Below are 72,089 nucleotides of genomic sequence, written 5' to 3'. Positions count from 1 at the left end.
CGACAACTGGCTGCAGGGTAATTGCAAACAGCAAGGGTATGTGGTGTCTGTTCGATTCCTGGGCACCCTACGGATATGTGACCATCATTACAAGATGGTTAGATGCAGCAAGTTAGTGCCGTAAGAGGATTTCTGGGCCAACCTCAATGCAAGTATGATCCCTATTCCAATTACTACAATCCTGGGTGGAGGAATCATCCCAATCTGAGCTATGGAAATCAAGGAGGACCACAGAGATATCAACCCCAAACTTTCAACAGACAGCTCCCAATTTCAGCACCTATCTCAGCGCAAAGTCAACCCTCAAGTTCAGGTATGTCATTAGATGAAATCATTAAGGCTCTTGCTACTAACACTCAACAATTTCAACAGGAAACAAGGGTCAGCATCCAGAACTTAGGGAACCAAATCAGTCAGCTTGCTACTTCCATTAGCAAGTTGGAGGCGCAGAACTCTAGAAAGCTACCATCGCAGATGGTAGTTAATCCCAAGGAAAATGCTAGTGCAGTGGTGCTGAGAAGCGGGAAGGAATTGCAGCTACAACCTACCTCACCAAGGAAGGCAGATAAGGGAGATAAGGAAGAGGAGAAACAAGATTCAAATGAGAGCCCCATTAAGGAAATACCCGACCCCCCTCTCCCTAAGATTACTAATGCCATTGTACCACCTTTTCCTAGTAGGATGGAAAAATCCAAGAAGGAAGAATATGAGCAAGAAGTCTTGGAGACCTTTAGGAAGGTGGAGATAAATATACCCTTATTAGATGCCATCAAACAGATCCCAAAATATGCAAAATTTCTGAAGGAGTTGTGCACTAACAAGAGGAGGCTGCGAATCGATGAGAAGGTAAGGGTTGGAGAAAACGTTTCAGCTATCATTAAGAGGACCTTGCCGGAAAAACGTGCTGATCCAGGTATATTCATTTTACCTTGTGTGATTGGCAATAAAAGAATCGAGCGTACCATGTGTGATTGGCAATAATACCTGATGGGCTAATCTTGCATTTGCCGACAGTCCCTGGGTGTTACAAGATGGCTTGGCCCAGGGACCTCTTAGGGTAAGTGTTGGGCCCGTAGAGCCCATTTGATGGGTATCAGAGGGTGCATTGTTTTTAACAGTGTATTCGGCCAGGCCTTGTAACAAAGGCTGGGCCGAACCCATGTGGCTGATGTGTAGATCAATGCTTGGGTCCCACGCCATACAAGGAAGCCCAACTGGGCAGCAGTTTGGAAGGCTTTTTGTGTACATAACCTTAAATAGGCCGTAAGCCCATTTCGAACTAGGCTGATTTGATCAGTCATTTAAAGGGGGCGAATTCTGAAGTGGGTCAGCTAAAAGGATTGGGCTTAGACCCTATCCACTCAGAGAATCCAAGATCTAAATGAGATTTAGATCTGGAAACCTCCTAATTATATTAGGAGATAGCTGATCTGATCTGCAGATAAGATAAGGATTATCCCTTATCACTAAGGGACTTCTAACCCAAATATGATTTGGATTAGTAACTCCTAATCTGATTAGGAGTTGATCCCTTTGAGATTATAAAAGGGGAAGGGGGCGGCAGCCTTTTTCATGATCAACAGCATTCTTCTCTTTGAAGAAAGAGAGATTGAGAGATTTCCTGCATACTGCGAGTTCTCTCCTGCCGCCACCTTCCTGCCATTGCCATTCCTTTAGTTCGATCTCCAGTTCTTGGGAGCAATCAAGATTTGATCTTGATCTCAATCTTTTAGGAAAAGATTTGTTGGAGCCGTACTCACAAGCCATCCAGTTGATTCTTGCGAAGGGTCAAGTTCTTTTGAAGAACATTGTTGATTCTGCTCCATCCTACATTGCGCCATCTTCAGTGGGAGCAGATTTTGGATCCTTCCTTGGGCGTGAACACCTCCATTGGGAGATAGTATTTCTCCGTATCAGGTATAATCCTCTCCCACTCCTTTTGGTTCAGATCTGGTTCAGTTTATGGTTCAAGATTGATCCTTGAAAATATGATTTTCTAAATAGGGAATACGATTCCCAGTTGAAGGGAGAGAAATTTTTTTTGAAATTCTCGCCTTATTCCGCAGACTTTGGGCGTCCATAGGATGGATCTCTCATCCCTTCCGTGGTATCAGAGCCATGGTTCAAATCTTGAACCATCTAGTTTCAGATCTGAACCTACGCAAATGGGCAGAAGGTGTTCTACCCGATTTGCGCATATATGGGTTTTGGGAAATTTTGTTCCCAAAATTAATGGGCGAATAATTTGAAATTAATTTTATATAAATCTGATTATTATTTAGAAGTGTTCTTTATGATTTTCTTGATTTATGGGCTGTTCGTACAAGAGGAGATCGAAATCTTGGTTTGCGCAGGGAACCTGCAAGATTTGCAGTTTCTTGATTTATTTATTACATTTGGTCTGTAAATAATTTTTTTTTATTTTCTAGACTCAATGTATAGGTATCTGATGTAATTATTAATAGAAATAGGATTTCTATTTATTTTAAGTATGGATCGAAGATGGCGGCGCAGAAAGGGAGATTTCGCAGAGAAGAAGATTTCGCAGATGGGAGAATCGCTATCTGCGATTTGCAGTTTGTGAAACTGCATTCTGTGATCTAACCTCTGTTTTGCAGGATGGATTGTGCGAACAGCCCTGATTTACTGATTGTTGTTTTTCTTTTATCAGTAATTAATTTCAGATTATTTTCTTGAATTAAAGATTTAATTAAAGATCAAACCCTACACCCCTTCGAACCAAGATTGGTTCAAACTGTTTGGACCGAATCTAGGGTTTAATCAAGGCTGAAAGTCAGCCCTAATTTTCCCACTAATGGGCCTAAGGATTGATATTTAATTAAATGGTTAATTCGGCCCAACCTGTAAAGGCCCAGTTTTAAACAGTTAAAACTGCTAAAAGCCCACTTAACACTTAAAGCTATATGGGTTGAACCATTCGGCCCATATACCTAGATAATATTAAGGGTTAATATTATTGATTTAAAATGGGCTTCAAATGGGCTTTATAGATAATTAATTGATTGAATCAATTTATCCCTGCATGTTATGTATAGATGTGTGATGTGCTACGTACATGGGCCATAAGTACTTGGCCCTTGCTCAATCGACAGTGGCTCTTTCGCATACCATGGCTGAATGCACATCATTGCCATGGTGTCCCTTTTGGTCATTGGATGACCTCCCTCAGTGGTGGGCCCCACACCTCATCATGAGGACTCATGCGGAACCCTAGCCGATTTAGGCCCACCAAAATCTGGCTTTATGAAAGTCAGTGGGAGCCACTTTGGTTTGACCTAAAGTTAGAACTAGGGCGTATTTAAATGTTCCCTCCAGACAATATGAGTGCATGTGATAGGGAGATTCATATGATGAACTCTCTAAAGGCCTTCCATCATTAGCAGGAGGATGGGTCCTTCAGTAATGAGGAAACGCACCAGAAAATGGGCTATCCATTTGCTGTTGGGCTTGTCTAAGTGTTTCATAAGATGATGGGGGCGTCATAGACCGATGTGGGAGGGGCTTCACCAGAAAATGGGAACTCTCTCATGGTACCTTGGCGTTCATGAATATGATGGGTAAGCACTCACTGGACAGAAAGGTTTACCTGAAAACGGCTTTGAACCTTATCTGACAGAGGCCAAAGGGAAAACTCATATGATGAGTGGATATGATCCTTCACAGAAAGGTGGTGGGGTTATGCAGCTGAAACAGTTGGCCTCATGCACCCTATGTGATTTCCCACATCTCCAGAGACAACCCGTAGTCTCCGTCACTGAGAAAGGAGGGAAATCTCAGAGATGAATAAATGGAAATGGATCGTAGATTAAAATCCATATCTATGAAATGAACATGAATCAAATTAGGTCGTGGACTGATGTTTCCTCTTTTATCAGAAAATGGCAAACGGATCATTTGCAAAGCTACTTGATGACAACAAGTTGAAGGGCCCAAACTATGCTGACTGGTATAGGAATCTTATGCTGGTCCTTGCTTCTGAAAAACTTGACAAAGTGGCAAAGAATCCTGCCCCGGAGCGTCCGGGAGATAGGGCTTCTGAGGCCCGAAGGAGAGACTATCAAGAATGGGAGGAGAAAAACTCCCTTGCCCAGTGTTACATCATTGCCTCCTTGGACAATCCGATACAGAGGCAGTTCGATCAGATCGAACTTGCCAAAGACATATTGGACAGTCTCAGGACAATGTATGAAGAGCAGAATCGTTCTACTCAACAAAAGGTCTTGAAACAGTTCATGACCACACAAATGTCCAAGGGTCAACAAGTTCACGACCATTGTCTTCGGATGATGGGATACATCAATGAACTGGAGGCTCTTGGATCCGGGCTGGACCTTGCAACCCAGATAGATGCTATCCTTAACTCTTTGCCTCCTTCCTTTAATCCGTTCATCATGAACTATAATATGAACAAGCTGAATGTCAGCTTACAAAAGCTCAGCAATATGTTGCAAAGAGCTGAAGAATTGATTAAAAAGGATGAGCCTGTAGCCATGCTTGTTGAAGCTGGCAAGACAGGCAAGAGAAAGAGGAAGGCAAAGAAGCCTCAGAAGAAAGCCACTAAAAGCAAGAAGCAGAAGAAAGACAAAGCATCGGATGCCTGTCACTTCTGCAAGAAGACCGGCCACTGGAAAATGAATTGTCCTGCCTACCTGTAATCCAAGAAAGGTAACTTCGAAACTTGTGTTATAGAAACCAATTTATTGGTAGCTTCTGCATCCTGGTGTATTGACTTCGGGGCTTCAACTCATGCGTGTAACTCACTGTAGGGGTTCAAGGTAAGCAGAAGGCTGAGTGAAGGAGAAGTCACACTCTACTTGGGGACTAATGCAACTGTTGCAGCCGCGGCCATAGGAACCGTGGAATTATATTTTAGAGAAGGAATAATTGTACTGAAAGATTGTCTTTATGTACAAAATTTAAGAAGAAATTTGATTTCTGTCTCAAAACTGTGTGCAGATGGTTATTCTGTCTTCTTTAGTAATATGGTTACTATTAAAAGAAATAACAGATTCATCGCATACGGGGAACTGGAAAACGGTCTCTATGTTCTACATCCTTCTCTATAAACTAACATAACCGAAACTACGTCGGCTGAAATCCCCAAGAAGAGAGCCTGTGATACAGTTAATCCCACGTGTCTGTGGCATTACCGACTTGGCCACATCGGTGTTGACCGAATCACAAGGTTGGTAAAGGATGGTCCTTTGGATTTTCTAGCTGTAGAAGATCTTCCCACCTGTGAGCCTTGCCTACAAGGCAAGATGATGAAACGGCCATTTAACGGTAAGCCTGAAAGATGTACAGGCACACTTGACCTAATACATACTGATGTATGTGGTCCCCTGAGTGTTAGGACACGAAATCAACACGTGTATTTCATCACCTTCACAGATGATTTTTCACGATATGGTTACGTGTACCTAATGAGACACAAGTCCGAATCCTTTGAAAAGTTCAAAGAGTTTAGACAAGAGGTCGAGAAACAGCCCGGGATCCATATGAGTGAAGAGTGCAACACTGTTCCTTGCAGCCGAGGGAGAGGTCCTCTCTTTTCGGGTAGTGTATAATCATTATGGGCTGAGAGGTTAAGTGTAAGACCATTGAGGATAACACCTGATGGGCTTATCTTGCATTTGCCCATAGTCCCTGGGTGTTACAAGGTGGCTTGGCCCAGGGACCACTTAGTGTAAGTGTTGGGCCCATAGAGCCCATTTGTGTTAGACAGTTTTGTATGCCCTTAGCTTCAATCATTTTGATGTACTTTTGTTATTTAGTGGAAATAAATAAAGTGCATGTTTGATTCATGTTGTTTGGTTTAATTCTGTGTAAAACCCTAAAACTGGACATTTGTAGAGACTCATGTTAGTTTTAAATGTTCACAGCCGTTGGATAAGTCTAGGGAGATTTATCCTGCCAAGGCTGATACTGGTGTGCCACCAAGTGTTGGGATGGCCTGTCTCAGCCATCAGGGTAAGACCCGAGGCACATATAGCATGGGATTACTTGAATCCTTGAACCGGACCAGATTTCCAGTCTTGCCCTGGACCTTGGAGATAGATGGGCAAAACTGGAAAGTTACACCTGACCCCTAGACTCGATTATGACACTTCACTAGGTGCTGGATCAGCCTGCCTTTGATATGCCAATCAGTGAGATCCTTAGTGGGGATCAAAACCTGGGTATGTTGGGGCAGTTTGAGAATTCATCTGAGTGGGTGGTCATAGTGACAGAATCGGCCACTTTGTCGGACAATGGGTAATGATCGGGAATGCACTCTCTCTGATGGAAACCAAACTGCCGGCAGTTGATTTCAATCGTTGGAATTTTGTTTTTGCAAAATTAATATATTTACATATATATGTACGGTTTCAAAATGTTTGCAAATGGTTTTAATTCCCGGGATCCATGTGAGAGGAGAGTGCGGCACTGTTCCTTGCAGCCGAGGGAGAGGTCCTCTCTTGTCGGGCAGTGCTTGATCATTAAGGGCTGAGAGGTTAAGTGTAAGACCATTTAGGATAATACCTGATGGGCTAATCTTGCACCTGCCCACAGTCCCTGGGTTTTTATAAGATGGCTTGGCCCAGGGACCACTTAATGTAAGTGTTGGGCCCATAGGGTTCATACGATGGACTCAAGGGGTTCATTGAGATTTTCAGTGAATTCGGCTGGGCCTTGTATTAAAGGCTGGGCCGAACCCATGTGGCTGGTGTGTAGATCAATGCTTGGGTCCCACGCCATACAAAGAAGCCCAACTGGGCAGCAGATTGGAAACTAATTAAACACTGAATACTTAATGGGCCAAAAGCCCATTTCGAAGTGGGCTGATATGATCACCCATCAATGGGGCGAATTTGAGATTGAAGTTAGCAAAAAGGATTGGGCTCTTAGCCTTATCCACTCTTAGAGACCAAATTCATATCAGATTTGAATCTGGTAACCTCCTGATAAGATCAGGAGTAAGCTAACTCTATCTGGGAAAGGGATTAAGATTATCCCCTATCCAAATACTGATTTGGATTGGGATAACTCCTAATTAGGAGATTTCTTAATCAAGAAGAAAAGAGAGGAGAATTTCGAATGAACCAAGAGAGAGAAATAAGATTTCGATCCAAGAGGTTCTGGTAAGCAAGAAAGGTTCCTGCGAATTGAGATTAGATCTCATTCTCTCCAGAAAAGAAAACAGTTCAGCCTTTTCGTTTCTGGAAATCTCCTCCTGCCGCCGCCATCTGCATTGTTGCAAGATTTGATCTTTGCAGAAAAGAAAGTCAAGAAACCAGTTCTTGACATCAGTCTTGCAAGAAAGACTGAAAGAATTCAGTGTTTAGTACATCCAGGGGATTCTTGTGAAGGATCCAGTGTGTAGGACGCACCCTGCTGGTTCTGTTCCATCCACAGCTGTGTCATCTTCAGCAGGGACAGATCTTGGAGCATTCTTTGGGCGTGAACACCAACTTTGGGAGATACTGCTTCTCCGGATCAGGTATAATCCTCCCATTTATCTTTTGGTACAGATCTGGTTTGATTAGGGTTCAAGTAGATCCTTGAATATTGTATTCTAAATTCAGGGAATATGATTCCCAGTTGGGAGAAGGTAGGAAATTTTTGAAATTCGCCCCACACATTCCGCAACCTTTATGGCGTCCATTAGATGGATCCTACCATTCTTTCAGTGGTATCAGAGCCACAGGTTCGAATCTTGAACCAAAAGAAAATCAGATCTGACCCTGCGCAGATGGATAGAAGGTGTTCTTTCAAGATTTGCGCAGATTGTTTTCTTTTTTTCAAGAAACTGTTTCTTGTTAAGGGCGATTGATCTGAAATTAATTTCTATTAAATCCAAAATTTATTTGGAATTGTTCTTTATTTATTTTGATTTAATGGACTGTTCAAACCTGGAGATCGCAGTGCAGTTTTAGCGCAGATGGTCTGCGCACCCTTTTTCTTTTCTATTTATTTATTTCATTCAATTCGGTCTGTAAATAATTTTTTTTATTTTTAGACTGAATGTATAGGATTTGATCAAGAATGTAATTAATAGAAATAGGATTTCTGTTATTTTTCTTGATTAAAGAAGATGGAAGAAGATGGCGGCGCTGGAGATTTGCAGATGGAGAAATCGTTTTCTGCGATTTGCAGTTTATGAAACTGCAACCCTTGTGATTAACCTCTGTTTTGCAGGTGGTGCGAACAGTCCATAATTGTTTTGTGTTTGCTAGAAATCAAAACTATTAATTTCAGATCATTCAATAATTAATTCTTGAATTGAAAATCAGTTTTGGACCATTTCGGACTAGATTGGACCAAAACTGTTTGGACCAAATCTGGGTTTCGAAAGGGGCTGTTCTCAGTCCAATTGTCTCACACTTTTGTTCCAAATCTGATGTTCAATTACAGGGATTAATTCGGCCCACCTGTAAAGCCCAGTTTTAAAGGGTTAAAACTGCAAAAGCCCATTATTGTGAGATAAGCTGTATGGGCCGAACTGCTATCTGCGATTCAGCCCATACACCTAGTGGACATTAATCGTTAATGACTTGGTTTTTAAATGGGCCATTGAATGGGCTTTACAGCAATTAATTGATTGGATCAATTCCTCCTTTACATGTGATGTTTGGATGTTTGATGTGCTGCGACCATGGGCCATAAGTACTTGGCCCGTGATGACTCGTTAGTGGCTCTTGCGCACACCATGGCTGAATGCACATCATTGCCATGGTGTCCCTGAAGGTCATTGGATGACCCCCTCTTTGCCTGGTGGGCCCCACAACCCTGAAAAGGGATGCGTATGGAACCCCTAGCCGATTAAGGCCCGCCAGAAATCTGGCTTTATGAAAGTCAGTGGGAGCCACTTTGGTTTGACCTAAATTAGAACTAGGCCGTAATTTTGTTCCCTCCAGCAAATATGAATGCAAGTGATAGGAAGATCCATATGATGGACTCTCTAAAGGCCTTCCGTCATTAGCACAATGACGGGTCCATCAGTAATGAGGAAACGCACCATAAAATTGGGCTATCCATTTGCTGTTGGATCTGTTAGAGTGTTTCATAAGATGATAGGGGCGTCATAGACCGATGTGGGAGGGGCTTCACCAGAAAATGGGAACTCTCTCACGGTATCTGTTAGAGTGTTTCATAAGATGATAGGGGCGTCATAGACCGATGTGGGAGGGGCTTCACCAGAAAATGGGAACTCTCTCACGGTACCTTGGCGTAACCTGAATATGATGGGTGTGCACTCACTGACAGAAGGGTTTACCTGAAAACGGCTCTGAACCTTGTCTGACAGAGGCCAAAGGGAAACTCATTTGATGAGTGGATATGATCCGTCACAGAAAGGTGGTGGGGTTATGCAGCTGAAACAGTTGGCTTCACGCACCCCATGTGATTTCCCACATTTCCAGAGACATTTCGTCGTCTCCGTCACTGAGATAGGAGGGAAATCTCAGAGATGAACAAATGGGAATGGAACATAGATTAAAAGCCATATCTATGTAGGTAAACATGAATCAAACTAAGGTTGTGGACTAATGATTTTGCTGTTTTATCAGAAAATGGCAAACGGTCAATTTGCAAAGCTTCTAGACGATAACAAGCTTAAGGGCCCAAACTATGCCGACTGGTACAGAAATCTTATGCTGGTCCTAACTTCTGAAAAGTTAGACAAGGTAGTGAAAAATCCTGCCCCGGAACGTCCGGGTGATAGGGCTTCTGAGGCCCGTAGGAGGGACTACCAAGATTGGGAGGATAAGAACTCCCTAGCCCGCTGCTTTGTCATTGCCTCATTAGACAACTCAATACAGAGGCAGTTCGATCAGATCGAACTTGCCAAGGACATATTGGACAGTCTAAGGACAATGTATGAGGAGCAGAACCGTTCTACTCGACAGAAGGTCCTGAAATTGTTCATGACTGCGCAGATGACCAAAGGGCAGAAAGTTCATGACCATTGTCTTCGGATGATGGGATACATCAACGAACTTGAAGCTCTTGGATCCGGGCTAGATCTTGGCACGCAAGTGGATGCCATCCTAAATTCTTTGCCCTCTTCCTTCAATGCGTTCACTATGAACTACAATATGAATAAGCTGAATGTCAGCGTCCAGGAACTCAGCAATATGTTGCAGAGGGCCGAGGATTTACTCAAGAAGGATGAGCCTGTGGTTATGCTTGCTGAAGCTAACAAATCGGGCAAGAGAAAGAGAAAGGCAAAGAAGCCCCAGAAGAAGACTACCAAACCCAAGAAGCAGAAGAAGAACAAGGCATCTGATGTCTGTCACTTCTGCAAGCAGACCGGCCACTGGAAGAGGAACTGTCCTACCTACCTGGAATCTAAGAAAGGTAATATCGAAACTTGTGTCATAGAAACTAATATGTTAGTTACTTCTGTGTCCTGGTGTGTTGACTCCGGGGCTTCAACTCATGCGTGTAACTCACTGCAGGGGTTCAAAGTTAGCAGAAGGCTGAGTGAAGGTGAAGTGACACTGTTCTTGGGAACAACTGCAAGTGTTGCAGCTGCGGCAATAGGAACCGTAGAATTAGTTTTTAAAGAAGGAGTCCTTGTACTTAAAGATTGTCTTTATGTACAGAACTTGAGAAGGAATTTAATTTCTGTTTCAAAATTGTGTGCTGATGGATATACTGTTTACTTTAGTAATATGATTACTGTTAAACGGAATAATAAATTCATCGCATGCGGGGAGCTAGAGAACGGTCTCTATGTTCTGCATCCTTCTTTGGAAACTAACTTAACCGAAACTACGTCGGTCGAAAATCCCAAGAAAAGGACTCGTGATACAGTAAATCTCACGTGCCTCTGGCATTACCGACTTGGCCACATCGGTGTCGACCGAATCACAAGACTGGTAAAGGATGGTCCTTTGGATTTTCTAACCGTAGAAAATCTTCCCACTTGTGAACCTTGCCTCCAAGGTAAGATGACTAAGCGGCCATTTGACGGTAAGCCTGAAAGATGTGCAGGCACACTTGACCTAATACATACTGATGTATGTGGTGCCCTGAGTGTTAGGACACGGAATCAACACGTGTACTTCATCACCTTTACAGATGATTTTTCACGATATGGTTACGTGTACCTAATGAGACATAAGTCTGAATCATTTGAAAAGTTTAAAGAGTTCAGACAGGAAGTCGAGAAACAGTTAGGGAGAGAAATTAAGGCCCTTCGATCAGATCGAGGTGGCGAGTATCTCTCTGACGAATTCAGGGACTACTTAAAGGCCAATGGGATAGTGTCACAACTAGCTCCTCCTGCTACACCTCAACTCAACGGTGTTTCAGAGAGGAGAAATAGGACCTTATTAGACATGGTCCGGTCACTTCTCGTACGCTCAGAATTACCCACATCCTTTTGGGGATACGCATTAGAGACTGCTACCTACGTGCTGAATAGGGTTCCAACCAAATCAGTTCCGAAAACTCCATATGAACTTTGGACCGGAAGGAAGCCAAGTGTGAGACACTTGAAGATTTGGGGTTGTCCTGCACACGTTAAAAGAACAAGTGCGGACAAGTTGGAATCTAAAACCAGCCGTTGCCTGTTTATAGGCTACCCAAAGGATTCGGTGGGTTATCTATTCTATGACCCAAGTGAGCAGAAAGTGTTCTGCAGTCGAAACGCCCGATTCCTAGAATCCGATTACATCCTGGACACCCATCGTCAGGAAATAGTTCTTGATGAGGAGAGCTCAGGAGCAGTGGGAGATGACCCACAAGTTCCAGGTAATGACCAACCTAGAAGGTCCACCCGGGTATCCAGACCACCAGTCCGATATGGTTATGACCAGGATAGTTACCTGGTGGAAGCCTTGACTAGTGAAGAGGATCCCGTGTCTTACGCGGAAGCTATGTTAGACATAGACTCCCAGAAGTGGGTGGAGGCCATGAGAGCCAAGATGGACTCAATGGAGACCAATGGAGTCTGGACTCTAGTGGATCCGCCCTCCGGGGTAAAAGCAATTGGTTGCAAATGGATCTACAAGAGGAAGAAGGGCCCCGATGGCAGGATTGAGACCTTTAAAGCTCGTTTGGTGGCGAAAGGGTATACTCAGAAAGAAGGCATCGACTATGAGGAAACCTTTTCACCGGTGACCATGCTTAAATCCATTAGGATCCTGCTAGCTGTAGCAGCGTACCATGATTACGAGATTTGGCAAATGGATGTCAAAACAGCGTTCCTGAATGGAGATCTTAGTGAAGATATCTACATGCAGCAGCCGCAAGGCTTCATTGCCGCTGGTCAGGAACACATGGTATGTAAACTTAATAGATCCATATATGGACTTAAGCAGGCTTCTAGGAGTTGGAACATCCGTTTTGATTCTGCAGTCAAAACGTTTGACTTTGAGCAGAATCCGGATGAGCCCTGTATTTACAGGAAATCCAGTGGGGATAAGATCACCTTTTTAGTCTTGTACGTGGACGATATCCTACTCATTGGGAATGATGTAGGAATGTTGACTTCGGTCAAGGTATGGCTATCACAGCAGTTCTCCATGAAAGATCTTGGAGAAGCTTCATACATACTGGGTCTTCGACTCTATAGAGATAGATCGAAGCGGATAATTGGATTGTCCCAGGCTGCTTACATTGACAAAATTGTCAAAAGATACAGCATGGAAAACTCCAAGAAAGGAAACGTTCCTTTCAGGCACGGAGTCACTCTCTCCAAGAAGATGTCTCCCAAGACTTCTGAGGAGATTGAGAGCATGAGAGACGTTCCCTATGCCTCAGCTGTGGGGAGCATCATGTATGCCATGTTGTGCACTCGCCCGGACATAGCTCAGGCGGTGAGTGTGGTAAGCAGATTCCAGGCAAACCCAGGACAGGAGCATTGGACTGCTGTGAAGAACATACTCAAATACCTTCGAAGGACGAAAGAGTTTTGTCTGGTATTCGATGGTAGTTCACTGCAAGTTCTAGGGTATACCGATGCCGATTTCCAGTCGGATCCAGATGATAGAAAGTCTACATCTGGGTATGTTTTCACGATAGGATCGTGTGCTGTTTGCTGGAAAAGCAGCAAACAGGGGTCCACTGCAGACTCCACAACCGAGGCCGAGTACATTGCCGCAAGTGAAGCTGCCAAGGAAGCCGTGTGGATGAAGAAATTCATACACGAATTGGGAGCGATTCCATCCAGCACATCACCCATCCCGTTGTTGTGTGACAACAATGGAGCGATCGCCCAGGCTAAAGAGCCTCGGGCCCACTCGAAGTCAAAGCACATCGAGAGGAAGTACCATGTACTGCGGGAGATCGTTGGTAGAGGGGACGTCCTAATTCAAAAGGTAGCATCAGCGGATAATGTGGCAGACCCATTGACCAAGCCATTGACACAGAAGGTGTTTGAGAAACACGTGGAAACTATGGGACTCCGACTTGTACCAGATTGGACCTAAGTGCAAGTGGGAGCTGTTAGACAGTTTTGTATGCCCTTAGCTTCAATCATTTTGATGTACTTTTGTTATTTAGTGGAAATAAATAAAGTGCATGTTTGATTCATGTTGTTTGGTTTAATTCTGTGTAAAACCCTAAAACTGGACATTTGTAGAGACTCATGTTAGTTTTAAATGTTCACAGCCGTTGGATAAGTCTGGGGAGATTTATCCTGCCAAGGCTGATACTGGTGTGCCACCAAGTGTTGGGATGGCCTGTCTCAGCCATCAGGGTAAGACCCGAGGCACATACAGCATGGGATTACTTGAATCCTTGAACCGGACCAGATTTCCAGTCTTGCCCTGGACCTTGGAGATAGATGGGCAAAACTGGAAAGTTACACCTGACCCCTAGACTCGATTATGACACTTCACTAGGTGCTGGATCAGCCTGCCTTTGATATGCCAATCAGTGAGATCCTTAGTGGGGATCAAAACCTGGGTATGTTGGGGCAGTTTGAGAATTCATCTGAGTGGGTGGTCATAGTGACAGAATCGGCCACTTTGTCGGACAATGGGTAATGATCGGGAATGCACTCTCTCTGATGGAAACCAAACTGCCGGCAGTTGATTTCAATTGTTGGAATTTTGTTTTTGCAAAATTAATATATTTACATATATATGTACGGTTTCAAAATGTTTGCAAATGGTTTTAATTCCCGGGATCCATGTGAGAGGAGAGTGCGGCACTGTTCCTTGCAGCCGAGGGAGAGGTCCTCTCTTGTCGGGCAGTGCTTGATCATTAAGGGCTGAGAGGTTAAGTGTAAGACCATTTAGGATAATACCTGATGGGCTAATCTTGCACCTGCCCACAGTCCCTGGGTTTTTATAAGATGGCTTGGCCCAGGGACCACTTAATGTAAGTGTTGGGCCCATAGGGTTCATACGATGGACTCAAGGGGTTCATTGAGATTTTCAGTGAATTCGGCTGGGCCTTGTATTAAAGGCTGGGCCGAACCCATGTGGCTGGTGTGTAGATCAATGCTTGGGTCCCACGCCATACAAAGAAGCCCAACTGGGCAGCAGATTGGAAACTAATTAAACACTGAATACTTAATGGGCCAAAAGCCCATTTCGAAGTGGGCTGATATGATCACCCATCAATGGGGCGAATTTGAGATTGAAGTTAGCAAAAAGGATTGGGCTCTTAGCCTTATCCACTCTTAGAGACCAAATTCATATCAGATTTGAATCTGGTAACCTCCTGATAAGATCAGGAGTAAGCTAACTCTATCTGGGAAAGGGATTAAGATTATCCCCTATCCAAATACTGATTTGGATTGGGATAACTCCTAATTAGGAGATTTCTTAATCAAGAAGAAAAGAGAGGAGAATTTCGAATGAACCAAGAGAGAGAAATAAGATTTCGATCCAAGAGGTTCTGGTAAGCAAGAAAGGTTCCTGCGAATTGAGATTAGATCTCATTCTCTCCAGAAAAGAAAACAGTTCAGCCTTTTCGTTTCTGGAAATCTCCTCCTGCCGCCGCCATCTGCATTGTTGCAAGATTTGATCTTTGCAGAAAAGAAAGTCAAGAAACCAGTTCTTGACATCAGTCTTGCAAGAAAGACTGAAAGAATTCAGTGTTTAGTACATCCAGGGGATTCTTGTGAAGGATCCAGTGTGTAGGACGCACCCTGCTGGTTCTGTTCCATCCACAGCTGTGTCATCTTCAGCAGGGACAGATCTTGGAGCATTCTTTGGGCGTGAACACCAACTTTGGGAGATACTGCTTCTCCGGATCAGGTATAATCCTCCCATTTATCTTTTGGTACAGATCTGGTTTGATTAGGGTTCAAGTAGATCCTTGAATATTGTATTCTAAATTCAGGGAATATGATTCCCAGTTGGGAGAAGGTAGGAAATTTTTGAAATTCGCCCCACACATTCCGCAACCTTTATGGCCTCCATTAGATGGATCCTACCATTCTTTCAATTTGATGGGTTTCAAGGGGTACACTGTCTTCAGCAGTGCATTCGGCCAGGCCTTGTAACAAAGGCTGGGCTGAACCCATGTGGCTGATATGTGGATCAATGCTTGGGTCCCACGCCATACAAGGAAGCCCAACTGGGCAGCAGTTTGGAAGGCTTTTTGAGTACATAACCTTAAATAGGCCTTAAGCCCATTTCGAACTAGGCTGATTTGATCAGTCATTTAAGGGGGGCGAATTCTGAAGTGGGTCAGCTAAAAGGATTGGGCTTAGACCCTATCCACTCAGAGAGTCCAAGATCTAAATGAGATTTAGGTCTGGAAACCTCCTAATTATATTAGGAGATAGCTGATCTGATCTGCAAATAAGATAAGGATTATCCCTTATCACTAAGGGACTTCTAACCCAAATATGATTTGGATTAGCAACTCCTAATCTGATTAGGAGTTGATCCCTTTGAGATTATAAAAGGGGAAGGGGGCGGCAGCCTTTTTCATGATCAACAACATTCTTCTCTTTGAAGAAAGAGAGATTGAGAGATTTCCTGCATACTGCGAATTCTCTCCAGCCGCCACCTTCCTGTCATTGCCATTCCTTCAGTTCGATCTCCAGTTCTTGGGAGCAATAAAGATTTGATCTTGATCTCAATCTTTTAGGAAAAGATTGGTTGGAGCCGTACTCACAAGCCGTCCAGTTGATTCTTGCGAAGGGTCTAGTTCTTTTGAAGAACATTGTTGATTCTGCTCCATCCTTCATTGCGCCATCTTCAGTGGGAGTAGATTTTGGATCCTTCCTTGGGCGTGAACACCTCCATTGGGAGATAGTATTTCTCCGTATCAGGTATAATCCTCTCCCACTCCTTTTGGTTCAGATCTGGTTCAGTTTATGGTTCAAGATTGATACTTGAAAATATGATTTTCTAAATAGGGAATACGATTCCCAGTTGAAGGGAGAGAGATAAATTTTTTTTGAAATTCGCCCCTTATTCCGCAGACTTTGGGCGTCCATAGGATGGATCTCTCATCCCTTCATTTAAATCTTTCCCAATATTCGTATAGTGTCTCACCACCAAACTGTCGAACTCCATAGATTTTCTTCCTAATATTTGCAGCTCAGGATGCAGGAAAATATTTATCTAAAAACATTCTATTCATCTCATCCCATGTACGTAACGAACTGGGAGGAAGAATGTATAACCAATCCTTTGCTTTATCTCGTAAAGTAAAAGGAAAAGCTATAAGTTTTACCTGATCCTCAGTCATACCCTGTGGTTTCATCCTTGAACAGACAACATGGAATTCCTTGAGATGCTTATGAGGGTCCTCACCTGGAAAGCCATGAAAAATAGGAAGCAGTTGAATCAATCCAGATTTTAGTTCAATGGGTACCTCGAGAGTGGGATATATTATGCACAGGTGCTGTTGGTTCATGATTGGTGCAGCCAACTCACTTAGCGTTCTCTCCCTATCAGCCATCCTTTCTTCTTCTTCGAAAATAGGTGGATCACGTGTTGGCAAGTCGAATTCGGAATTCACTCTTGGAGGTGAATTGTCCTTCCTTTGCTTCGCCTCCTTCCTTGAGCGACGGGTAGTTTTCTCAATTTCGGGGTTGTACTCTAGTTCACCTTTTTGAGAAGCACGAGTCATAAAACAAAGAAGGTTAAGACAAATAGAAGGTAACAAGCTAAGAAATTAAAGTAGCTCCCCAGCAATGGTGCCAAAACTTTGAAGGGTTGTCGAAGCCCTCAAAATTAATGCTAGTCCCACAATAAATTTGTGGTAATAGTGGGTACTAGGTCAAATCCCACAGGGAGCTAGGGAAATAATTTCTCAGCCGAGTGTGCAATATAAAGAGAGAAAATTAAATAATTAAAATTCAAAAAGAATCATGAGAGCAATATCAACTTAAGAGAAATCAGTCTTACCGAATTCTAATTCAAGGGTTCGGATTTAATCAATTGGTCATCGATCCTTGCTAGACTTCGGCAGTCTTGATTCAAGCATTTAACCTTGGATTTATTAGGATAGCCATAATAAACCTTGTGTTTTCCTAAATCAGCTGACCAAACCCCTCATTCGATCAACACTTATGACTAATCGACTGGGTATGATAGCGCTCCATATTAACTAGTGATAGCATTAAACTTTGTGAAAATAGTTAAACCAAAATAACAATAATTGAAATAGTTGCAATTATCAAATCTTGTTCCATTGATTCCCTTTAGGTTAAAACATGTCAATACCTTGGTCAAAGACTGTCACGAACAATTAACCTAGAAAGATATTAACCTAATTGCTACTTGTACCACTATTCGTGACAATTACGGATCACCGAACCATGGATAGCAGTAGAAAAATCAATATTAACTAATTTGTCAGACTAATTAACATTAACATCCATAGAGAATAAGCACAAGAACCAACGAATACCTGAAAAAAGCAAGAAGTTGAATTGAATACTGAACCTCCCAATGACACAATCGAACATCCCCCCTTGAACCAGAAAAGAAAAGCTTAACTGCTCATGATTTTCGAGTCCTCCATGCTCTGCTTCTCAAAAGGCCGAACTGATCTTTCTTGATTGATCGAGTTGCTTGATGCTTGATTGATGGAATTTTTTATTGATGCTTAAAGATAGTCCCCCCCCCCTTTATATAGCTGAGGGAGAGGGCTGTTTTCCAACTCCTTTTAGGAGATGTTCTCAATTAAGAAAGTCCTGATCTGTTTTGAACTAATCCTATCCTATCTCTTATCTAGTGATCTAATCTTAATCATCTTATCTTTCTAGGATTACATTCAAAACTTAAATCTGATAAGACTCTCTTTCTGGAGATTACATTCGAAATTGGGACTCTTGACTCTTGAATTCGAGTTGAGTGGCTTTAATAACTTGGACTGCTACAAGGCTCTTCTGCGAATTGGGCTTCAGTTGTGAAATGGGATTTGTTGCGAACTTGATCCGACTTAGGACACGATTTCGTCTTCAATGTGCACAGAATCTGTCAAAGTGCCAAACATAAAAGTTGTGGGCCTATCCCCCGTCTTTCCAGTGCATCTTGAATTATCCAAATCGGAGTCCGGATTAGAGAGTTATGCCCAGATTACTGAATTGTGCCGAAACTGTGCAAAATCATCCGATTAGCCTTGTTTTCTTCCAATCGCCTTCTTGCTTGCCCTGAATCGAAATAGAAGAGTAATGAGTCCAATTAAATGCTAAAATAATGAAAAAGAGTGTATTTGGGGATAAAAATAGGATACTTTTAGTCTCATCAGCCATGGACCCCTGTTTGTTGCTTTTCCAACAAACAGCACACGATCCTATCGTGAAAACATACTCAGATGTAGACTTTCTATCATCTAGATCCGATTGGAAATTGAAATCAGTATACCCCTAGAACAGTAGTGAGCTACTATCGAATACCAGACAAAACTCTTTTGTCCTTCGAAGGTACTTAAGTATATTTTTCACAGCAGTCCAGTGCTCCTGCCCAGGGTTGGCTTGGAATCTGGTTACCACACTCACTGCCTGAGCAATGTCAGGACGACTACACAGCATGGCATACATGATGCTCCTGAAGGGATGAGAGATCCATCATATGGATGGCCGAACCCTGCAGGTAGGTTGGGCAAAATTTCAAAAATTTTCTCTCTCCTCATCTGGGAATCACATTCCCTGTTTTAGAAAATCTGCATTTTCAAGGATCAATTTGAACCATAAACCGAACCAGATGTGAAACCAGAAGAAGGAGAGAGATATACCTGATATGGAAAAACAGTATCTCCCAATGGAGGTGTTCACGCCCAAGGAAGGAACCAAAAACTGCTCCCACTGAAGATGGCGCAGTGTAGGATGGAACAGAATTAGCAATGTTCATCCAACGAACTGAATCCTTCACAAGAATTCGCTGGAGGCTATGAGCACAACTTCAGATCAGCCTTTCTCCAAAGGCTGATATCAAGATCCAATCTTGATCATTCCTGCTTGAAAGAGGAGATCGAACTGGCAGTTATGGCAGCGGTAGGAAGGATGTGGCAAGGAGAAGATAGCTCAGTCTCGCTTGGTGCTATGTTCTCTCTCTGAATTTGAATGTGATGATCTTCTAAAAGTTGCCGCCCCCTTCTCCTTTTATAACCTTAAAGGGATCAGCTCCTAATCCCATTAGGAGTTGCGGATCCAAATCATATTTGGATCTGAATTCCCTTTAAGTGATAAGGATAGATCCTTATCTTATCTACAGATTAGATCAGCCCCCTCCTAATCTTATCAGGAGGTTTCCAAATCTGAATCTGTATTCAGATTTGGACTCTTTGAGTGGATAGGGTAAGACCCTACCCTATCAGCTAATCTAATCTCATATTCGCCCTTTATTTAATTGATCAAATCAGCCCAGTTCGAAATGGGCTTTAGGCACAATAAGTATATGTGCTCACTTAGCCTTCCAAACTGTTGCCCAGTTGGGCTTCCTTGTATGGCGTCGAACCCAAGCATTGATTTACACGTCCTTCATGCCCTCAATCTCCTGAGAAGTCTTGGGAGACATCTTCTTGGAGAGAGTGACTCCGTGCCCGAAAGGAACATTTCCCTTCTTGGAGTTCTCTGTGCTGTATCTCTTGACAATTTTGTCAATGTAAGCAGATTGGGATAATCCTATTATCCGCTTCGATCTATCTCTATAGAGTCGAAGATGCAATATATAGGAGACTTCTCCAAGATCTTTAATGGAGAATTGCTATGAAAGCCATACTTTTACCATAGTCAACATTCCTACATTATTCCCAATGAGTAGAATGTCGTCTACATAAGAACCAGGAACGTAACTTTATCCCCACTGGACTTTCTGTAAAGACAGGGCTCATCCGGGATCTGCCCAAAATCAAACTTTTTGACGGTTGATGAGAATAAAATTTGTCATATCTTTATCCCTCAATATTTAGTATTTTGCACTTAATTGGTACCTAATTGAACTCATTACTCTTGTATTTCGATTCAGGGCAAGCAGATAGGCGAATGGAAGAAAACAAGGCTAATCGGATGTTTTTGCACAGTTTCGGCACCGATCAGTGATATGGGCATAACTCTTAATTCCGGACTCTGATTTGGACATTTCAAGAAGCACCGGAAAGATAAGGAAACGGCCCACAACTTTTATGTTTTGGGTTTTGGCAGAATCGATCCTCATCGAAGATGAATTCGGGCCCAAAGTCGGAGCAATTTCGCAGCAAGGCCCATTTCGCAGAAGAGTCTTGAATCAAACCCGAATTGTTAAAGAAGCCCAGTTCGAATTCAAGATCCAAGAGTCCCATTAGAATAGAAGTTGAATGTAATCTCAATAAAATAGTTTCATCAGATTTAAATTCTCAAATTGTAATCCTAAAAAGATAAGAGATAAGAGTTAGGTAGGATAAGTTCAAATTAGACTAGGACTTTCCAGTTTGAGGATAATCTCCTTAAGGGAGTTGGAGAGCAGCCCTCTCCTCCAAGAGAGCTTCAGTCTTCAGAGAGAGAAATCAGCAACCAAGGAGGAAGAAGCAAGTGTTCGCCCCCCTTTCTCATCTGGAAGCTGTGATTTCATCATGAGGTGTCTCTAAGTTTTTATTTCTGGTTAAATGGTTAGGGAAGCCTTTTTTATGTAAGCATTGTGAGATCTAATTGATTTTTATTTTTGTTCATTGTTTATGGGTATTCATATATTTTCTGCAAATTATCTGGTTAAAGGTGTTCGCCCCCCTTGCTCATTCAATGGAAATAATCCATGGCCAATTGAACCTCCAGTTTCGTATATGATTGGTAGGTTCGATCATGGTGGCAACTAACATAAATTGATTGCAAAAAAGTTTTCGATCTATGTTAGGAAAATGTATGATTTGGTTTAAACGGTCCGAGCTTGTGAGATCGCTGACCAGAATTGGGTCTCTCCCCTCTTAATGCTATTAATAGGTTAAATCCTAAGAGCTTGTTTAGGACTGCCTATTAATTAGGGAAGCAATCAAAGAGCTTGTTTTGGTTGTCGAATAATAAGAGTAGAGGCTGGCTGTTAGAGCTTGTTAACAACTATAACCAATTTATTCATAGACATATGAATCTATCTTTGCATCAAGGATCAATTCTACGAATCAAAGCTGAACTTGTCCCTTCAACCGGAAGCCATCTCCCATCGATTTAATCTTTGTTTTCTGATATTTTCTGCTATTTTCTTATTTTCCTCAGCTTACAACCCCCCTTAATCCATCTACTTGGAAATAAATCCACCCAATCTCTGTGGAGAACGACCTTGCTCATCATTATCTGCAAATTATTAACCCAGAGCAAGACTATTTATCTTTGGTTGGGTTCGGCACCCACCAAATTTTGGCGCCGTTGTCGGGGATTGGCGTCCTAAGTAGGTTTATTTCCTTTTGTTTGGTTTATGCCTCGCTATTCTCGTGTAGGTGAACTCCACTATGACCTTGAGATCGAGAACACAGTTCGCTGCTTGAGGAAAGAAGCCAAGCAACGCCGCAACCAATTAGCATCATTCCCCACTTCCGGAGTGAAGTCGGCTGTAGAAAACGTTGAGCCATCCAACCATTCTGAAGAAGTCATGGCCAACAACGAAGAAAGAACCCTTAGAGATAGCTGCACCGGATCTGCACCAACAACCTCTCTGCATCGAATATGCAGATCTAGCGGTACCCTTTGAACTTAAATCAGGTCTTAAACACTTACTCCCTACATTTTGTGGACTACAGGTGAAGACCCTCACAAGCACCTAAAAGAATTCCACGTAGTATGCTCAAGCATGAAGCCTCAAGGTGTTACCGAGGAACAGATCAAACTATGTGCCTTTCCTTTCTCACTAGCTGATAAGGCTAAGGATTGGCTGTACTACCTACCCTCCGGTTCCATCACCACGTGGAATGATATGAAAAGGCAAGTCCTTAAGAAGTTCTTCCCTGCCTCCCGAGCTGCTAACATCAGAAAAGAGATATGTGGCATAAGACAATTCAATGGGGAAACTCTCTACGAATACTGGGAGAGATTCAAGCAACTGTGTGCCAGCTGTCCACAACATCAAATTCTAGATCAGCTCCTTATCCAATATTTTTATGAAGGGTTACTACCAATGGATAGGAGTATGATCGATGCAGCAAGCGGAGGAGTGTTGGTGAACAAAGCTCCTACACAAGCAAGAGAGTTGATCTCAAATATGGCAGCCAACTCTCAACAGTTCGGCTATAGGCTCAACCCTCCAACAACTCATGCTAATGAGGTAAACATCTCCTCCCTAGAACAGAAAATTGCAAGCCTGACCTCTCTTGTCTGTCAAATGGCCATAGGTAATACACAAACGGTGAAGGCTTGCGAGATTTGCTCAACTCCGAGACATCCAACTGACATGTGCCCTACGCTTCAAGATGAACCTTAAGAAAAAGCTAATGCTGTTGGAGGATTCCCGCAAAAGAGATAGGATCCCTACTCGAACACCTACAATGTAGGATTGAGGGATCACAATTGTTGCAGCTACAACTAGCTATAGGAACTGTAGAACTTTTTTTAGAGAAGGAATCATTGTACTGAAAGATTGTCTACACTTAGAAGAAATTTGGTTTCTATTTCAAAATTGTACATGGATGGTTATTCTATTTTGTTTAGTAATGTGATTACAAATAAAAGGAATAACAAATTCCTTGCATATGGAGAAGTTGAAAATGGTCTCTATGTTCTTCATCCTTCTCTGGAAACAAACACAACCAAAACTACATCAGAGATGATCACCAAGAAGAGAACTCATGACAAAGTTAACACCACTGAAGGGATGGGATATCCATCACATTGACGCCCAAGTATTGCGGAATGGATTGGGCAAATTTCAAAAATTTCTCCCAACTTTGCAGGGAATCGAATTCCCTAATTTTAGAAAAACATGTTTTTCAATGATCAATCTTGAATCAAGAACCAAACCAGATCTCAACCAAAAGGAGTTGGAGGGAGGATGTACCTGATATGGAGAAACAATATCTCACAATGGAGGTGTTCACGCACAAGGAAGGATCCAAAATCTGCTCCCACTGAAGATGGCGTAGTGCAGGATGGAGCAGAATCAGCAAGGTTCTTCCAAAAGAACTTGACCCTTCGCAGCAATCAACTGGATGGCTGGTGAGTACAGCTCCAACCAATCTTTTCCCAAAAGAATGGAATCAATATCAGATCTTGATTTCTCCCAGGAACTGGAGATCGAAGTGAGGGAAATGGCAGCAGCAGTAAGAAGGCGACAAGAGAGTGTTCGCAGGGTGCAGAATTCTCTCTTCTTGTGATTTTCAATTCTGAAGAGAATTGAACATCAATCACTAACAGTTGCCGCCCCTTTCTCCTTTCATAATCTCAAAGGGATCAGCTCCTAATCCCATTAGGAGTTGCTAATCCAAATCATATTTGAATTAGAAGTCCCTTTAAGTGATAAGGGATAACCCTTATCTTATCTGCAGATCAGATCAGCCATCTCCTAATCTAATTTAGAGGCTTCTAAATCTAAATCTCATTTAGATCTTGGACTCTCTATGTGGAAAGGGTCTAGGCCCAATCCTATCAGCTGATCCATCTCCGAATTCGCCCCTTTTAATTGACTGATCAAATCAGCCCTAGTTCGAAATGGGCTTAAGGCCCATTTAAGGTTATATACTCACTTATCCTTCCAAACTACTGCCCAGTTGGGCTTTCTTGTATGGCATGGGACCCAAACATTGATCTACACATCAGCCACATGGGTTCAGCCCAGCCTTTGTTACAAGGCCTGGCCGAATACACTGTTATGGATAGTGCACCCCCTGAAACCCATCTTATGGGCTCTATGGGCCCAACACTTACCCTAAGTGGTCCCTGGGCCAAGCCACCTTGTAACACCTAGGGACTGTGGGCAGATGCAAGATTAGCCCATCAGGTATTATCCTCAATGGTCTTACACTTAACCTCTCTGCCCATAATGATCAAACACTGCCCGACAAGGGAGGACCTCTCCCTCGACTGCAAGGAACAGTGTTGCACTCTCTGCTTACATGGATCCTGGGAATTAAAACCTTTTGCAAATCATTTCGAAACCATAACATATATATATATATATATCATTATATAAATATATTTTGCAAAACAAAATCTCAACAATTGAAATCGGCTGTCGGCAGTCTTGGTATCCATCAGAGAGAGTGCAACCCTGATCATTACCTTTGTCCGACAAAGGGGCTGATCCTGCCACTATGATCACCCACTCAGAAGAATTCTCGGACTGTCCCAACATACCCAGGTTTTGACCCCCGCTAATGATCTCACTGATTGGTACATCAAAAACAGCCCAATCCGACACCTAGTGTAGTATCATAATCGAGTCTAGGGGTTAGGTGTAACTTTCCAGTTTTGCCCATCTATCTCCAAGGTCTAGGGCAATACTGGAAATCCAGTCCGGTTCAAAGGTTCTATTAATCCTACACTGCATGTGCTTCAGGTCTCACCCTGGTAGCTGAGACAAGCCACCCCAACAGTTGGCCGCACACCAGTGTCAGCAGTGGTAGGATAAATCTCCCCAAACTTACCCAATGGCCGTGAACATTCTAAACTAACACAAGTCTCATTAAGTGTCCAGTTTAAGGGTATTACATAGAAGAAACACACCACAGAAACATGAGTCAAATGTGTACCTTATTCATTTACAATAAATTCATAATGTACATAATTCTGATTGAAGCTAAGGGCAAACAACTGTCTAACAGCTCCCGCTTGCACTTAGGTCCAATCTGGTATAAGCCGGAGTCCCATACTTTTCACGTGTTTCTCGAACACTTTCTATGTCAGTGGCTTAGTCAATGGGTCTGCTACATTCTTCGCTGATGCTACCTTCTAAATCAAGATATCCCCTCTACCAACAATCTCCCGGAGTATGTGGTACTTCCTCTCGATGTGCTTCAACTTCGAGTGGGCTCGTGGCTCCTTAGCCTAAGCAATCGCTCCATTGTTGTCACACAACAATGGGATAGGTGATGTGCTGGATAGAACTACTCCCAATTCGTGAATGAACTTCTTCATCTACACGGCTTCCTTTGCAGCTTCACTTGCAGCAATGTATTCGGCCTCGGTTGTGGAGTCTGCTATGGACCCCTGTTTGCTACTTTTCCAGTAAAAAGCACACGATCCTATCCAGATGTAGACTTTCTATCATCCGGATCCGACTAGAAATCCACATCTGTATACCCTTGGATCTGTAGTGAACTACCATCGAATAACAGACAAAACTCTTTTGTCCTCCGAAGGTACTTAAGTATGCATTTCACAGCAGTCCAATGCTCCTGCCTTGGGTCGGCCTGGAATCTGCTTACTACACTCACTGCCTGGGAGATGTCAGGACGAGTGCATAGCATGGCATACATGATGCTCTCTACGGCTGAGGCATAGGGAACATCTTTCATGCTCTTGATCTCCTCAGAGGTCTTTGGAGACGTCTTCTTGGAGAGATTGACTCCATGCCTAAAAGGAACAATTCCTTTCTTGGAGTTTTCCATGCTGTATCTCTTGACTATTTTGTCAATATATGCAGATTGGGATAATCCTATTATCGCTTTGATCTATCCCTATAGAGTTGAAGACCCAGTATATAGGAGGCTTCTCCAAGGTCTTTCATGGAGAATTGCTGTGATAGCCATACTGTTATTGTAGTTAACATTCCTACATCATTCCCAATGAGCAGAATGTCATCTACATACAGAACCAGAAACATAACCTTGCACCACTGGTCTTCCTGTAAACACAGGGTTCATCCGGATTTTTCTCAAAATCAAGCTTTTTGACCGTAGAGTCAAATCGGATGTTCCAACTTCTAGAAGCTTGCTTGAGTCCATATATGTATTTATTCAACTTACAAACCATGTGTTCCTGACCCGCAGCTACAAAACCTTGCAGTTGCTGCATATAGATATCTTCAATAAGATCTCCATTCTGAAACACAGTTTTGACATCCATCTGCCAAATCTCATAGTCATACTGGGCTGCTACAGCTAACAGGATCCTAATGGACTTAAGCATGGCCACGGGCGAAAAAGGTTTCTTCATAATCGATGCCTTCTTTTTGAATGTATCCTTTTGCCACCAGACGAGCTTTGTAGGTCTCAACCCTGCCATCGGGGCCCTTCTTCCTCTTATAGATCCATTTGCAACCAATTGCTTTTATCCCGGAGGGCGGATCCACTAGAGTCCAGACTCTATTGGTCTCCATTGAGTCCACCTCAGCTCTCATGGCATCTACCCATTTAAGGGAGTCTATGTCCAACATAGCTTCCGTATAACTTACGGGATCCTCTTCACTAGTCAAGGTTTCAACCAGGTAACTATCCTGATCGTAACCAAAACAGACCGGTGGCCTGGACACCCGGGTAGATCTTCTAGGTTGGTTACTACCTAGAACTTGCGGGACACCTCCCACTGCATCTGAGCTCTCCTCATCAAGAACAATTTCCTGACGAAGATTGTCCAAGATGTAGTCATTTTCCGAGAATTGTGCATTCCGACTGCAGAACACCTTCTGTAGAACTGGTCTTGGATTCCAATTTGTCCAGATTCATTCTTTTAACGTGAGCCGGACAACCCCAAATCTTCAAATGTCACACACTTGGTTTCTTTCCAGTCCAAAGTTCAAAGGGAGTCTTAGGAACCGATTTGGTTGGAACCCGGTTCACCACGTATATCGCAGTCACTAATGCGTATCCCCAAAAGGATGTGGGTAACTCTGAATGAATGAGAAGTGACCGGACCATATCTAATAGGGTCCTAGTCCTCTACTCTGAAACACCGTTAAGTTGTGGTGTAGCAGGAGGAGCTAACTGTGATACTATCCCGTTTACCTTTAAGTAGTCCCTAAATTCGTCAGAGATGATCACCATAGTGTTAGCCTTGTACATGGATGGTTATTCTATTTTGTTTAGTAATGTGATTACAAATAAAAGGAATAACAAATTCCTTGCATATGGAGAAGTTGAAAATGGTCTCTATGTTCTCCATCCTTCTCTGGAAACAAACATAACCAAAACTACATCAGAGATGATCACCAAGAAGAGAACTCATGACAAAGTTAACACCACTGAAGGGATGGGATATCCATCACATGGACGCCCAAGTATTGCGGAATGGATTGCGCGAATTTCAAAAATTTCTCCCAACTTTGTAGAGAATCGAATTCCCTAATTTTAGAAAACATGTTTTTCGAAGATCAATCTTGAATCAAGAACCAAACCAGATATGAACCAAAAGAAGTAGGAGGGAGGATGTACCTGATACGGAGAAACAATATCTCCCAATGGAGGTATTCATGCCCAAGGAAGGATCCAAAATTTGCTCCTACTAAAGATGGCGCAGTGTAGGATGGAGCAAAATCAGCAATGTTCTTCCAAAAGAACTTGACCCTTCGCAACAATCAACTGGATGGCTGGTGAGTACAGCTCCAACCAATCTTTTCCCAAATAATTGGAGTCAAGATCAGATCTTGATTTCTCCTAGGAACTGGAGATCGAACGGAGGGTAATGGCGGCGGCAGTAAGGAGGCAACAAGAGAGTGTTCGCAAGGTGCAGAATTCTCTCTTCTTGTGATTTTCAGCTCTGAAGAGAATTGAACATCAATCACTAACAGTTGATGCCCCTTTCTCCTTTCATAATCTCAAAGGGATCAGCTCCTAATCCCATTAGGAGTTGCTAATCCAAATCAAATTTGGATTAGAAGTCCCTTTAAGTGATAAGGGATAACCCTTATCTTATCTACAGATCAGATCAATCATCTCCTAATCTAATTAGGTGGCTTCCAGATCTAAATCTCATTTAGATCTTGGACTCTCTAAGTGGATAGGGTCTAGGCCCAATCCTATCAGCTGATCCATCTCAGAATTCGCCCCTTTTAATTGACTGATCAAATCAGCCTAGTTCGAAATGGGTTAAGGCCCATTTAAGGTTATGCACTCACTTAGCCTTCCAATCTACTACCCAGTTGAGCTTCCTTATATGGCGTGGGACCCAAACATTGATCTACACATCAACCACATGGGTTCAGCCCAGCCTTTGTTACAAGGTCTGGCCGAATACACTGTTATGGATAGTGCACCCCTTGAAACCCATCTTATGGGCTCTGTGGGCCCAACACTTACCCTAAGTGGTCCTAGGGCCAAGTCACCTTGTAACGCCCAGGGACTGTGGGCAGATGCAAGATTAATCCATCAGGTATTGTCCTCAATGGTCTTACACTTAACCTCTCAGCCCATAATGATCAAATACTACCCGACAAGGGAGGACCTCTCCCTCGACTGCAAGGAACAATGTTGCACCCTCTGCTTACATGGATCCCGGGAATTAAAACCTTTTGCAAATCATTTCAAAACCATAACATATATATATATATTTGCAAAACAAAATCTCAACAATTGAAATCGGCTGCCGGCAGTCATGGTTTCCATCAGAGAGAGTGCATCCCTGATCATTACCTTTGTCCGACAAAGGGGTTGATCCTGTCACTATGATCACCCACTCAGATGAATTCTCAGACTGTCCCAACATACCCAAGTTTTGACCCCCGTTAATGATCTTACTAATTTGTACATCAAAGACAACCTAATCGGACACCTAGTGTAGTATCATAATCGAGTCTAGGGGTTAGGTGTAACTTTCCAGTTTTGGCCATCTATCTCCAAGGTCCAAGGTAATACTGGAAATCTGGTATGGTTCAAAGGTTCTATTAATCGTACACTGCATGTGCTTCGGGTCTCACCCTGGTAGCTGAGACAAGCCACCCCAACAGTTGGCCGCACACCAGTGTTAGCCTTGGCAGGTTAAATCACCCTAGACTTACCCAATGGCTGTGAACATTCTATACTAACACAAGTCTCATTAAGTGTCCAATTTAAGGGTATTACACAGAAACACACCACAGGAACATGAATCAAATGTGTACCTTATTCATTTACAATAAATTCATGGTGTACATAATTCTGATTGAAGCTAAGGGCATACAACTGTCTAACAGCCATGTGCCTGTGGCATTACCAACATGGCCCCATTAATATAGATCGTATCACAAGGTTGGTAAAGGATGGTCCTTTGGATTTTCTAACTGTAGAAGATCTTCCAACCTTTGAACCTTGCCTTCACGAAAAGATGACAATGTTAGACAGTTTTGTATGCCCTTAGCTTTAATCAGAATGATGTACTTTATGAGTTTATTGTAAATGAATAAAAGTGCATATTTGATTCATGTTCCCTTGGTATGTTTCTATGTGATACCCTTAAACTGGACACTTAATGAGACTCGTGTTAGTTTAGAATGTTCACAACAAGTGGGTCGGTCTGGGGAGGCCTATCCTGACAAGGCTAACACTATGGTGCCACCAAGTCGGTTGGGGTGGCCTGTCTCAGCCGCCAGGGTGAGACCCTAGGCACATACAGTGTAGGATTAATTGAATCTTTGAACTAGACCAGATTTCTAGTATTGCCCTAGACCTTGGAGATTGATGGGCAAAACTGGAAAGTTACACCCGACCCCTAGACTCGATTATGATACTACACTAGGTGTCGGATCGGGCTATCTTTGATGTACTAATCAGTGATATCCTTAGCGGGGGTCAAAACCTAGGTATGTTGGGATAGTCCGAGAATACATCTGAGTGGGTGATCATAGTGATAGGATCAGCCCCTTTGTCGAACAAAGGTAATGATTGGGGATGCACTCTCACTGATGGAAACCAAGACTGCCGACAGCCGATTTCAACCGTTGAGATTTGTTTTGCAAAGTATTTCCTTGCAGCCGAGGGAGAGGTCCTCTCTTGTCGGGCAGTGTATGATCATTATGGGCTGAGAGGTTAAGTGTAAGACCATTGAGGATAATACCTGATGGGCTAATCTTGCATCTGCCCACAGTTCCTGGGTGTTACAAGGTGGCTTGGCCCAGGGAACACTTAGGGTAAGTGTTGGGCCCATAGAGCCCATTCGATGGGTTTTCAGGGGGTGCACTGCCTTTAACAGTGTATTCGGTCGGGCCTTGTAACAAAGGCTGGGCCGAACCCTTGTGGCTGATTGTGCGAACAGCCCTGATTGACTGATTCTTGTTTTTCTTTTATCAGTATTTAACTTCAGATTATATTCTTGAATTAAAGATTTGATTAAAGATCAAACCCTAGACCCATTCGAACCAAGATTCGTTCAAATAGTTTGAACCGAATCTAGGGCTTAATCAAGGCTGAAAGTCAGCCCTAATTTTCCCACTAATGGGCCTAAGGATTGGTGTTTAATTAAATGGTTAATTCGGCCCAATTGTAAAAGGTTAAAACTCCTAAAAGCCCACTTGACATTTAAAGCTATATGGGTTGAACCATTCGGCCCATACACCTAGATAATATTAATAGTTAATATTATGGATTTAAAATGGACTTCAAATGGGCCTTACAGATGATTAATTGATTGGATCAATTTATCTCTGCATGTGATGTATGGATGTGTGATGTGCTACGTACATGGGCCATAAGCACTTGGCCCACGCTCCATCGATAGTGGCTCTTGCGCACACCATGGATGAATGCACATCATTGCCATGGTGTCCCTTTTGGTCATTGGATGACCTCCCTCAGTGGTGGGCCCCACACCTCATCAAGAGGTTACGTGCGAAACTCTAGCCGATTCAGGCCCACCGAAATCTGGCTTTATGAAAGTCAGTGGGAGCCACTTTGGTTTGACCTAAAATGAGAACTAGGGCATAATTAACTGTTCCCTCTAGCTAATATAAGTGCATGTGATAGGGAGATTCATATGATGAACTCTCTAAAGGCCTTCCATCATTAGCATGAGGATGGGTCCTTCAGTAATGAGGAAACGCACCAGAAAATGGGCTATCCATTTGTTGTTGGGCTTGTCTAAGTGTTTCATAAGATGATGGGAGCGTCATAGACCGATGTGGGAGAGGCTTCCCCAGAAAATGGGAACTCTCTCATGGTACCTTGGCGTTCACGAATATGATGGGTAAGCACTCACTGGACAGAAAGGTTTACCTGAAAACGGCTCTGAACCATGTCTGACAGAGGCCAAAGGGAAAACTCATATGATGGGTGGATATGATCCTTCACAGAAAGGTGGTGGGGTTATGCAGCTGAAACAGTTGGCTCCATGCACCCTATGTGATTTCCCACATTTCCAGAGACAACCCGTGGCAAAGAATCCTGCCCCGGAGCGTCCGGGTGATAGGCTTCTGAGGCCCGAAGGAGAGACTATCAAGAATGGGAGGAGAAAAACTCCCTTGCCCGGTGTTACATCATTGCCTCCTTGGACAACCCGATACAGACGCAGTTCGATCAGATCAAACTTGCCAAAGACATATTGGACAGTCTCAAGACAATGTATGAGGAGCAGAATCGTTCTACTCGACAAAAGGTCTTGAAACAGTTCATGACCGCAAAAATGTCCAAGGGTCAACAAGTTCACGACCATTGTCTTCGGATGATGGGATACATCAACGAACTAGAAGCTCTTGGATCCGGGCTAGACCTTGTAACCCAGATAGATGCTATCCTTAATTCTTTGCCTCCTTCCTTTAATCCGTTCATCATGAACTATATCATGAACTATAACATGAACAAGCTGAATGTCAGCTTGCAAGAGCTCAGCATTCTGTTGCAAAGAGCTGAAGAACTGATTAGAAAGGATGAGCCTGTAGCCATGCTTGTTGAAGCTGGCAAGACAGGCAAGAGAAACAGGAAGGCAAAGAAGCCCCAGAAGAAAACCACTAAGAGCAAGAAGCAGAAGAAAGACAAAGCATCGGATGCCTGTCACTTCTGCAAGAAAACCGGCCACTGGAAAAGGAATTGTCCTGCCTACCTGGAATCCAAGAAAGGTAACTTCGAAACTTGTGTTATAGAAACCAATTTAATGGTAGTTTCTGCGTCCTGGTGTTTTGACTCCGGAGCTTCAATTCATGCGTGTAACTCACTGCAGGGGTTCAAGGTAAGCAGAAGGCTGAGTGAAGGAGAAGTCACACTCTACTTGGGGGACAAATGCAACTGTTGCAGCCGCGGCCATAGGAACCGTGGAGTTATTTTTTAGAGAATGAACAATTGTACTGAAAGATTGTCTTTACAAATTTAAGGAGAAATTTGATTTCTGTTTCAAAACAGTTTGCAGATGGTTATTCTGTCTTCTTTAGTAATACGATTACTATTAAAAGAAACAACAGATTCATCGCATACGGGGAACTAGAGAACGGTCTCTATGTTTTACATCCTTCTCTAGAAACTAACATAACCGAAACTACGTCGGCTGAAAACCCCAAGAAGAGAGCCCGTGATACAGTTAATCCCACGTGTCTGTGGCATTACCGACTTGGCCACATTGGTGTTGACTGAATCACAAGATTGGTAAAAGATGGTCCTTTGGATTTTCTAACTGTAGAAGATCTTCCCAGTTGTGAGCCTTGCCTACAAGGCAAGATGACAAAACGGCCATTTAATGGTAAGCCTGAAAGATGTACAGGCACACTTGACCTAATACATACTGATGTATGTGGTCCCCTGAGTGTTAGGACACGAAATCAACACATGTATTTCATCACCTTCACAGATGATTTTTCACGATATGGTTACGTGTACCTAATGAGACACAAATCTTAATCATTTGAAAAGTTCAAAGAGTGTAGACAAGAGGTCGAGAAACAGTTAGGGAGAGAAATTAAAGCCCTTCGATCAGATCGAGGTGGCGAGTATCACAATTATCTCCTCCTGCTACACCACAACTTAATGGTGTTTCGGAGAGGAGGAATAGGACCTTATTGGATATGGTCCGGTCGCTTCTAGGGACTACTTAAAGGACAATGGGATAGTATCACAATTATCTCCTCCTGCTACACCACAACTTAATGGTGTTTCGGAGAGGAGGAATAGGACCTTATTGGATATGGTCCGGTCGCTTCTCATACACTCAGAGTTACCCACATCCTTTTGGGGTTACGCATTAGAGACTGCGATTTATGTGCTGAATCGGGTTCCAACCAAATTGGTTCCGAATACTCCATATGAACTTTGGACCAGAAAGAAACCAAGTGTCAGACACTTGAAGATTTGGGGTTGTCCAGCACACGTTAAAAGAACGAGTGCAGACAAGTTGGAATCCAAGACCAGCGGTTGCCTATTTGTAGGCTACCCAAAAGGCTCTGTAGGTTACCTATTCTATGACCCAAGTGAGCAGAAAGTGTTCTGCAGTCGAAATGCACAATTCTTGGAAACCGATTATATCCTGGACACCCATCGTGAGGAAGTTGTTCTTGATGAGGAGAGCTCAGGAGCAGTGGGAGATGTCCCACAAGTTCTAGGTAGTGACCAACCTAGAAGATCCACTCAGGTATCCAGGCCACCAGTCCGTTATGGTTATGACCAGGAGAGTTACCTGGTGGAAACCTTGACTAGTGAGGAGGATCCCGTGACTTACGCGGAAGCTATGTTGGACATAGATTCCTAGAAGTTGGTGGAGGCCATGAGAGCAGATATGGACTCGATGGAGACCAATGGAGTTTGGACTCTAGTAGATCCACCCTCTGGGGTAAAAGCAATCAGTTGCATGGATTTACAAGAGAAAGAAGGGCCCCGATGGTAAGGTTGAAACCTTCAAGGCTCGTCTGGTGGCGAAAGGGTACACTCAGAAAGAGGGCATCGATTATGAGGAAACCTTTTCGCCTGTGGCCATGCTTAAATCCATTAGGATCCTGGTAGTGGTAGCAGCATACCATGATTATGAGATTTGGCTAATCGATGTCAAAACTACATTCCTGAATGGAGATCTTACTAAAGATATCTATATGCAGCAGTCGCAAGGCTTCATTGCTGCAGGACAGGAAAACATGGTATGTAAACTTAACAGATCCATTTATAGACTTAAGCAAGCTTCTAGAAGTTGGAACATCCGTTTTAACTCTGCTGTCAAATTGTTTGACTTCGAGCAGAATCCGGATGAACCCTGTGTCTGCAAGAAGTACAGTGGAGAAAAGGTTACCTTCTTGGTTCTATATGTAGATGACATTCTACTCATTGGGAATGATGTAGGTATGTTAACCACGGTGAAAGTATGGCTATCACAACAATTCTCCATGAAAGATCTTGGAGAAGCCTCCTATATACTGGGTCTTCGACTCTATAGAGATAGATCAAAGCGGATAATAGGATTATCCCAATCTGCTTACATTGACAAAATAGTCAAGAGATACAGCATGAAAAACTCCAAGAAAGGAAATGTTCCTTTCAGGCACGGAGTCACTCTCTCCAAGAAGATGTCTCCAAAGACTTCTGAGGAGATTGATGGCATGAAAGACGTTCCTTATGCCTCAGCCGTAGGGAGCATCATGTATGCCTTGCTGTGCACTCGTCCTGACATAGCTCAGGCAGTGAGTTTAGTAAGCAGATTTCAGGCAAACCCAGGGCAGGAGCATTGGACTGCTGTTACAAGGCGGTTTGGCCCAGGGACCACTTAGGGTAAGTGTTGGGCCCATAGAGCCCATTCGATGGGTTTTCAGGGGGTGCACTGTCTTTAACAGTGTATTCGGCTAGGCCTTATAACAAAGGTTGGGCCGAACCCATGGGGCTGATGTGTAGATCAATGCTTGGGTCCTACACCATACAAGGAAGCCCCACTGGGCAGCAGTTAGGAAGGATAAGTGAGCACATAAGCTTAATGGGCCTAAAGCCCATTTCGAACTGGGCTATTCATTTAGTTAATTAAAGGGGCGAATTCTGAGATGGATTAGCAAATAGGATAGGGTCTTAATCCTATCCACTCAGAGAGTCCAGATCGGAATATGATTCAGATCTAGAAACCTCCTAATGAGATTAGGGGAAAGCTAATCTAATCTGCAGATAAGATAAGGGTTTATCCCTATCACCTAAAGAGAAGTCTTATCCAAATATGATTTGGATAAGCTGCTCCTAATTGGATTTGGAGCTGATCTTTTAGGTTAACAAACGAAGGGGGCGGCAGCCTAAGAGACCCAACATCAGATTTCCTTTAGTGCTGAAAACAAGAAGAGAGAATTCTGCACCCTGCGAATACTCTCTTGCCGCCCTGTTTGGCAGTTCGATCTCCAGTTGTGGGAGAAGTCAAGATTGGATTTTGACATCAGTTCTTTAAGAAATGATTGAAAGGAAGTTGTGCTCACGTACCATCCTGCTGATTCTTGCAAAGGACAGAGTTCTTGGACTAGAACACTACTGATTCTGCTTCATCCTGCACTGCACCATCTTCAATGGGAGCAGTTTTTGGATCCTTCTTAGGGCGTTAACACCTCCGTTGGGAGATACTACTTCTCCGTATCAGGTATAATTCTCTCCTACTCCTTTTGGTTCAGACCTGATTCAGTTTAAGGTTCAAGAATGATCCTTGAAAATATGATTTTCTAAATAGGGAATGCGATTCCCAGTTGAAGGGAGAGAAAAATTTTTGAAATTCGCCCCCTTATTCCGCAATCTTTGGGCGTCCATAGGATGGATCTCTCATCCCTTCCGACAAGGCGGCCATTTACGGGAAAGCCTGAAAGATCTACAAGCACACTTAACCTTATACAAATTGATGTATGTGATCCCATGAATGTTAGAATACGTAATCAACACATTTATTTTATAACATGCACCAAAGATTTTTCAAGGTATAGTTACGTGTACCTAATGAGACATAAGTCTGAATCCTTTGAAAATTTCAAAGAGTTCAGACAAGAGATCAAGAAATAGTTGGGGAGACACATTAAGCCCCTTCGATCAGATCGAGGAGGCGAATATCTCTCTGACGAATTCAATGACTACTTAAAGGAAAACAGGATTGTGTCACAATAGCCTCCTCCTGCTTCACCAAAATTAAATGGAGTATTGGAGAGGAGAAATTGGACTCTATTAGATATGGTCTGTTCACTTCTCGTCCACTCAGATTTACCTATATCCTTTTGGGGTTACGCATTAGAGACTGTGATTTACGTGCTGAACCGAGTTCTAACCAAATCCGTTCCTAAGACACCATATGAGCTATGGAAAGGTAACAAACCAAGTGTAAGACACTTAAACATTTGGGGTTGTCCAACACATGTTAAATGAACTAGTGCTGACAAATTGCAATCCAAGACCAGCTGTTGCCTATTTGTAGGTTACCCCAAAAGCTCTGTATATTACTTATTCTATGATCCAAAAGAGCAAAAGCTGTTTTGTAGTTGAAATGCCTACTTCCTAGAGGAAGATTACATCCAAGATAATCTTCATCAGGAAGTTGTTCTTGATGAGAAAAGCCCAAGGGTAGTGGGAGATGTCCTATAAGCTCCAAAAAATAACCAACCTAGAAGGTCTACCCGAGTATCCAAACCGCCAGTTCATTACGACTATGACCAAAAAAGTTACTTGGTGGAAGCCATGACCAATGAGGAAGATCCCGTGACTTATACGGAAGCTATGTTGTACATAGATTCCTTGAAGTGTGTAGATGCCATGAGATCTAAGATGGACTCAATGGGGACCAATGGAGTCTAGACTCTAGTAGATTCTCCCCTGGGGTAAAAGCAATTGGTTGCAAATGGATCTATAAGAGGAAGAAGGGCCCCGATGGTAAAGTTGAGACCAAAAGGCTCATCTTATGGCAAAAGAGTACACTTAGAAAAAGGGAATCGACTATGAGGAAACCTTTCTTCCAGTGGCCATGCTTAAGTCTATTAGGATCGTGATAGCTGTAGCAGCATACCGTGATTACGAGATTTGGCAAATGGATATCAAAACTACATTCCTAAATGGAGATCTTACTAAGATATCTATATGCAGCAACTGCAAGGTTTCATAGTTGCAGGTCAAGAACACATGGTAAGTAAACTTAATCAATCCATATATGGACTTAAGCAAGTTTCTAGGAGCTGGAACATCTGGTTCGACTCTACCGTCAAACAGTTTGACTTTGAGCAGAATCCGGATGAGCCTTGTGTTTACAGGAAGAGTGGGAGATAAGGTAACGATCCTAGTTCTGTATGTAGATGACATCCTACTCATTGGGAATGATGTAGGGATGTTAACTATGGTGAAAGTGTGGCCTTCACAGCAATTCTCTATGAAAGATCTTGGAGAAGCCTCCTATGTCTTGAGGCTTCAACTCTATAGAGATAGATCGAAGAGGATAATAGGATTATCCCACTCTCTCCAAAGGCATGTCTCCCAAGACTCCCGAGGAGATTGAGGGCATGAGAGAGACTTCCTATGCTTTATGCCATGCTATGCACTCAGCCCAACATTACTCAGGCAGTGAGTGTGGTAAGTCGGTTTCAATTGGTTAGGAGCATTGGACAACTGTGAAACACATTTTAAAATACCTTCAAAGGGCAAAAGAGTTTTGTCTGGTATTCGATGGTAGTTCACTACAAATCCAGGGGTATACAGATGCTGATTTCCAGTCAGACCCAGATGATAGAATGTTTACATCTGGTTACATCTTTACGATGGGGTCCTGTGCAGTTAGCTGGAAGCACAGCAAATAGGGGTCCACAGCAGATTCCACAACTGAGCCGAGTACATTGCCACAAGTGAAGCCGCCAAGGAAGCCATTTAGATGAAGAAGTTCATTCAGGAATTAGGAGTATTCCATCTAGCACATCACCCATTCCACTATTGTGTGACAACACTGGAGCTATTGCTCTGGCTAAGGAGCCACAAGCCCACTCGAAGTCGAAGCACATTGAGAGGAAGTACCATGTACTACGGGAGATAGTTGGTAGAGGGCACGTCCTGATTCAGAAGGTAGCATCAGCGGAAAATGTAGCAAACCCATTGACTAAGCCATTGACACAGAAAGTATGGAACTCCTGCTTGTACCCGATAGGACCAAAGTGCAAGTGGGACCTGTTAGATAGTGTATGCCCCTAGCTCTAATCAGATTGATGTACCTATTGTCATTTATTGTAAATGAATAAAGTGCATAATTGATTCTTGTTATTATGGTGTGTTTCTGTGTAATACCCTTAAACTGGACACTTATGAGACTCGTGTTAGTTTAGAATCGTCATAGCTGTTGGATAGATCTGGGGAGATTTATCCTGCCAAGGCTGACACTAATGTGCCGCTAAGTTGGTTGGGGTGGCTTATCTCAGCTGCCAGGGTGAGATCTAAGGTACACGCATGTTAGACAGTGTATGCCCTTAGCTCCAATCAGAATGATGTACATTATGACATTTAATGTAAATGAATAAAGTACATATTTGATTCATGTTATTATGGTGTGTTTCTGTGTAATACCCTTAAACTGGACACATATGAACTAATCATATCCTATCTCTTTAGGGAGATCATCTTATCTTTAGGGGGAGTCTTGATCTTCTTTGAACTACTCATATCCTATCTCTTATCTAATCCCCAACCTTCTTATCCTTATAGGATTAGATTCAAAGTTTAGATCTAATAAGACTCTCTCCCTCTTGGGAGATTACATTCGAATTAGGACTCTAGACTCTTGCATCCGAGTTGGGCTTCTCTGCTACTTGGTCTGCTTCCAGGTTCTTCTGCGATTTGGGCTTCAGCTGTTAAATGGGCCTAGCTACGAACTTGCTCCGACGTCGGGCCCGGTTTCGTACTCGATGTGGACCGAATCAGTCAAAGCCTAAAACATAAAAGTTGTGGGCATTTCTTTCTTCTTTCTAATGCTTATTGAATTGTCCAATTCGGAGTCCGGAATTGTGAGTTAGGCCCAGATCACTGGCTGTCGCCGAAATTGTGCAAAATCACCCGAATTGGCCTGTTTCCTTCCAATTGCCTTCTTTATTGCCCTAAATCGAAATACAAGAGTAATGAATGCATTTAAGTGCTAAAGTAGTGTAAAAGGATGAAATTAAGGGGACCAAATAAGGTTCTTCTAAGTCTCATCAAATCCCCCCACACTTAAACTTTGCCCGTCCTCGGGCAAGGCAAAAAACTCAAGTAACACAAAAGTAACTATTGATTTTCAATCTTTCTTTTTCTCTACACGAGGCCTGGTTCATTTCATGCTTTAGTTAAGACTTGGTAATCTTCCCTCTTTCATCTCTTTCTCCCTTTCTTCTCGTCCAAAGAGTGATCGCAAATCACCCTCTCTCATGGTCCTAAGATAAATTGACAGTCAATGAGACAAACCTTCCTGGCTGAAACTCCCTGGCTGAATGGGTACTCATTGCTTTTGACAAACCAATATAGCCAGATTCACTTACCTTTCTTTGTTTCTTAAGCGAAAACAAGGTGTGCTTATTGCCATAAGCTTGCTATGTATCACATCTCCACCACTTAGTATGAATTCCTAGGATCTGAAGGTGATAATGGGGTTGGAGTTCTAGGGTGAGTGCATTTTATGCTCCATCTCACCCTTGCTTTTGTTTCTAGATGTGAGTGCATTTTATACTCCATCTCACATTAGTCAAGATTCTTTTGTTTTTTTGCACAAAAATCATAGGGTTTCGCCGCCTGATCCATGAATTCATTGATCGTGGTCTCAATATGCCTAACACAGCAAGTTCTAGAATAATCAACTCATGTTTGATAGATAATTATGTGAAAATCAATTATGCATATTGCCTATTGATTGATTAAAATCATGAGGTACCATATTCAGCCAAGAAAAATTCAATTAGTCATGCTTGCATCCTATCTTATCTATTTAGCTTAAGCACATGATTCTTGATAAGTTGAAATCATTCAAGGATAAGCTTCCAGGGAGCAGAAATTTCAAGAAGGTAAGGTATCACAAATTTTCATCAGATTTTCCTAATCCCCCCCCACACTTAAGTTATACATTGTCCCCAATGTATGTGATTATGCATAAAGTAGAAGGATTTGGAGGTACTTCCCTGTTCACTATTTTGAGGTTCCTGCTAAACACAAAAATAAAAAACAAACAAAATAACAAAATTGACTAAACATAATGGGTTGCCTCCCAGAAGCGCAATTGTTTAACGTCGTTATACTTGACGTCCTCCTTTTGCTCCTTTAATCCAATGAATACCGTGGAATGTCCAACAAGATGTCTACCGTAGAGGGGACATTTGCATCATCGTCGAACAACTTCAATCGATGTCCATTCACCTTGAAGATCTTACCTGTATCGAGACTTTTGATCTCTACTGCACCATAGGGAAAAACATTAGTCACAGTAAATGGACCCATCCACCTAGAACGCAGCTTACCTGGCATGAGTTGAAGTCGAGAGTTATACGATAAGACCTTTTGTCCAATTTTAAATTGTTTTCTTAAGAGTGCATTGTCATTGAACGATTTGGTCTTTTCTTTGTAGATTCTTGAATTCTCGTTTGCCTCTAACCTCAACTCTTCCAGCTCTTGCAATTGGAGCTTCCTTTCCTTTCTTGCTTCTTCCATATTCATGTTGCATTGCTTGATTGCCCAATAGGCCCTATGTTCAATTTCCACCGGCAAGTGGCAAGATTTGCCAAAAATTAACCGGTAAGGGGACATACCTATTGGGGTCTTGTAAGATGTCCGATATGCCCAGAGAGCATCATCTAGATGTAGGCTCCAATCCTTCATTCCCGGATTCACCATCTTTTCCAGGATGGACTTTACCTCTCTATTGGAAATTTCAGCTTGTCTGTTAGTCTGGGGATGATAAGCAGTGGCAATTCGGTAATGTACCCCATATTTTCTCAACAAGGCTTCGACTGTTCTATTGAAAAAGTGGGTCCCTTGATCGCTTATGATGGCTCGAGGGATGCCAAACCTACTGAAGATGTTAGACTTTATAAACCCTACAACACATTTAGAATCATCAATTTTGGTGGCTTTGGCTTCCACCCATTTTGAGACATAATCGACTGCCAAAAGTATGTAAGAAAAACCACAAGAGGAGGGAAAGGGTCCCATGAAATCAATGCCCCAAACATCAAATATTTCACATATAAGAATGGGGTTTTGGGGCATCTCATTCCTGCGAGATAGTGTACCTGTTTGTTGACATCTTTACAGTTTTTACAAAACAAGTAAGCATCTCTAAATAGGGTGGCCCAATACAGCCCACTATCCAAGACTTTTCGAGCAGTCCTCTTTGGCCCAAAATGGCCCCCATAAGCATAATTGTGACAAAACCATAGAATCAACATCTGCTCCTCCTCAGGGACACATCTTCTAATCATTTGGTCATAACAAAATTTCCATAGGTAGGGTTCATCCCATACATAATATTTCGCCTCATACCTGATTTTATTCTTTATGGATCTGCTAAGGTCATTAGGCAAAATTCCAGTGACCAAAGTGCTCATGTGGAACAACTGCTCATCAGGAAACAACTCACAGATGGGAGAGGAGTCCTCGTCTTTCACCAACCTACTTAGGTGATCAACCACCGAATTTTCAGCTCCCCTTTGATCCTTGATTTCTAGATCGAACTCTTGGAGCAAGAGTGTCCACCTTATCAGCCTCGGTTTCGACTCCTTCTTTGCTAGTAGGTATCTCAAAGCTACATGGTCAGAAAAGCAATCACTTTAGAGCCAAGCAAATATGACCTAAATTTGTCTAAAGCAAATTTAGACATGGCAGCATTCAACGTTTTGGAAGCATTCAACATTGCCCTGTGCAGCATTCAACGTTTTGGAAGCATAGTGAATGACATGGCTCTTCCCATTGATTCGCTGCCCTAGAACAGCCCCTACTGCATAATTGCTTGCATCAATCATGATCTCAAAGGGCAAGTTCCAATCGGGTGGTTGAATGATGGGTGTAATGGTTAATAAATTTTTAAGCTTGTTAAATGCTTCCTTGCACTCATCATCAAAATCGAAAGGCACATCTTTTTGCAGCAAACTGGACAATGGCAGGGCAATTTTTGAAAAATCTTTGATGAACCTGCGATAAAAGCCTGCATGTCCAAGAAAAGAACGAACCTCCCTAACATTTGTACGGTAAGGTAAACTCACAATCAAATCAATTTTTGCCTTGTCGACTTCTATTCCTCAGGCTGAAACTACATGTTCCAACACAATACCCTCCTTTACCATAAAATGACATTTTTCATAGTTTAAGACAAGATTTGTTTCCACACACCTATTCAGAATTTTACTTAAACTATTCAAGCAGTCATCAAACGAATCACCATAAACCGTAAAATCATCCATGAACACTTCAATGCATTTTTCAATAAAATCAGAAAATATGCTCAACATTCATCTTTGAAAAGTGCCCGGAGCGTTACACAAACCAAAGGGCATTCGTCTATAGGCAAAAGTGCCGAATGGACAGGTAAATGTTGTTTTCTCTTGATCCTCCTGCGCAATAACAATCTGATAATACCCGGAGAATCCATCGAGAAAACAGAAGAAAGCCTTACCTGCCAGCCTCTCTAGCATTTGATCAATGAAGGGTAGGGGAAAATGGTCATTTCGAGTGGCCAAGTTGAGTTTTCGAAAATCTATTACCATTCACCAGCCACCTTGTACCCTCATGGGAATTAGTTCATTATTTTTATTTTTTACTACAGTCATCCCAGTTTTCTTAGGCACAACATGAATAGGACTTACCCATTTGCTGTCTGAAATTGGATAAATTATCCCTTCATCTAACAGTTTAAGCACCTCTTTCATTACTACCTCTTTCATTATCGGGTTGAGTTTCCTTTGTGGTTCTCTAACCGGTTTGGCATCATCTTCCAAAAGGATCCTATGCATGCAAATTGAGGGGCTGACCCCTTTTATGTCAGCTAGGGTCCAGCCAATCGCCTCCTTATGGTCCTTTAGGACTTTGATGAGCCTCTCCTCTTGCTCCTCAGTCAACCCTTTTGCAATGATCACAGACAGTGTCTCTTTTTCGCCCAAGTAGGCATATTTTAGGTGATCAGGTAGGGTCTTTAGTTCCAGCTCCGGAGCCTGTAAAACAGAGGGCAGCAGCCTTGTGTGAGAAACTTTCGATTGAACATCTGAAGTACTTACCTCCTGTTCAGGTTCCGGAGTATCATAGGATGCATCGATCTCCTCCTCCCTGTCCGATTGTGCCTTATATTCCAGCTCATCATCCATGTCCTCTTCTCCGATTGTGCCTTATATTTCATTGCATCAAAAATATTAAATTTTACAATCTCTCCGTCAAACTCGACGGAGAGTGTACCCTCGTCCACATCTATTTTGGTCTTGGCCGTTTTCATAAATGGCCGACCTAATAGAAGTGGGGCTGAACTCGTGGTTGTGTCTTCTTTCATCTTCAGCATGTAAAAATCAGCTAGAAAGATCAAATTGTTAACCTGCACTAATACATCCCCATCAATCCTTTATGGGTATGCATTAGAACGATCAGCCAATTGAATAACAACTCTAGTCTCTTTTAAAGGACCTAGTCTCTCAATGCACAGTAAATCGAGTATGGCATGACATTAATATATGCACCTAAGTCCAGCATGGCACACTCAATTCGTTTATTGCCAATCACACAGGGTAGGGTAAACAAACCTGGATCAGCATGCTTTTCTGGCAGGGTCCTCTTGATCACGGCTGAAACGTTCTCTCCCACTCTTACATTTTCATCAATTCGCAGCCTCCTCTTGTTAGTGCATAACTCTTTCAAAAATTTTGCATATTTAGGGATTTGTTTTATTGCATCTAGCAAGGGAATGTTGATCTCCACCTTCCTGAATGTTTCTAACACTTCTTGTTCATATTCCTCTTTCTTTGAACTTGCCAACCTGCTAGGAAAAGGTGGTACAACATTAGTAACCTTAGGGAGAGGGGGGTCCGATTTTACCTTAATGGGGCTGTTGTTTGACCCTCGTCCTTCCTCTTCCTTGGCTGCCTTCGATGGTGAACTTGGTTGGGACTGCAACTCTCTTCCACTCCTCAACACCACCGCACTTGCATTCTCTTTCGGATTAACTACCATTTGTGAGGGTAGTTTCCCGGAGTTCTGCGCCTCCAACTTGCTGATGGAAGTGGCAAGTTGGCTAATTTGGTTCCCCAAATTCTGAATGCTAGCTCTCGTTTCCTACTGAAATTGTTGAATATTAGTAGCGAGAGCCTTAACTATATCATCCAAAGACATAACTGAATTCGGGAGTTGGCCTTGCGCTGTGATGGGTGTTGAAAACTGGGGCTGTCGACTGAAAAATTGGGGCTGATATTTCTACTGTCCTCCTTGGGTCCCGTAGCTTAAGTTTGGATGATCTCTCCACCCCGGATTGTAATGATTGGAGTAAGGATCATTCTTTCGTTGGGGCTGGCCCGGGAATACTCCCACGGCATTGACTTGCTGCATCGTGCCATCTTGTAGTGACGGACACATGTTCGTAGGATGTCCAGGGATCGAACAGATACCACATACCTTGGCAGTTTGTAATTGTCTTGCTGCGAGCTACTTAACCAAAGCAGTTAAATCAGAAATCTGGTTTTCTAAATTTGCATGGCTTACCTCGTTAACCCTTCTAAGGGTACCTTCTATCCTTGTACCGAATTGCTGAGAATTTTCGGCCATATTGGAGATTAATTCCCTGGCTGCTTCAGGTGTCTTGTTCACTAGAGCTCCTCCACTGGCTGCATCAACCATACTTCTATCCATGGGCTGAAGCCCTTCATAAAAGTATTGGATTAACAATTGTTAAGGAATTTGGTGGTGGGGACAACTAGCAACAAGTTGCTTAAACCTTTCCCAATATTCATATAATGTCTCACCACCAAACTGTCGAACTCCACATATTTCTTTTCTTATATTTGCAGCCCGGGACGCAGGAAAATATTTATCTAAAAATATTCTATTCATTTCATCCCATGTGCGTACTGAACCGGGAGGGAGAATATACAACCAATCCTTTGCTTTATCTCTTAAAGTAAATGGAAAGGCTACGAATTTTACCTAGTCCTCGGTCATACCGTGGGGTTTCATTCTTGAACAGACGACATGAAATTCTTTTAGATGTTAGTGAGGGTCCTCACCTGGGAAACCATGAAACAGAGGCAATAATTGAATCAAAATAGATTTGAGTTCAAAGGCTACCTCAAGAGTGGGGTATGTGATGCATAAGGGCTGTTGGTTCATAATCGGTGCAGCGAACTCCCTCAATGTCCCCTCCCTGTCAGCCATTTTTTCTCCTTCTTCGAAGATGGGAAAATCACAAGTGGGCAATTCGCAATCTAAGTTCACCCTTTTTGGTGAACGATCCATCCTTTGCTTCGCCTCCTTCCTTAAACGATGGATGGTCCTCTCAATTTCGGGGTTGTACTGAAATTCACTTCGTTGAGAAGCACGAGTCATAAATAAGAAGGTTAACAAAAGATGGTAAGAGCTAAGAAATTAACGTTGCTCCCCAGCAACGGCGCCAAAATTTTGACGTGTTTGTCGAAGCCCTCAAAATTAATACTAGTCCCACAATAAAATATTTGCAATAAAAGTGGTACTAGGTCGAATCCAACAGGGAGCAAATCAGTAATCTCTTAGCTGAATGGATAAAGTAATTGAGTGGGAAAATTTAATAGCTAAAATTAAAAGAATAAGAAAGCAATAACAAACTAAATGCACAAGAGAAAATCAGTCTTACCGAATTCTGGTTCAAGGGTTCGGGTTGAATCGATTGGCCATCGATCCTAGGTACATTTCACCATTCTTGCAATTCAAGCATTTAATCTTAGATTTATTAGAATAGCCATAATAAACATTGTGTTTTCCTAATTCAGTTGACCAAACCCAGCATTTGATCAACACTTATCACCACTCAACTGGGTACGATAGCGTTCATATTAAACAGTGATAGCATTAAGATTTGTGAAAACAGTTAAACCAAAATAACAATAATTGAGATAGCTGCAATTACTGAATCTTGTTTCATTGATTCCTTTAGATTGAACCATGTTAAAACATTGGTCAAAGGCTGTCACGAACAATTGACCCTAAAAGAAATCAACGTAATTGCTACTTGGACCATTATTCGTGACAATTACGGATCACCGAAATCATGGATAGCAGTAGGAAAATCAACATTAATTCAATTTGTCAAACTAATTAACATCAACATCCAATAAAAATATGCACAAGAATCAATGAATACTTGAATTGGAAAGCAAGAAAATAAAGTAACTACAGAACCTCACAATGACACAATCGAACCTCCCCCCTTGAACCAGAAAAAGAAGCTTATCTACTCATGATCTGCACAATCTCCATGCTTTTCTTCTCCATAGCCGAACTACCTTCTTGAGCTTCTTGGTCTTCTTGATGATCTCTTGGATTTGAGAGTGAGTGATGCTAAAGCTGGTTCGCCCCCCTCTTTATATAGCCAAAGGAGAGGGTTGTTTTCCAACTCCTTCTAGGAGATCATCTTATCTTTAGGGAGTCTTGATCTTCTTCGAACTAATCCTATCCTATCTCTTATCTAATCCCCAACATTCTTATCCTTATAGGATTACATTCAAAGTTTAGATCTAATAAGAGTCTCTCCCTCTTGGGAGATTACATTCGAATTAGGACTCTAGACTCTTGCATCCGAGTTGGGCTTCTCTACTACTTGGGCTGCTTCCAGGTTCTTCTGCGAGTTGGGCTTCAGTTGTTAAATGGGCCTGACTACGAACTTGTTCTGACTTCGGGCCCGGTTTCGTAATCAATTCGGAGTCCGGAATTGTGAGTTAGGCCCAGATCACTGACTGTCGCCGAAACTGTGCAAAATCACCCAAATTGGCATATTTCCTTCCAATTGCCTTCTTTATTGCCCTGAATCGAAATACAAGAGTAATGAGTGCATTTAAGTGCTAAAGTATTGTAAAATGATGAAATTAAGGGGACAAAATATGGTTATTCTAAGTCTCATCATTCGGACTTAGAATTATGCCCAGATTACTAACTGTCGCCGAAACTATGAAAAATCACCCGATTTGCCCTGTTTTCTTCCAATTGCCTTCTTTATTGCCCTGAATCGAAATACAAGAGTAATGAGTCCATTTAGGTGCTAAATAAATGTAAAAGAGTGAATATTAGGAGATAAAAATAGGGTTCTTTTTGGTCTCATCAAGGGAGAACCTCCAACACACAATTCTCAGTTCAGAGGTTACAAAGAGAGAAGAATCTGCAGTTCGACTGCTCCTGTCTTCTGCTCTTTCCTGCTCTTTCCGCCATACCAGTTTGATCTCCACCTATGGGAATGACCAAGAAGTTTTCTTGATATTACCTTTTGGCAGAAAAGGTAATCAGAAGTCGTGCTCACTGTCCCTCCATCAAATTCTTGCTAAAGAATTAGGTTCTTGCCGAAGAGCCATCCTGCTGATTCTGCTTCATCCTGCACCGTGTCATCTTCGGTGGAAGCAGTCTTTGTATCTTTCCTTGGGCATGAACACCATTATTGGAGGTTATTGTTACTTTGTATCAAGTATAACCCTCCACTACCTTTTGGTTTCAGATTTGGTCTGGTTTAGGTTCAACATTGATCCTTGAAAATAGGGAATGTCCCTTGTGGGGGAGAGAGAAATTTTTGAAAATTTGCCCAACCTTCCTGCAGGGTTCGGCCATCCATATGATGGATCTCTCATCCCTTCAGTGGTATCAGTGCCAGGTTCAAATCTTGAACCAAAATTAACCAGATCTGGAACTGCGCAAATGGGCAGAAGGCGTTCTACCTGATTTGTGCAGATTAGCGATTTTCTGGGAAATCGGTTCCCAGATTTTGGGCGATTGATCTGAAATTAAATATTTATAAATCTGAATTATATTTAGAATTGTTCTACATATTTTTCTTGATTTTTGGGCTGTTCGTATGGTGGAGATCGAAATCTTTAATGGCGCAAGAAAACTGTGTTTTTTGTTGTTCTTTTACATTCTTGGTCTGTAAATAATTTTTTTTTTTATTTTTAGATAGAATGTATAAGAATTCAATTTTGATGTGATATTAATAAAAATTAGGTTTTCTTTTTTATTTTCATTCGAAATTGAAGCAGAAAGCGCAAGGAGGAGAATTTCGTAGATTAGGATTCGACTATATGCGATTTGCAGTTTTGGAAACTGCATGCTATGATCTAACTTTTGTTTTGCAGGTTAGCAGTCCTACGAACAGCCCTCCTTCTGATTCTTGAATGTCTTGTATCAGCAATTTAATTTCAGATCATGTTCTTGAATTAAATCTTGAATTAAAAATCAAACCCTAGACCCATTCGAACCCGATTGGACCATACTGGTTGGACCAATCTGTGGTTCGATGGGGGTTGTTCTTAGCCCTAATTTTTCACTCATGGGTCCAGGAGTTGATGGTTAATTGCAAGATGCAATTCAGCCTACACCTGTAAAACCCAGTTTTAATGTGTTAAAACTGCTTTAGCCCAATTTCAGCATAAAAGCTGTATGGGCCGAACTACTCTTTGCAAATTCAGCCCATATACCAAGATAATATTTAACAGTAATATTATGAATCTTTATGGGCTTTAATTATGGGTTTTACAGTTATTAATTGATTGGATCAATTATGATGTTCTTGCATGTGATGTATGAATGTGTGATGTGCAACATTCATGGGCCATAAGTGCTTGGCCCATGCAGATACGATAGTACCTCTTGCGCACACCATGGCTGAATGCATCTGATGAGACAGAAAAAACCATATTTTTGTCCCGTAATTTTCATCTTTTTACATCCCTTTAGCACTTAAATGAACTCATTACTCTTGTATTTCGATTCAGGGCAATAAAGAAGGCAATTGGAAGAAAACAGGGCAAATCGGGTGATTTTGCACAGTTTCGGCGACAGTCAGTAATCTGGGCCCAACTCTCAATCCCAGACTCCGAATTGGACAATTCAAGAAGAATTAGAAAGTGGAAACGAAGGCCCACAACTTTTATGTTTTGCGTTTCGACAGATTTGGCCTGCATCGAGTACGAAAATGAGCCCGAAGTCGGAGCAAGTTCGCAGCCAGGCCCATTTCACAACTTAAGCCCAACTCGAATTCAAGAGTCAAGAGTCCAAATCTCGAATGTAATCTCCAAAGAAAGAGTCTTACAGATCTAAAGTCTTGAATGTAATCCTAGAGAGATAAGAAGATTGAGATTAGATCATTAGATAAGAGATAGGATAGGATTAGTTCAAAGAAGATCAAGACTCCCTAAAGATAAGATGATCTCCTAGTAAGAGTTGGAAAAACAACCCTCTCCTTTGGCTATATAAAGAGGGAGGCGAACCAGCTCTAGCATCACTCACTCTCAGATCCAAGAGATCATCAAAAGACCAAGAAGCTCAAGAAGGCAGTTCGGCTATGGAGAAGAAAAGCATAGAGATTGCGCAGATCATGAGCAGCTAAGCTTCTTTTTCTGGTTCAAGGGGGGAGGTTCGATTGTGTCATTGTGAGGTTCTCTAGTTAGTTTATGTTCTTGCTTTCTAATTCAAGTATTCATTGATTCTTGTGCATATTTTTATTGTATGTTGATGTTAATTAGTTTGACAAGCTGAATTAATGTTGATTTTTTTACTGCTATCCATGATTTCGGTGATCCGTAATTGTCACGAATAATGGTACAAGTAGCAATTAGGTTGATATCTTTTTGGGTTAATTGTTCGTGACAGCCTTTGACCAATCTTTTAACATGGTTCAACGTAAAGGAATCAATGGAACAAGATTCAGTAATTGCAGCTATCTCAATTATTGTTATTTTTGTTTAACTGTTTTCACAAATCTTAATGTTATCACTGTTTAACATGGAACGCTATCGTACCCAGTTGAGTGGTGATAAGTGTTGATCGAATGTTGGGTTTGGTCAACTGAATTAGGAAAACACAAGGTTTATTATGGCTATCCTAATAAATCTAAGGTTAAATGCTTGAATTGTAAGAATGTTGAAATTTACCTAGGATTGATGGCCACTCGATTCAACCCGAACCCTTGAACCAGAATTCGGTAAAACTGATATTCTCTTGTTTGTTTAAGTGCTTTCTTATTCTTTTAATTTTAGTTATTAAATTTCCCCACTCAATTATAGTATCCATTCGGCTAAGAGATTACTGATTTGCTCCCTATGGGATTCGACCAAGTACCACTTTTACTGCAAATATCTTATTGTGGGACTAGTACTAATTTTGAGGGTTTCGACAACCCGTCAAAATTTTGGCGCCGTTGCCGGGGAGCAACTTTAATTTCTTAGCTGTTTCCTTCCTCTTGATAACCCCTTTTATGACTCATGCTTCTCAACGAGGTGAACTCGAGTACAACCCCGAAATTGAGAGAACCATCCGTCATTTAAGGAAGGAGGCTAACCAAAGGAAGGATCGTTCACCAAAAAGGGTGAACTCAGATTGCGAATTGCCCGCTTGTGATTTTCCCATCTTCGAAATAGAGAAAGAATGGCTGACAGAGAGAGGACATTGAGGGAGTTGGCTGCACCGATTATGAACCAACAGCCCTTATGCATCACGTACCACACTCTTGAGGTAGCTTTTGAATTGAAATCTGGTTTGATACAATTATTGCCTATATTTCATGGTTTTCCAAGAGAGGACCCTCATAAGCATCTAAAGGAACTCCATGTCGTTTGTGAAGGGATGGGATATCCATCACATGGATGCCCAAGTCTTGCGGAATGGATAAAGCGAATTTCAAAAATTTCTCCCATCTTTGTAGGTAATCGAATTCTCTATATTTAGAAAAACATGTTTTTCAAGGATCAATCTTGAATCAAGAACCAAACCAGATCTGAACCAATGGAGGTATTCACGCCCAAGGAAGGATCCAAAATATGCTCCCACTGAAGATGGCGCAGTGAAGGATGGAGCAGAATCAACAACGTTCTTCAAAAGAACTTGACCCTTCGCAAGAATCAACTGGACGGCTTGTGAGTACAGCTCCAACCAATCTTTTCCCAAAAGATTGGAATCAAGATCAGATCTTGATTTCTCCGAAAAACTGGAGATCGAACTGAAGGTGATGGTAGCGGCAGGAAGGAGGCGGTAAGAGAGAACTCGCAGGGTGCAGAAATCTCTCTTCTTGTGATTTTCAGATCTGAAGAGAATTGAACATCAACCACTAACAGTTGCCGCCCCTTTCTTCTTTCATAATCTTAAAGGTATCAGCTCCTAATCCCATTAGGAGTTGCTAATCCAAATCATATTTGGATTAGAAATCACTTTAAGTGATAAGGGATAATGCTTATCTTATCTGCAGATCAGATCAGCCATCTCCTAATCTAATTAGGAGGCTTCCAGATCTAAATCTCATTTAAATCTTGGACTCTCTAAGTGGATAAGGTCTAGGCCCAATCCTATCAGCTGATCCATCTTAGAATTCGCCCCCTTTAATTGACAGATCAAATCAGCCCAGTTCGAAATGGGCTTAAGGCCCATTTAAGGTTATGTACTCACTTAGCCTTTCAAACTATTGCCCAGTTGGACCCAAATATTGATCTACACATCAGCCACATGGGTTCAGCCCAGCCATTGTTACAAGGCCTGGCCGAATACATTGTTATGGAAAGCGCACCCCCTGAAACCCATCTTATGGGCTCTATGGGCCCAACACTTAACCTAAGTGGTCCTTGGGCCAAGTCACCTTGTAACACCTAGGGACTTGTGGGCAGATGCAAGATTAGCCCATCAGGTATTATCCTCAATGGTCTTACACTTAACCTCTCAGCCCAAAATGATCAAACACTGACCAACAAGGGAGGACCTCTCCCTCGACTGCAAGGAACAGTGTTGCACTCTCCGCTTACATGGATCCCAGGAATTAAAACCTTTTGCAAATCATTTCAAAACCATAACATATATATATATATTTTGCAAAACAAAATCTCAACAATTGAAATCGACTGCTGGCAGTCTTGGTTTTCATCAGAGAGAGTGCATCCCCGATCATTACCTTTGTCCGACAAAGGGGCTAATCTTGTCACTATGATCAACCACTCATATGAATTCTCGAACTGTCCCAACATACCTAGGTTTTGACCCCGACTAAGGATCTCACTGATTGGTACATCAAAGACACCCCAATCCGACACCTAGTGTAGTATCATAATCGAGTCTAGGGATTAGGTGTAACTTTGCAGTTTTGCCCATCTATCTCCAAGGTCCAGGGCAATACTGGAAATCTGGTCCAGTTCAAAGGTTCTATTAATCCTACACTGCTTTGGTTCTCACCCTAATCCAGTTCAAAGGATCTCACTGCTTTGGTTCTCACCCTAGTAGCTGAGAGAAGCCACCCCAACAGTTGGCCGCACACCAGTGTCAGCCTTGGCAGGATAAATCTCCCCAGACTTACCCAATGGTTGTGAACATTCTAAACTTACACAAGTCTCATTAAGTGTCCAATTTAAGGGTATTACACAGAAACACACCACAGGAACATGAATCAAATGTGTACTTTATTCATATACAATAAATTCATAATGTACATACTTCTGATTGAAGCTATGGGCATACAACTGTCTAACAGCTCCCACTTGCACTTAGGTCCAATCTAGTATAAGCCGGAGTCCCATACTTTCCACATGTTTCTCGAACACTTTCTGTGTCAGTGGCTTAGTCAATGGGTCTGCTACATTCTCTACTGATGCTACCTTCTGAATCAAGATATCCCCTCTACGAACAATCTCTCGGAGTACGTGGTACTTCCTCTCGACGTGCTTCGACTTCGAGTGGGCTCGTGGCTCCTTAGCCTGAGCAATCGTTCCATTGTTGTCACACAACAATGGGATGGGTGATGTGCTGGACGGAACTACTCCACACGGCTTCCTTGGCAGCTTCACTTGCAGCAATGTATTCGGCCTCGGTTATGGAGTCTGCTGTGGACCCTTGTTTGCTGCTTTTCCAGTAAACAGCACACGATCCTATCGTGAAAACATATCCAGATGTAGACTTTCTATCATCCGGATCCGACTGGAAATCCGCATCTGTAAACCCTTGGATCTGTAGTGAAATATCATCGAATACTAGACAAAACTCTTTTGTCCTTCGAAAGTACTTAAGAATGCATTTCACAGCTGTCCAATGCTCCTGCCCTAGGTTGGCCTGGAATTTGCTTACTACACTCACTGCCTGGGCGATGTCAGGACAAGTGCACAGCATGGCATACATGATGCTCCCTACGGCTGAGGCATAAGGAACTTCTTTCATGCTCTCGATCTCCTCAGAGATCTTTGGAGACATCTTCTTGGAGAGATTGACTCCATGCCTGAAAGGAACATTTTCTTTCTTGGAGTTTTCCATGCTGTATCTCTTGACTATTTTGTCAATATAAGTAGATTGGGATAATCCAATTATCCGCTTCGATCTATCTCTATAGAGTCGAAGACCCAGTATATAGGAGGCTTCTCTAAGGTCTTTCTTGGAGAATTGTTGGGATAGCCATACTTTTATCGTAGTTAACATTCCCACATCATTCCCAATGAGCTGAATGTCATCTACATACAGAACCAGAAACGTAACCTTGTCACCACTGGTCTTCCTGTAAACACAGGGTTCATCCAGATTTTGCTCAAAATCAAACTTTTTGACCGTAGAGTCAAATCGGATGTTCCAACTTCTAGAAACTTGCTTGAGTCCATATATGTATCTATTCAACTTATAGACCATGTGTTCCTGACCTGCAGCTACAAAACCATGCGATTGCTGCATATAGATATCTTTAGTAAGATCTCCATTCAGGAACGCAGTTTTGACATCCATCTGCCAAATCCCATAGTCATAGTAAGCTGCTACAGCTAGCAGGATCCTAATGGATTTAAGCATGGCCACGGGCGAAAAGGTTTCCTCATAATCGATGCCTTCTTTTTGAGTGTATCCTTTCGCCACCAGATGAGCTTTGTAGGTCTCAACCCCGCCACCGGGGCCCTTCTTCCTCTTGTAGATCCATTTGCAACCAATTGCTTTTACCCCGGAGGACGGATCCACTAGAGTCCAGACTCCATTGGTCTCCATTGAGTCCATCTCAGCTCTCATGGCATCTACCCATTTAAGGGAGTTTATGTCCAACATAGCTTCCGTATAAGTTACGGGATCCTCTTCACTAGTCAAGGTTTCGACCAGGTAACTATCCTGATTATAACCAAAACGGATCGGTGGCCTGGACACCCAGGTAGATTTTCTAGGTTTGTCACTACCTGGAACTTGTGGGACACCTCCCACTACATCTGAGCTCTCCTCATCAAGAACAATTTCCTGACGAAGATTGTCCAGGATGTAGTCATTTTCCAAGAATTGTGCATTCCGACTGCAGAATACCTTCTGCTCACTTGGATCATAGAATAGGTAGCCCACTGAGCCCTTTGGGTAGCCTACGAATAGGCAATGGCTGGTTTTGGATTCCAATTTGTCCAGATTCATTGTTTTAACGTGAGCCAGACAACCCCAAATCTTCAAGTGTCGTACACTTGGTTTCTTTCCGGTCCAAAGCTCATAGGGAGTCTTAGGAACCGATTTGGTTGGAACCCGGTTCAGCACGTATATCACAATCTCTAATGCGTATCCCCAAAAGGATGTGGGTAACTCTGAATGGATGAGAAGTGACCGGACCATATCTAATTGGGTCCTATTCCTCCTCTCTGAAACACTGTTAAGTTGTGGTGTAGCAGGAGGAGCTAACTATGATACTATCCCGTTTACCTTTATGTAGTCCCTGAATTCGTCAGAGAGATATTCGTCGCCTCAATCTGATCGAAGGGACTTAATTTCTCTCCCTAACTGTTTCTCGATCTCTTGTCTGAACTCTTTGAACTTTTCAAAGGATTCATACTTATGTCTCATTAGGTACACGTAACCATACCGAGAATAGTCATCGGTGAATGTAATGGAATACACATGTTGGTTACGGGTCCTAACACTCAGGGGACCACATACATCAGTATGTATAAGGTCAAGTGTGCCTGTACATCTTTCAGGCATACCATTAAATGGCCTCTTTGTCATCTTACCCTGAAGGCAAGGCTCACAAGTGCGAAGATCTTTTACAGTAAGAAAATCCAAAGGACTATCCTTTACCAGTCTTGTGATTTGGTCAATACCAATATGGCCAAGTCGGTAATGCCACAGGCACGTGGGATTAACTGTATCACGTCCTCTTTTCTTGGGGATTTTGGTCGACGTATTTCGGCTATGTTGACACAAGATTCGAAATTACCTTTCTTGGATTCCAGGTACTAAGGACAGTTCCTCTTCTAGTGGCTGGTTTGTTTGCAGAAGTGACATGCATCTGCTGTCCTGTCCTTCTTCTGCTTTTTGGGTTTGGTAGTATTCTTCTAAGGCTTCTTTGCCTTCCTCTTTTTCTTGCACTTTGTTAGATTCAACAAGCATCACCACAGGCTCATCCTTCTTAAGTAAGTCCTTGGCCCTTTGCAACATATTGCTAAACTCTTGGACGCTGACATTCAGCTTGTTCATCTTGTAGTTTAATATGAACCCATTGAAGGAAGAGGGCAAGGAGTTCAGAATGGCATCTATTTGAGTGCCAAGATCTAGCCCGGATCCAAGGGCTTCCAGCTCATTAATGTATCCCATCATCCGAAAACAATGGTCGTGAACTTTCTGCCCCTTGAACATCTGAGCGGTCATGAAAATTTTCAAGACCTTCTGTCGAGTAGAACGGTTCTGCTCTTCGTACATTGTTTTCAGACTGTCCAATATGTCCTTAGCGAGTTTGATCTGATCGAACTGCCTCTATAATGAGTTGTCCAAAGAAGCAACGACATAGCAGCGGGCTAGGGAGTTTTTATCCTCCCAATCTTGGAATTCTCTCCTACGGGCTTCAGAAGCCCTATCACCCGAACGTTCCGGGGCAGGAGACTTGACTACCTTCTCCAATTTTTCAGATGATAAAACCAGCATTCGGTTACTGTACCAGTCGGCATAGTTTGGGCCCTTAAGCTTGTTGTCGTCAAGAAGCTTTGCAAATTGTCCGTTTGCCATTTTCTGATAAAACAACAAATATCAGTCCACAACCTTACTTGATTCATGTTCAAATCATAGACATGGATTTTAATCTATGTTCCATTCCCATTTGTTCATCTCTGAGTTTTCTCCCCTGCTCAGGGACGAAGATAGCGACTTGTCTTTGCAAATGTGGGAAACCACGTAGGGTGCATGGAGCCAACTGTTTCAGCTGCAAAACCCCACCACCTTGCTGTGAAGGATCATATCCACTCATCATATGAGTTTTCCCTTTGGCCTCTATCAGACAATGTTCAGAGCCGTTTTCAGGTAAACCTTTCTGTCCAGTGAGTGCTCTCACCCATCATATTCGTGAACGCCAAGGTACCGTGAGAGAGTTCCCATTTTCTGGTGAAGCCCCTCCCACATCGGTCAATGACGCCCCTATCATCTTATGAAACACTTAGACAAGCCCAACAACAAATGGATAGCCCATTTTCTGGTGCGTTTCCTCATTACTGAAGGACCCATCGTCATGCTAATGATGGAAGGCCTTTAGAGAGTTCATCACATGAATCTCCCGATCACATGCACTCATATTTACTGGAGGGAACAAGAATTACACCCTAGCTTATTTTAGGTCAAACCAAAGTGGCTCCCACTGACTTTTCATAAAGTCAGATTTCGGTGGGCCTAAATCGGCTAGGGTTCTGCACGTAACCTCTTCAGGAGGTGTGGAGCCCACCATTGAGGGAGGTCATCCAATGACCAAGAGGGACACCATGGCAATGATGTGCATTCAGCCATGGTGTGCGCAAGAGCCACTATCGAATCTGCATGGGCCAAGCACTTATGGCCCATGAACGTAGCACATTACACATCCATACATCGCATGCAGGGAGGAATTGATCCAATCAATTAATTATCTGTAAAAGCCCATTTGAAGCCCATTTTAGTCTATAATATTAACAATTAATATCATCTAGGTATATGGGCTGAATTAGGGTTACCCAGTTTTAACAATTTAAAGTGGGCTTGTTCTTTTGAAGTGGGCTTTTGGCAGTTTTAACAATTTAAAATTGGGCCTTACAGGTTGGGCCGAATTAAATATCCAATTAATTATCAATGCTCAGGCCCATTAAACAAAAATTAGGGCTGATATATAGCCTTAATCGAACCCTAGATTTGGTCCAAACAATTTGAACCAATCTTGGTTCGAATGGGTCTGGGGTTTGATTTTTAATTAAATCTTTAATTCAGGAAAATAATCTGAAATTAAAGAACTGATAAAAAAAACAAGAATCAGTCAATCCAGGGCTGTTCGTACAATCCATTCTGCAAAACAGAGGTTAGATCACAGAATGCAGTTTCATAAATTGCAAATCGCAGGTAGCGAATCTCCCATCTGCGAAATCTCCTTCCTTGCGTCGCCATCTTCGATCCAAAAATAAAATAAATAGAAAACCTAATTTCTATTATAATTACATCAGATCGAATACCTAATACATTGAGTCTAAAAATAAATAAAAAAATTATTTACAGACCAAATGTAAATGAATAAATCAAGAAACTGCAATTCTTGCAGGTTCCCTATGCAAACCAAGAATTCGATCTCCTTTTGTACGAACAACCCATAAATCAAGAAAATCATAAAGAACTATTCTAAACAATAATCATATTTATATAAAATTAATTTCAGATTATTCACCCATTAATTTTGGGAACAAATTTCCCAAAACCCATATCTGCGCAAATCGGGTAGAACACCTTCTGCCCATTTGCGCAAGTTCAGATCTGAATTAAATTGATTCAAGATTTGAACCATGGCTCTGATACCACTGAAGGGATGGGATATCCAACACATGGACGCCGAAATCTTGCGGAATGGATAGGGCGAATTTCAAAAATTTCTTCCATCTTTGTAGGGAATCGAATTCCCTATATTTAGAAAAACATGTTTTTCAAGGATCAATTTTGAATCAAAAACCAAACCAGATCTGAACCAAAATGAATAGGAGGGAGGATGTACCTGATACAGAGAAGCAATATCTCCCAATGGAGGTGTTCACGCCCAAGGAAGGATCCAAAATCTGCTTCCACTGAATATGGCACAGTGCAGGATGGAGCAAAATCAGCAAAGTTCTTCCTAAAGAACTTGACCCTTCGCAAGAATCAACTGGACGGCTTGTGAATACAGCTCCAACCAATCTTTTCCCAAAAGATTAGAGTCAAGATCAGATCTTGATTTCTCCCAAGAACTGGAGATCGAACTGAAGGTGATGGCGGCGGCAGGAAGAAGGCGGCAAGAGAGAATTCGCAGGGTGCAGAAATCTCTCTTCTTGTGATTTTCAGCTCTGAAGATAATTGAACATCAACCACTAACAGTTGCCGCCCCTTTCTTCTTTCATAACCTTAAAGGGATCAGCTCCTAATCCCATTAGGAGTTGCTAATCCAAATCATATTTGGATTAGAAGTCCCTTTAAGTGATATGGGATAACCCTGATCTTATCTGCAGATCAGATCAGCCATCTCCTAATCTAATTAGGAGGCTTCCATATCTAAATCTCATTTAGATCTTGGACTCTCTAAGTGGATAGGACCTAGGCCCAATCCTATCAGCTGATCCATCTCAAAATTCGCCCCCTTTAACTGACTGATCAAATCAGCCCAGTTCAAAATGGGCTTAAGGCCCATTTAAGGTTATGTACTCACATAGCCTTCCAAACTGCTGCCCAGTTGGGCTTCCTTGTATGGTATGGGACCCAAACACTGATTTATACATCAGCCACATGGGTTCAACCCAACCTTTGTTACAAGGACTGGCCGAATACACTGTTATGGATAGTGCACCCCCTGAAACCCATCTTATGGGCTCTATGGGCCCAACACTTACCCTAAGTGGTCCCTAGGCCAAGCCACCTTGTAACACCTAGTGACTTGTGGGCAGATGCAAGATTAGCCCATCAGGTATTATCCTCAATGGTCTTACACTTAACCTCTCAGCCCATAATGATCAAACACTGCCCGACAAGGGAGGACCTCTCCCACGAATGCAAGGAACAGTGTTGCACTCTCCGCTTACATGGATCCCGGGAATTAAAACCTTTTGCAAATCATTTCAAAACAATAACATATATATATATATATATATATAAATATATTTTGCAAAACAAAATTTCAACAATTGAAATCAGCTGCCGGCAGTCTTGGTTTCCATCAGAGAAAGTGCATCCCCGATCATTACCTTTGTCCGACAAAGGGGCTGATCCTGTCACTATGATCACCCACTCAGATGAATTCTCGGACTGTCCCAACATACCCAGGTTTTGACCCCCACTAAGGATCCCACTGATTGGTACATTAAAGACAGCCCAATCTGACACCTAGTGTAGTTTCATAATCGAGTCTAGGGGTTAGTTGTAACTTTGCAGTTTTGCCCATCTATCTCCAAGGTCCAGGGCAATACTGGAAATCTGGTCCGGTTCAAAGGTTCTATTAATCCTACACTACATGTGCTTCGGGTCTCACCCTGGTTGCTGAGACAAGCCACCCCAACAGTTGGCCGCACACAAGTGTCAGCCTTGGCAGGATAAATCTCCCCAGACTTACCCAATGGTTGTGAACATTCTAAACTAACACAAGTCTCATTAAGTGTCCAGTTTAAGGGTATTACACAGAAACACACCACAGGAACATGAATCAAATGTGTACTTTATTCATTTACAATAAATTCATAATGTACATAATTCTTATTGAAGCTAAGGGCATACAACTGTCTAACAGTCTGTGCAAGCATGAAGCCCCAAGGTATGACCGAGGACCAGGTATAACTCATAGCCTTTCCATTTACTTTTAAAGATAAAGCAAAGGATTGGTTGTATATTCTTCCTCTCGGTTCAATACGCACATGGGATGAGATGAACAGGATATTTTTAGATAAATATTTTCCTGCATCCCGGGCTGCAAATATAAGAAAAGAAATATGTGGAGTTCGGCAGTTTGGTGGTGTCCACACCACCAAATACCCGAACAACTATTAATCCAATACTTCTACGAAGGGCTGTAGCCCATGGATAGACGTTTGGTCGATGCAGCCAGTGGAGGAGGTAAGCCATTTAAATTTAGAAAATTCACAGCAGTTCGGTGCAAGGACAGACGGTACCATTAGAAGGGCTAATGAGGTAAGCCGTGTAAATTTAGAAAATCAGATTTCTAACTTAACTACTTTGGTAACACAACTTGCTTCAAGACAATTATAAACTGCCAGGGTGTGTGGTATCTGTTCAATTCTTGGCCATCCTACGGACATGTGTCCATCATTGCAAGATGGTTTGATGCAGCAAGTCAATGCCGTAGAAGGATTCCCGGGCCAGCCCCAATGAAAGTTTGATCCCTACTCCAATTACTACAATCCAGGGTGGAGAGATCATCCAAACCTATGCTACGGTAACCAAGGAGGACAGCAGCAGTATCAGCCCCATTTTTTCAGTCGACAGCCCTAGTTTTCAACACCCATCACAGCGCAAGGCCAACCCCCGAATTCAGGTACGTCATTAGAAGATATAGTTAAGGCTCTAGCTACTAACTCAGCAATTTCAGCAGGAAACAAGAGCCAACATTCAGAATTTGGGGAATCAAATCAGCCAACTTGCCACTTCCATTAGCATGTTGGAGGCGCGGAGCTCCGGGAAACTACCATCACAAACGGTAGTCAACCCCAAGGAGAATGTAAGTGCAATGGTGTTGAGAAGCGGGAAGGAACTACAGCTATAACCTACCTCACCAAGGAAGGCTGATAAAGGACAAGAGCAGGTACAGGACTCAAACGAGAACCCCATTAAGGTAGGAGTTGGAGAGAATGTTTCAGCCATGATCAAAAGGACCTTACCAGAAAAACATGTTGATCCAAGTATGTTCACCCTACCCTTTGTGATTGGCAATAAGCAAATCGAGCATGCCATGCTAGACTTAGGTGCATCTATCAATGTCATGCCATACTCGATTTACTATGCTTTGAGATTAGGTCCTTTAAAGGAAACTAAAATTGTTATCCAATTAGCTGATCGTTCTAATGCCTACCCAGAAGGGACTGTTGAGAATGTAATGGTGCAGGTTAACGATTTAATTTTCCCAGCTGATTTTTACATTCTGAAAATGGAGGAGGACACGATTGAAGGTTCAGCCCCACTTTTATTAGGCAGGCCATTCATGAAAATGGCCAAGACCAAAATAGATGTGGATGAGGGTACCCTCTCCATCGAGTTTGACAGGGAGACTATTAAATTTAATATTTTTGAAGCTATGAAGTACCCAAATGAAGACCATTCAATATATTCGGTTGGCACTATTGCTCCAACTGTGCAGGAAATTTTTGGAAAGGACATGAATGAGGAGCTAGAATCAAGTGCACAATTGGATACGAAGGCCTCTATTAAAGATTTGAACCCGCCCACGATGGATGGAAGGGGAGCACACTGGAAGTTGCAACCACGAGAGTTAAAATAGCAAAGGAGGACGTCGAGCATAACGACGTTAAACAATTGCACTTGTGGGAGGCAACCCATTGTGTTTAGTTAATTTTGTTATTTTGTTTGGTTTTGATTTTTGTGTTTAGCAGGAACCCAACAAGACAAACAGGGAAGTACCCCCAAATCCTTCTACTTTATGCATAATCACATACATTGGGGACAATGCATAACTTAATTGTGGGGGGATTAGGGAAATCTGATGGAAATTTGGGATACCTTACCTTCTTGAAATTTCTGCTCCCGGAAACTTATCCTTGAACGATTTCAACTTATTACGAATCATGAGCTTAGGCTGAATGGATAGGATAGGATGCAAGCATGACTAACTGAATCTTTCTTGGCTGCATATGGTACATCATGATGTTAATTGATCAATAGGCAAGATGCATAAGGGTTTGATTGATTTTCACATAATTATCTTGTTAGACAGTTTTGTATGCACTTAGCTTCAATCAGAACGATGTACTTTATGAGTTTATTGTAAATGAATAAAGATACATATTTGATTCATGTTCCCTTGGTATGTTTCTGTGTAATACCCTTAAACTGGACACTTAATGAGATTCGTGTTAGTTTAGAATGTTCACAGCCAGTGGGTCGGTCTGGGGAGACCTATCCTGACAAGGTTGACACTGTGGTGCCACCAAGTCGGTTGGGGTGGCCTGTCTCAGCTTCCAGGGTGAGACCCTAGGCACATACAGTGTAGGATTAATTGAATCTTTGAACTGGACCAGATTTCCAGTATTGCCCTGGACCTTGGAGATTGATGGGCAAAACTGGAAAGTTACACCCGACCCCTACACTCAATTATGATACTGCACTAGGTGTCGGATTGGGCTATCTTTGATGTACCAATCAGTGAGATCCTTAGCGGGGGTCAAAACCTGGGTATGTTGGGACAGTCCGAGAATTCATCTGAGTGGGTGATCATAGTGATAGGATCAGCCCCTTTGACAAAGGTAATGATCGGGGATGCACTCTCACTGATGGAAACCAAGACTGCCGGCAGCCGATTTCAACTGTTGAGATTTGTTTTGCAAAATATATTTTATATAAGATATAAAAGTATATAAATTATGGTTTCTAAAATGTTTGCAAGAAGGTTTTAATTCCCGAGATCCATATGAGTGGAGAGTGCAACACTGTTCCTTGCAGCCGAGGGAGAGGTCCTCTCTTGTCGGGCAGTGTATGATCATTATGGGCTGAGAGGTTAAGTGTAAGACCATTGACGATAACACATGATGGGCTAATCTTGCATTTGCCCACAATCCCTGTGTGTTACAAGGTGGCTTGGCCCAGGGACCACTTAGTGTAAGTGTTGGGCCCATAGAGCCCATTTGATGGGTTTCAGGGGGTACATTGTCTTTAGCAGTGCATTCGGCCAGGTCTTGTAACAAAGGCTGGGCTGAACCCATGTGGCTGATGTGTAGATCAGTGCTTGGGTCCCACTCCATACAAAGAAGCCCAACTGGGCAGCAGTTTGGAAGGCTTTTTGAGTACATAACCTTAAATGGGCCTTAAGCCCTTTTCGAACTGGTTTGATTTGATCAGTCACTTAAAGGGGGCGAATTCTGAAGTGGGTCAGCTAAAAGGATTGGGCTTAGACCCTATCCACTCAGAGAGTCCAAGATCTAAATGAGATTTAGATCTAGAAACCTCCTAATTATATTAGGAGATAGCTGATCTGATCTGCAGATAAGATAAGGATTATCCCTTATCACTAAGGGACTTCTAACCCAAATATGATTTGGATTAGCAACTCCTAATCTGATTAGGAGCTGATCCCTTTGAGATTATAAAAGGGGAAAGGGGCGGCAGTCTTTTACATGATCAACAGCATTCTTCTCTTTGAAGAATGAGAGATTGAGAGATTTCCTGCATACTGCGAATTCTCTCCTCCGCCACCTACTTGCCATTGCCATTCCTTCAGTTCGATCTCCAGTTGTTGGGAGCAATCAAGATTTGATCTTGATCTCAATCTTTTAGGAAAAGATTGGTTGGAGCCGTACTCACAAGCCGTCCAGTTGATTCTTGCAAAGGGTCAAGTTCTTTTGAAGAACATTGTTGATTCTGCTCCATCCTTCACTGCGCCATCTTCAGTGGGAGCAGATTTTGGATCCTTCCTTGGGCGTGAATACCTCCATTGGGAGATAGTATTTCTCCGTATCAGGTATAATCCTCTCCCACTCCTTTTGGTTCAGATCTGGTTCAGTTTATGGTTCAAGATTGATCCTTGAAAATATGATTTTCTAAATAGGGAATACGATTCCCAGTTGAAGGGAGAGATAAATTTTTTGAAATTCACACCTTATTCCGCAGACTTTGGGCGTCCATAGGATGGATCTCTCATCCCCTCATATCTATCAAACATGGGTTGTTTTTTCTAGAACTTGTTGTGTTAGGCATATAGAGATCACGATCAACGAATTCATGGATCAGGCGGTGAAACCCTGTAACTCTTGTGTAAAAAAAAAAATGAAAATAAAATCGTGACTAGTGTGAGATGGAGCATAAAATGCACTCACATCTAGAAATGAAAGCAAGTGTGAGATGGAGCATAAAATGCACTCACATCTTGAAAAGAAGGCAAGGGTGAGATGGAGCATAAAATGCACTCACCCTAAAACCCCAACCCCATTCTCACCTTCAGATCCTAGGAATTCATACTAAGTGGTGGAGATGTGATATATAGCAAGCTTATGGCAATAAGGACACCTTGTTTTGGCTTAAGAAACAAATAAAGGTAAGTGAATCAGGCTGTATTGGTTCGTTAAAAGCAATGAGTACTCGTTCAGCCCGGGAAGGCTTGTCTCCTTCACTATCGATTTAATGGGACCATGAGGAATGGTGATTTGCGATCACTCTTGGACAAGAAAAAGGGGAGAAAGAGATGGAAGAGGGAAAGTTACCAGGATTGGACTGAAGCATGCAACGAACCAGGCCTCATGTAGAGAAAAAGAAAGATTGAAAATCAGTAGTTGGTTTCTTTTGTGTTACTTGAGTTTTGCCTTGCCCTAGGACAGGCAAAGTTTAAGTGTGGGGGGAATTGATGGGACTGAAAAAACCATATTTTTGTCCCCTAATTTTCATCTTTTTACATCACTTTAGCATTTAAATGAACTCATTACTCTTGTATTTCAATTCAGGGCAATAAATAAGGCAATTGGAAGAAAACAGAGCAAATCGGGTGATTTTGCACAATTTCGGTGACAGTCAGTAATCTGGGTCTAACTCTCAATTCCAGACTCTGAATTGGATAATTCAAGCAGCATTAGAAATAAGAAAGGAAGGCCCACAACTTTTATATTTTGGGTTTCGACAGATTCGGCCCGCATCGAGTATAAACACGAGCCCGAAGTTGGAGCAAGTTCGCAGCCAGGCCCATTTCACAACTTAAACCCAACTCGAATTCAAGAGTCAAGAGTCCAAATCTCGAATGTAATCTCCAAAGAGAGAGTCTTATCAGATATAAAGTCTTGAATGTAATCCTAGAGAGATAAGAAGATTGAGATTAGATCATTAGATAAGAGATAGGATAGGATTAGTTCAAAGAAAATCAAGACTCCCTAAAGATAAGATGATCTCCTAGTAAGAGTTGGAAAAACAACCCTCTCCTTTGGCTATATAAAGAGGGGGGCGAACCAGATCTAGCATCACTCACTCTCAGATCCAAGAGATCATCAAGAAGACCAAGAAGCTCAAGAAGGCAATTTGGCTATGGAGAAGAAAAGCATAGAGATTGCACAGATCATGAGCAGCTAAGCTTCTTTTTCTGGTTCAAGGGGGGAAGTTCGATTGTGTCATTGTGAGGTTCTGTAGTTAAGTTATTTTCTTGCTTTCTAATTCAAGTATTCATTGATTCTTGTGCATATTTTTATAGGATGTTGATGTTTATTAGTTTGACAAACTGAATTAATGTTGATTTTCCTACTGCTATCCATGATTTCGGTGATCCATAATTGTCACGAATAATGGTACAAGTAGCAATTAGGTTGATATCTTTTTGGGTCAATTGTTCATGACAGCCTTTGACCAATGTTTTAACATGGTTCAACCTAAAGGAATCGATGGAACAAGATTCAGTAATTGCAGCTATCTCAATTATTGTTATTTTGGTTTAACTGTTTTCACAAATCTTAATGTTATCACTGTTTAACATGGAACGCTATCGTACCCAGTTGAGTGGTGATAAGTGTTGATCGAATGCTGGGTTTGGTCAACTGATTTAGGAAAACACAAGGTTTATTATGGCTATCATAATAAATCTAAGCTTAAATGCTTGAATTGCAAGAATGTTGAAATTTACCTAGGATCGATGGCCAATCTATTCAACCCGAACCCTTGAACCAAAATTCGGTAAGGCTGATTTTCTCTTGTTTGTTTATGTGCTTTCTTATTCTTTTAATTTAAGTTATTAAATTTCCCTACTCAATTATAGTATCCATTCGGCTAAGAGATTACTGATTTGCTCCCTGTGGGATTCAACCTAGCACCACTTTTACTGCAAATATCTTATTGTGGGACTAGTACTAATTTTGAGGGCTTCGACAACCCGTCAACATCGTTGCCATGGTGTTCCTAAAGATCATTGGATGATCACCTTTCGTGGTGGGCTCCACTCCTCCCCAAGAGGAACCGTGCGGAACCCTAGCCGTTTAGGGCCCACCTAAACCAGGCTTTATGTAAGTCAGTGGGAGCCACTTTGGTTTGACCTAAATTAAACTAGGGCGTAATATTTCATTCCCTCCACTGAAATATAAGGGCATGTGATAGGGAGATTCATATGATGAACTCTTTAAAGGCCTTCCATCATTAGCATGAAGATGGGTCCTTCAGTAATGAGGAAACGCACCATTAAATTGGGCTATCCATTTGCTGTTGGATTTGTTGGATTGTTTCATATGATGATAGGGGTGTCATAGACGGATGTGGGAGGGGCCTATCCTAATATGAAAGACTCTCTCACGGTACCTTGGTGTTCACGAATATGATGGGTGAGCACTCACTGGACAGAAAGGTTTAACCTAAAATGGCAATGAACCTTGTTTGACAGAGGCCAAAGGGAAAACTCATAAGATGAGTGGATTTGATCATTCACAAAAAAAGTGGTGGGGTTATGCAGTTGAAACAGTTAGCTCCATGCACCCTGGTGGGGGTCGAATCCAACCAAAGATAAAAAGTCTTGCTCGAAGTGAATAATTTGTATGTAGTGATGAGCAAGGTCATCTCTGCAAGGATTGGGTGGATTTATTTCCAAGTAAATGAAGTAGGGGGTTGTGAAGATAAGGAAGATAAGATGAAATAAAAGAAAATAACAGAAAGCAAAGATCAAATCGATGGATGATAGCTTCTAGTTGAAGGGACAAGTTCAGCTTTGATTCTTATCATTGATCCTCAATGCAAGGATAAATTCATATGTTTACGAATAAATTGGTTATAGCCATTAACAAGCTCTAACAGCCAGCCTCTACTCATATTATTCGACAACCAAAACAAGCTCTTTGATTGCTTCTCTTATTAATAGATACTCCTAAACAAGCTCTTAAGATTTAATCTATTAATAGCATTAAGAGGGGAGAGACCCAATTCTGGTCAGCGATCTCACAAGCTTGGACCGTTTAAACCAGATCATATATCATCCTAACATAGATCAAAAACTTTTTTGCAATCAATTTATGTTAATTGCCACCCTGATTAAACCTACCAATCATATACGAAATTAGAGGTTCAATCCGCAATAGATTATTCTCATTGAATGAGCAAGGGGACCTTGCTTAATCAATAAAAATAATCTTAACAGGAAATCGCAGAAAACATATGAATACCCATAAACAATGAATTAAAATAAAAATCAATTAGATCTCACAATGTTATAGAATCAAAGCTTCCCTAACCCTTCAACTAGAAAATAAAACCTTACAGACACTTCATGATGAAATCACAGCTTCCAGATAAAAGGGGCGAACTCTGCTTCTTCCTCCTTGGTTGTCGATTGCTCTCTTTGAAGGTTGAATCTCTTTTGGAGGATTTAATGGTGCCCTTGGGTGCTAGTCCACCCCCTTTATATAGACTTAGGAGGTAGTTGTCTCCTGCTCCTCTAAGGAGTTCTTTCTTCATTGGGAGTTTAGTTCTCTAATAGATAATGCCTAGATTAGATCTAATCTACTCATATCTCTTAACTGGTAATCTTAATCTCTTTTATCTTTCTCGAAAATTGAATCTGATAGGACTCTTTGATGATTCTTATTCATGCATGCTAAATTTGTATTGGGCTTTCTCAACGAATTTGGCCGTTGCAAGGCTTCTCTGTGAATTAGGCTTCTCTACGAACTAGGCTTCTCTACAAATTGGCTTAGACTTCGGGCTCGATTTTAACCTCGATGCATTCCGAATCTATCACACCACCGAATGGGAGAGTTATGCCCAGATTACCGCACGACGCCGAAACTCTACAAAATTACGCGATTAGCCTTGTTTTTTACCTAACGCCTTCTTTCGTGCCCTAAATCGAAATACAAAAATATTGAGTCCAATTAGGTACTAAATAAGTGTAAAAGACTGAATATTAAGGGATAAAAATATGAGAAATTTTATTCTCATCAAATCCCCCCACACTTAGACCTTGCCCGTCCTTGGGCAAGACAAAATTCAAGCCAACTAAACAAACAACTATCCTACCGATCTTTAAACTCAATCTTCCTTCATCTTTTTCCACAAATATCCTAGGTCAGTTATTGTGAACTGCTAAATCAACACAACCAAGTTATACTCAACTCATCTATCAGCCAATCCCTTCTTTACTACTACAAACCAAGTTGTAAACTAGGGAAAACATTTTTCCTTGCTCTCTTTTTTTTGTTCTTTTCTTTTCTTTTTCTCTCCTTGGTGGAAGTGAGTGTATTTTATGCTCCATCTCACTTTTAGGATTACTTGGTCAGTAGGTGCATTTTATGCTCCATCCTACTATTTGAATTGCTAGCTAGTAGGTGCATTTTATGCTCCATCCTATTATTGAATTACTTGGATGGTAGGTGCATTTTATGCTCCATCCTACCAATTGCAGCAATGGTGAAATATTTACCCTATTTACTTAAACCTAAATTTAGGACTACCTTAAAAGGGATGGCTTCAGATGAATGGTGTACTCCCTGATTATATTTCTTTACTCAGTTCACAAGAATCATCTCAGAACACTGTTTCAATTGATTCCAAAAGAGTTAAGTAATTATTTATTTATTTATTTATTTTTTTTTACTGAAATAAAAGTACGATGAAATTAAATCCTATACTCCCCCCCACACTTAATTTTAGAAGGCTTGCTATAACAAAATTCTAGTAATATAGAGATAAGGGAGACTTCCCGCGGAAGGTGGGTGGGGAGGATTTTGCAATTCAGGATTCAGCACAAACTCTTTTTCCGCTTTTTGTAATCCTTTTCGATCGCATCTCCATCTTCCAACTCAAAAGTTTTCTGCACTAAAGAGTCAATAATATCTATAGAAAAAATAGAATGTTCATCACTAGGATATCTCATAGCATCATAGATATTAAAGTTGATAATCTTACCATCAAATTCCATGGTAAGTGTCCCCTTATTCACATCGATTTTACTCTTCGATGTCTTAAGAAATGGCCTTCCCAACAAAATTGGAGTTGAATTGGAAGAATTATCTTCTTCCATATCAATCACATAAAAATCAGTAGGAAAGACCAGATCATTGACTTGTACTAAGATGTCCTCCAAAACCCCCTTCGGGTATGTAGTGGATCGATCAGCAAGTTGCAAGATCACACCCATCTCTTTCAATGGTCCAAGATTCATGGTTATGTAAATAGAATGGGGCATGACATTTATTGAAGCTCCTAGATCTAACATTGCTCTTTCGATCTTGACGTTTCCTATTTTACAGGGGATAGTGAACATACCTAGATCCTTGCATTAAGGAGGTAATCTTTTTTTGGAGAATTGCTGAAACATTTTCCCCTATATGGACTTTCTCATCGCCTTTCAACCTTCTCTTAGTAGTGCACAACTCCTTGGAATTTAGCATAGCGGGGCACTTTCTTGATTACATCAAGGAGGGGAATGTTTACCTCAACCTTGCGGAAAGTCTCAAGAATATCTTTTTGGGGTGATAATGTCTCCTTTTCTTTCTCCTCTTTAGTTGTATCTTTAGGTGCTTCCTTACTAGGTTCATTCTGAAGGGATGAGAGATCCATCCTATGGATGCCCAAAGATTGCGGAATAAGGGGCGAATTTCAAAAATTTGCGGAATAAGGGGCGAATTTCAAAAAATTTATCTCTCCCTTCAACTGGGAATCGTATTCCCTATTTAGAAAATCATATTTTCAAGGATCAATCTTGAACCATAAACTGAACCAGATCTGAACCAAAAGGAGTGGGAGAGGATTATACCTGATACGGAGAAATACTATCTCCCAATGGAGGTATTCACGCCCAAGGAAGGATCCAAAATCTGCTCCCACTGAAAATGGCGCAGTGAAGGATGGAGCAGAATCAACAATGTTCTTCAAAAGAACTTGACCCTTCACAAGAATCAACTGGACGGCTTGTGAGTACAGCTCCAACCAATCTTTTCCCAAAAGATTGAGATCAAGATCAAATCTTGATTGCTCCCAACAACTGGAGATCGAACTGAAGGAATGGCAATGGCAGGAAGGTGGCGGCAGGAGAGAATTCGCAGTATGCAGGAAATCTCTCAATCTCTCTTTCTTTAAGAGAAGAATGCTGTTGATTATGTAAAAGGCTGCCACCCCCTTCCCCTTTTATAATCTCAAAGGGATCAGCTCCTAATCAGATTAGAAGTTGCTAATCCAAATCATATTTGGGTTAGAAGTCCCTTAGTGATAAGGGATAATCCTTATCTTATCTGCAGATCAGATCAGCTATCTCCTAATATAATTAGGAGGTTTCCAGATCTAAATCTCATTTAGATCTTGGACTCTCTGAGTGGATAGGGTCTAAGCCCAATCCTTTTATCTGACCCACTTCAGAATTCGCCCCCTTTAAATGACTAATCAAATCAGCCCAGTTCGAAAATGGGCTTAAGGCCCATTTAAGGTTATGTACTCAAAAAGCCTTCCAAACTGCTGCCCAGTTGGGCTTCCTTGTATGGCGTGGGACCCAAGCATTGATCTATACATCAGCCACATGGGTTCAGCCCAGCCTTTGTTACAAGGCCTGGCCGAATGCCCTGCTGAAGATAGTGTACCCTCTGAAACCCATCAAATGGGCTCTATGGGCCCAACACTTACACTAAGTGGTCCCTGGGCCAAGCCACCTTGTAACACCCAGGGACTGTGGGCAGATGCAAGATTAGCCCATCAGGTGTTATCCACAATGGTCATACACTTAACCTCTCAGCCCATAATGATCATACACTGCCCGACAAGAGAGGACCTCTCCCTCGGCTGCAAGGAACAGTGTTGCACTCTCCACTCATATGGATCCCGGGAATTAAAACCTTCTTGCAAATATTTTAGAAACCATAATATATATATATATACTTTTATATCTTATATAAAATATATTTTGCAAAACAAATCTCAATGGTTGAAATCGGCTGACGGCAGTCTTGGTTTCCATCAGTGAGAGTGCATCCCCGATCATTACCTTTGTCCGACAAAGGGGCTGATCCTGTCACTATGATCACCCACTCAGATGAATTCTCGGACTATCCCAACATACCCAGGTTTTGACCCCCGCTAAGGATCTCACTGGTTGGTACATCAAAGATAGCCCAATCCGACACCTAGTGCAGTATCATAATCGAGTCTAGGGGTCGGGTGTAATTTTCCAGTTTTGCCCATCAATCTCCAAGGTCCAGGGCAATACTGGAAATCTGGTCCAGTTCAAAGATTCAATTAATCCTACACTGTATGTGCCTAGGGTCTCACCCTGGCAGCTGGGACAGGCCACCCCAACCGACTTGGTGGCACCACAGTGTCAGCCTTGTCAGGGATAGGTCTCCCCAGACCGACCCACTGGCTGTGAACATTCTAAACTAACACGAGTCTCATTAAGTGTCCAGTTTAAGGGTATTACATAGAAACATACCAAGGGAACATGAATCAAATATGTATATTTATTTATTTACAATAAACTCATAAAGTACATCATTCTGATTGAAGCTAAGGGCATACAAAACTGTCTAACACATTCAGCTCTTTTCCGCTCCCCAAGATAATCGCATTAGCATTCTGCTTTGGATTGACCATGGTCTGGGAGGGTAGCCTTCCTAATCCTTGTGATTCCAACCGACTCACTACAATTGCCAATTGGCTCACCTGATTCTCCAGGTTTTGGATGCTCGTCCTTGTCTCCTGTTGAAATT

At 42.0% G+C, this 72,089-nt stretch overlaps 1 non-coding gene across 1 annotated transcript; it reads left to right on the top strand.

Moving 5' to 3' along the window:
* Nucleotides 1-44,995: 44,995 nt before the first annotated feature.
* Nucleotides 44,996-45,102, top strand: LOC148800604 (small nucleolar RNA R71). The gene has a single exon (XR_016071099.1). It is a non-coding gene; the product is annotated as a small nucleolar RNA R71 (small nucleolar RNA).
* The last annotated feature ends 26,987 nt before the right edge of the window (nt 45,103-72,089 follow it).

Source organism: Nelumbo nucifera, chromosome 4 (assembly GCF_055504915.1).
Source record: "Nelumbo nucifera cultivar China Antique chromosome 4, China Antique-T2T, whole genome shotgun sequence".
NCBI lineage: Eukaryota > Viridiplantae > Streptophyta > Magnoliopsida > Proteales > Nelumbonaceae > Nelumbo > Nelumbo nucifera.
The sequence above is the reverse complement of the archived record's forward strand: the minus strand, read 5'-3'. Positions and strand labels throughout refer to the sequence as shown.